General features: G+C 38.5%; 2 protein-coding genes and 2 pseudogenes across 2 annotated transcripts; 2 read left to right on the top strand and 2 right to left on the bottom strand.

The window, feature by feature from the left end:
• Positions 1-19,407: 19,407 nt before the first annotated feature.
• LOC110309794 (cAMP-regulated phosphoprotein 19 pseudogene) lies at positions 19,408-19,744 on the bottom strand (annotated as a pseudogene).
• A 4,478-nt stretch (positions 19,745-24,222) lies between these two features.
• On the top strand, positions 24,223-25,976 carry LOC110309533 (olfactory receptor 11H6). Its single transcript, XM_021182261.2, has 2 exons — positions 24,223-24,244; positions 25,030-25,976. The coding sequence occupies exons 1-2, from the start codon at positions 24,223-24,225 to the stop codon at positions 25,974-25,976; spliced, it is 969 nt and encodes a 322-aa protein (XP_021037920.2).
• Positions 25,977-30,563: 4,587 nt separating this feature from the next.
• Positions 30,564-38,451, top strand: LOC110309551 (olfactory receptor 11H7-like; annotated as a pseudogene).
• Positions 38,452-54,709: 16,258 nt separating this feature from the next.
• LOC110309536 (olfactory receptor 11H4-like) lies at positions 54,710-62,584 on the bottom strand. Its single transcript, XM_021182267.2, has 2 exons — positions 62,478-62,584; positions 54,710-55,664 (listed from the first exon to the last, which is right to left on the bottom strand). The coding sequence occupies exon 2, from the start codon at positions 55,649-55,651 to the stop codon at positions 54,710-54,712; it is 942 nt and encodes a 313-aa protein (XP_021037926.2). The 5' UTR covers positions 55,652-55,664; positions 62,478-62,584.
• Positions 62,585-72,089: the final 9,505 nt, after the last annotated feature.

Raw genomic sequence — 72,089 nt, 5'->3', positions numbered from 1 at the left:
CAAAGGAGAACCCAGCATCTTCAATATAATTAATGTCATATCAAGTCAAGGTGACAACCAAGATGAGGCCACACAGAGGAACATGACATTTGTTCATGTTCATTCCTCTATGGCCCTCTCTGTGTACAATTTGTTTCTCAAATACTGATTTGTTTTAACAGCTACTAACTCAAAATACTCTAGATCCCTGGTTCAGAAAATCGGCTGGTTTCTGCTGAGATTATATTCCTTCCTGTTTCTTCCTTTCTTTCCCGTATCTCCATTAATAATATTCTCTTTACCCAGTGATTGTCAAGTGTCCACTGAAAATTTAGTTCACATGGAAAATCACATGCTGTTCTTTCTTTTATCTTGGAACTGTAAACCCTAAAGTCTTGACTGTGTCACTCACTTTCCAATACCTTCATTTTTTTATGTATTTTGGCCAGATTTTATAGTTACTTTTTGCCACTCATCCTTGACCATAAACAGAAGATTTTTTTCTCTTGTATACAAATCCCATTCATATTTCTCTCCATTTCAGTTGACATTGTAACACTAGTGTGCTGATACTTATAAATCAGACTAACAGTATTCATAATGTAGGTTCCAATTATTAGTCTGGGATACAGATCTAATTTTTATTTTGATACATCCAACTTTAAATACCATAGGCTCTTCTTCTGCAGTCAAAAGAGAAAAATTACTTAGCTTAATGAAAGAGGTGAAAACACAACTACAAAGGACAAGTTAATATGCTATCATAATATTGCTTGTTATATAAATTTTTGTAGCACAAACAAAAATACAGCACAAAAATGTGATGTCTATATACAGCTAAACACAGAATGGGAGCCCTTTTTCCATAAAAATGTAATGGTTCCCATTTCTTATTAGATAGTGTAGACAAATCAGACTAGTTATTAGCTTCACAGACAAGACTCACTGAGTATACAAACCACACTTAAGGGCTGAGATTATATTCCTTGCCCAGCAGTAGATGATCAACACAACATGAGCTCAACGGCTTTTTCAGAGGGCTTTCTTTTTATTTCATGATGATCTGTCTGGACTTTTTTTTAACTCATAACTTGTCTAATATTGTTTCCAATTTTATATTTTTATAGAATATTTCTGTGAAAATGTGGGTGTATATCTGCATCTGCATGTGTTTTTTGCACTTTTTCTTTGACTTTTATTTTCCTGTTTGTTTGTTTTGCCTATTCTCCATGCTTTTATTTTGGTTCATTAGATAGATGTTTTCTGAGAGAAGGGGGTGATTTGGGTAGGTTTGGAGGTGGGTGAATCTAGTAAGAATTGGAGAAGGAGAAACTGTAAGAATATATTGTGTTGAAGAATCTATTTTTAACTTTAAAATTCTGATGTTATATATCACAGATCTAAAAAAGATCCAGTAATTCATATGGAGCCACAAAGGACCCTAAAAATATCCAAAACAATATTAACAACACAGCCAGAAGTATCATAATACAAGAACTCAAATTATGCTACAGAGATAGTCGGGGGGGGGGGGGGAACAGTGTCGTACTGGCAAAAAAAAAAACAGGCAGGTAAACCAAGGTAATAGAATAGACGTTCTGGAAATAAACTAACGAAACTACAGCAATCTAATTCTTTAGAAATAAGGAAAAACTGTCAGTGAAAAAATAGCCTATTCAACAAATGGTGATGGCAAATAGGATACCCAATCTGCAGAAGAATGAAAATAAAAGTAATACACTTTGTGTGTGTGTGTGTGTGTGTGTGTGTGCATTTGTGTGTGTGTGTGTGTGTGTGTGTGTGTGCATCTGCATGCGTTTCTTGTACCTTTTCTTTGATGTTTACTTCCCTGTTTGTTTGTTTGTTTGTTTATTAGTTATCTGTTTTCTAATGAGAGAGTGAGGTATTGAGTGGGTTTGGATATATTCAAACTGTATCAAGGACTTTAAGAATGGAAACACTCAAACTTCTAGATAAAAACATAGAGGATAATCTTCAAGACACTGGGATAGGTAAGGACTTTCTGAACAGAAGAACATCAATACTAAAGAAACCAGCACCAAGTGTCAACAGATAGCACTAAGTGAAATTTAAAAGTTGGTGTGCAACAAGGGAATCTATCAGCAGAGAACACAGAATTAGTAAAAATCTTTACCAGCTATACTTTAGACAAGAGTAAATACTAAAGTTTACAAAGAACTACATAAATTCAATATGAAGAAAATAAACCTGACAATCAGCCATTGATTTGTCATTGAAAGAATGAACGTTGTGACAGATTTCAAAAACAAAAACACACAAATGATCAATTATATTTTTAAAAGTATTCAAAATCCAAGTCATCAGGAAAATTCAAATTAAAACTACTTTGAGATACTATCCCACTCCAATCAGAATAGCTTTTATCAAGTCTGACGAATGTTAGAGAGCATGTGGGGAAAGAGGAACACTTTTACTAGTGGGAGTTCCAATTAGCACAGAAACTACGAAAAATGGGTAGTTTCTTCAAAAACTTAAAAATATAATTACCATATGACACAGCTAGTCCACCTGAGCATATCCCAGTATTCACATGGTAGCTCACAATTGCCTTAACATCTGACTTCCAAGGGCAGCAGGCATTTACCCAATGCACAGAAACATACACAGGCAAAATACCCATACACACAAATGAAACAATTTTTTTCAAAAGATCAACAGACCATTGGTCCAACTGATTAAAAGAAAGAATTAGGAAATTCAAATTAACAGAATCAGGAATGAGTAAAGAAACAGTGCAATGGACAAAAAATATATATATCATAAGGGAATGCTTTAAAAAATTATACTCCATTAAGTTGGAAAATCTAAAAGAACTGGATAGATTTCTAGATTCATACAAACCACCAAAATTAAACTGAGAAGAAATCAACAACCTAAATAAACCCATGACAAATTTGGAGATGGAGAGAGTAATAAAAAGCCTTCCAGATAAAAGCTGAGGTCCAGGTGGATTCACAGCATAATTCTACCAAACTTTCAAAGAAATGTCTAAAACCAATACTTCCTAAATTAGTCATAAAAATAGAAATAAAAGGAACACTTCTTAACTTACTCTATACAACCAGTATTCCTCAAGCACCAAATAAAGATACAACCAAAAACAAAACAAAACAAACCCTACAAACCAATATCCCTGATAATCATACATGCAAAAATCCTCAATAAAATATCAATAAACAACCCAGACCAAGGTGGTTTTGTCATGAAAATGTGGTTCAACACATGTACGTAAATAAACACAATAATCGTATAAATAGAATTAAAGCAAAAACCACATCAACTCAACACATGCAGAAAAAAAGTCCTTTAGGGGGTGCCTTGCCAGCGGAGTCTCCAGACACCTGCAAGGACCCACACAGGATTCCCCACGGGATCCTAAGACCTCTGGTGAGTGGAACACAGCGTCTGATCCAATCCAATCGTGCGGGACCTGAAACTGCTTTAACTAGGGAAGCAGACAACCCAACCTGAGCAGGGGCACAAGTCCCTTCCGGTCCACTCCAGTACCGGGTGCCTTGCCAGCCAAGTCTCCAGACACCCGCAAGGACCCACACAGGATTCCCCACGGGATCCTAAGACCTCTGGTGAGTGGAACACAACTTCTGCCAGGAGGTAGGTTCGAACACCAGATATCTGGGTAACTTCCCTGCAAGAAGAGAGCTTGCCTGCAGAGAATACTCTGACCACTGAAACTAAGGAGAGAGCTAGTCTCCCAGGTCTGCTGAAAAAGGCTAACAGAATTACCTGAGGAACAAGCTCTAACCAGAGACAACGATAACAGCTAGCTTCAGAGATTACCAGATGGCAAAAGGCAAATGTAAGAATCCTACTAACAGAAATCAAGACCACTCACCATCATCAGAACGCAGCACTCCCACCCCACCTAGTCCTGGGCACCACAACACAACTGAAAAGCTAGACCTGGATTTAAAAGCATATCTCATGATGATGGTAGAGGACATCAAGAAGGACTTTAATAACTCACTTAAAGAAATACAGGAGAACACTGCTAAAGAGTTACAAGTCCTTAAAGAAAAACAAGAAAACACAACCAAACAGGTGGAAGTCCTTAAAAAAAAAGCAGGAAAACACATCCAAACAGGTGATGGAAATGAACAAAACCATACTAGACCTAAAAAGGGAAGTAGACACAATAAAGAAAACCCAAAGTGAGGCAACGCTGGAGATAGAAACCCTAGGAAAGAAATCTGGAACAATAGATGCGAGCATCAGCAACAAAAAACAAGAGATGGAAGAGAGAATCACTGGTGCAGAAGACTCCATAGAGAACATTGGCAAAACAATCAAAGAAAATACAAAATGCAAAAGGATCCTAACTCAAAACATCCAGGGAATACAGGACACAATGAGATCAAACCTACAGATACTAGGAGTTGATGAGAATGAAGATTTTCAACGTCAAGGGCCAGCAAATATCTTCAACAAAATAATAGAAGAAAACATCCCAAACCTAAAAAAAGACATGCCCATGAACCTACAAGAAGCCTACAGAACTCCAAATAGACTGGACCAGAAAAGAAATTCCTCCCGACACATAATAATCAGAACAACAAATGCACTAAATAAAGATAGAATATTAAAAGCAGTATGGGAGAAAGGTCAAGTAACATATAAAGGCAGGCCTATCAGAATTACACGAGACTTTTCACCAGAGACTATGAAAGCAAGAAGAGTCTGAAAAGATGTTATACAGACACTAAGAGAACACAAATGCCAGCCCAGGTTACTATACCTGGCAAAACTCTCAATTACCATAGATGGAGAAACCAAAGTATTCCACGACAAAACCAAATTCACACATTACATTTCCATGAATCCAGCCCTTCAAAGGATAATAACAAAAAAAAAAAAAAAAAATACAAGGACGGAAATCACGCCCTAGAAAAAGGGAGAAAGTAATCCCTCAAAAAACCAAAAAGAAGACTGCCACAAGAACAGAATGCCAACTCTAACAACAAAAATAAAAGGAAGCAACAATTACTTTTCCTTAATATCTCTTAATATCAATAGACTCAATTCCCCAATAAAAAGACATAGACTAACAGACTGGCTACACAAAAAGGACCCAATATTCTGTTGCTTACAGGAAACCCATCTCAGGGAAAAAGACAGACACTACCTCAGAATGAAAGGCTGGAAAACAATTTTCCAAGCAAATGGTCTGAAGAAACAAGCTGGAGTAGCCATTCTAATATCCAATAAAATCAACTTCCAACCCAAAGTTATCAAAAAAGACAAGGAGGGACACTTCATACTCATCAAAGGTAAAATCCTCTAAAAGGAACTCTCAATTCTGAATATCTATGCTCCAAATGCAAGGGCAGCCACATTCATTAAAGACACTTTAGTAAAGGTCAAAGCACACATTGCACCTCGCACAATAATAGTGGGAGATTTCAGCACAACACTTTCATCAATGGACAGATCGTTGAAACAGAAACCAAACAGGGACACAGTGAAACTAACAGAAGTTATGAAGTTATGAAGATATGGGCACAGGGGAAAAACCCCATTAAAAAATGGGGCTCAGAACTGAACAAAGAATTCTCACCTGAGGAATACAGAATGGCAGAGAAGCACCTGAAAAAATATTCAACATCCTTAATCCTCAGGGAAATGCAAATCAAAACAACCCTGAGATTCCACCTCACACCAGTCAGAATGGCTAAGATCAAAAATTCAGGTGACAGCAGATGCTGGCGAGGATGTGGAGAAAGAGGAACACTCCTCCATTGTTGGTGGGATTGCAAGCTTGTACAACCACTCTGAAAATCAGTCTGGAGGTTCCTTAGAAAATTGGACATAATACTACTGGAGGATCCTGCAATACCTCTCCTGGGCATATATCCAGAAGATGTCCCAACTGGTAAGAAGGACACATGCTCCACTATGTTCATAGCAGCCTTATTTATAATACCCAGAAGCTGGAAAGAACCCAGATGCCCCCCAACAGAAGAATGGATAAAGAAAATGTGGTACATTTACACAATGGAGTACTACTCAGCTATTAAAAAGAATGAATTTATGAAATTCCTAGAAAATGGATGGACCTGGAGGGCATCATCCTGAGTGAGGTAACACAATCACAAAGGAACTCACACAATATGTACTCACTGATAAGTGGATATTAGCCCAAAATTTAGGATACCCAAGATATAAGATACAACTTGCTAAACGCATGAAAGAATGAAGACCAAAGTGTGGACACTTTGCCCCTCCTTAGTATTGGGAACAAAACACCCATGGAAGGAGTTACAAAGACAAAGTTTGGAGAAGAGACGAAAGGATGGACCATCTAGAGACTGCCTTATCCAGGAATCCACCCCATAATCAGCTTCCAAACGCCGACACCAGTGCATACACTAGCAAGATTTTGCTGAAAGGACCCAGATATAGCTGTCTCTTGTGAGACTATGCCGGGGCCTAGCAAACACAGAAGTGGATGCTCACAGACAGCTAGTGGATGGATCACAGGGCTCCCAATGGAGGAGCTAGAGAAAGTACCCAAGGAGCTTAAGGGATCTGCAACCTTATAGGTGGAACAACATTATGCACTATCAAGTTCCCCGGAGCTCTTGACTCTAGCTTTATATGTATCAAAAGATGGCCTAGTCGGCCATCACTGGAAAGAGAGGCCCATTGGACACACAAAGTTTATATGCCCCAGTACAGGGGAACGCCAGGGCCAAAAAAAATGGGAATGGGTGGGTAGGGAAGAGGGGGGAGAGTATGGGGGACTTTTGAGATAGCATTGGAAATGTAATTGAGGAAAATATGTAATAAAAAAAATAAAAATTAAAAAAATTCCTTTAATAAATCCAACATATTTTTATGATAAAGGTCCTAAAGAAAGCAGGACTGGAATGATAATACTGCAACATAATAAAAATTTTAAATGATAAAAACATAGCCAACATTATCCCAAATGGAGAAAAATTCAAAGTAAACCCACTGAAATCAAGGGAAAAAATGGCTATTCATTACCCCCTTCAGTATAGTGCTAGGAGCACTAGCTGGCACAGTAAGGTAATAAGTAACTAGATAGATAGATAGATAGATAGATAGATAGATAGATAGATAGATAGATAGATAGATAGATAGATAGATAGATAGAATAGTTAAAGGAATATGAAAGGAAAAGAAGTCAAGTTATCTCTTTGCAAATGATGTATTATACGTAAGAGATCCCAAAAATTACATAAACAATTCAAGGAAGAAGGAATGATTCAGACTTTCTGTTCACCAACAACAAACACTGAGAAGAATATCATAAACACATTTTTTTAGGTATTTTCCTCAATTACATTTCCAATGCTATCCAAAAAGTCCCCAATACACTCCCCCCCCCAGGCCCCCCACCCACCCACCCCCACCCCTTGGCCCTGGCATTCCCCTGTACTGGGGCATATAAAGTTGGCAAGTACAATGGGCCTCTCTTTCCAGTGATGGCTGACTAGGCCATCTTTTGATACAAATGCAGCTAGAGTCAAGAGCTCTGGGGTACTGGTTAGTTCATAATAATGTTCCACCTATGGGGTTGCAGTTCCCTTTAAGCTCCTTAGGTACTTTCTCTAGCTCCTCCATTAGGGGACAGTGATCCATCCAGTAGCGGACTGTGAGCATCCACTTCTGTGTTTGCTAGGCCCCGGCATTGTCTCACAAAAGACAGCTATATCTGGGTCCTTTCAGCAAAATCTTGCTAGTGTATGCACTGGTGTCAGCTTTTGGAAGCTGATTATGGGATGGATCCCTGGATATGGCAGTCTTTAGATGGTCCATCCTTTCTTCACAGCTCCAAATTTTATCTCTGTAACTCTTTCCATGGGTGTTTTGTTCCCAATACTAAGGAGGGGCACAGTGTCCACACTTTGGTCTTCGTTCTTCTTGAGTTTCATGCGTTTAACAAATTGTATCTTATATCTTGGGTATCCTAAGTTTTTGGGCTAATATCCACTTATCAGTGAGTACATATTGTGTGAGTTCCTTTGTGAATATGTTACCTCACTCAGGATGATGCCCTCCAGATCCATCCATTTGCCTAGGAATTTCATAAATTCATTCCTTTTAATAGCTGAGTAAAACTCCATTGTGTAAATGTACCACATTTTCTATATCCATTCCTCTGTTGAGGGGCATCTGGGTTCTTTCCAGCTTCTGGCTATTATAAATAAGGCTGCTATGAACATAGTGGAGCATGTGTCCTACTTACCGGTTGGAACATCTTCTGGATATATACCCAGGAGAGGTATTGCTGGGTCCTCTGATAGTATTATGACCAATTTTCTGAGGAACCGCCAAACTGATTTCCAGAGTGGTTGTACCAGCTTGCAATCCCACCAACAATGAAGGAGTGTTCCTCTTTCTCCACATCCTCGCCAGAATCTGCTGTCACCTGAATTTTTGATCTTAGCCATTCTGACTGGTGTGAGGTGGAATCTCAGGTTTGTTTTGAGTTGCATTTCCCTGATGATTAAGGATGTTGAACATTTTTTCCGGTGCTTCTCTGCCATTCGGTATTCCTTAGGTGAGAATTCTTTGTTCAGTTCTGAGCCCCATTTTTTTAACGGGGTTATTTGATTTTCTGGAGTCCACCTTCTTGAGTTCTTTATATATATTGGATATTAGTCCCCTATCTGATTTAGGATAGGAAAAGATCCTTTCCCAATCTGTTGGTGTTCTTTTTGTCTTATTGACGGTGTCTTTTGCTTGCAGAAGCTTTGCAGTTTCATGAGGTCCCACTTGTCAATTCTCGATCTTACAGCACAAGCCTTTGCTGTTCTATTCAGGAATTTTTCCCCTGTACCCATATCTTCGAGGCTTTTCCCTACTTTCTCCTCTATAAGTTTCAGTGTCATTGGTTTTATGTGGAGTTCCTTAATCCACTTAGATTTGACCTTAGTACAAGGAGATAGGAATGGATCAATTCGCATTCTTCTACATGATAACCGCCAGTTGTGCCAGCACCATTTGTTGAAAATGGTGTCTTTTTTCCACTGGATGGTTTTTGCTCCCTTGTCAAAGATCAAGTGACCATAGGTATGTGGGTTGATCTCAGGGTCTTCAATTCTGTTCCATTGGTCTACTTGTCTGTCTTTATACCAGTACCATGCAGTTTTTATCACAATTGCTCTGTAGTACAGCTTTAGGTCAGGCATGATGATTCCACCAGAGGTTCTTTTATCCTTGAGAAGAGTTTTTGCTATCCTAGGTTATTTGTTGTTCCAGGTGAACTTACAGATTGCCCTTTCTAATTCGTCGAAGAATTGAGTTGGAATTTTGATGGGGATTGCATTGAATCTGTAGATTGCTTTTGGTAAAATAGCAATTTTTACAATGTTGATCCTGCCAATCCATGAGCATGGGAGGTTTTTCCATCTTCTCAGATCTTCTTTAATTTCTTTCTTCAAGGACTTGAAGTTCTTGTCATACAGATCTTTCACTTCCTTAGTTAGAGTCACGCCAAGGTATTTTATATTGTTTGTGACTATTGAGAAGGGTGTTGTTTCCCTAATTTCCTTCTCTGCCTGTTTATCCTTTGTGTACAGAAAGGCCATTGACTTCCTTGAGTTAATTTTATATCCAGCTACTTCACCAAAGCTATTTATCAGGCTTAGGAGTTCTCTGGTGGAATTTTTAGGGTCACTTATTTATACTATCATATCATCTGCAAAAAGCGATATTTTGACTTCTTCTTTTCCGATTTGTATCCCCTTGATCTCCTTTTGTTGTCTAATTGCTCTGGCTAGGACTTCAAGTAAAATGTTGAATAGGTAGGGAGCGAGTGGGCAGCCTTGTCTAGTCCCTGATTTTAGTGGGATTGCTTCCAGCTTCTCACCATTTACTTTGATGTTGGCTACTGGTTTGCTGTATACTGCTTTTATCATGGTTAGGTATGGGCCTTGAATTCCTGATCTTTCCAAGACTTTTATCATGAATGGGTGTTGGATTTTGTCAAATACTTTTTCAGCATCTAATGAGATGATCATATGGTTTTTGTCTTTGAGTTTGTTTATATAATGGACTACATTGATAGATTTTCGTATATTGAACCATCCTTGCATCCCTGGGATGAAACCTACTTGGTCAGGATGGATGATTGTTTTGATGTGTTCTTGAATTCAGTTAGCTAGAACTTTATTGAGGATTTTTGCATCAATATTCATAAGGGAAATTGGTCTGAAGTTCTCTATCTTTGTTGGGTCTTTATGTGGTTTAGGTATCAGAGTCATTGTGGCTTCATAGAATGAGTTTGGTAGAGTACCTTCTGATTCTATTTTGTGGAATAGTTTGTGAAGAACTGGGATTAGATCTTCTTTGAAGGTTTGATAGAACTCTGCACTAAACCCATCTGGTCCTGGGCTTTTTTTGGTTGGGAGACTATTAATGACTGCTTCTATTTCTTTAGGGCATATGGGAATGTTTAGATCATTAACCTGATCTTGATTTAACTTTGGTACCTGGTATCTGTCTAGAAACTTGTCCATTTCATCCAGGTTCTCCAGTTTTGTTGAGTATAGCCTTTTGTAGAAGGATCTGATGGTGTTTTGGATTTCTTCAGGTTCTGTTGTTATGTCTCCCTTTTCATTTCTGATTTTGTTAATTAGAATACTTTCCCTATGCTCTCTAGTGAGTCTGGCTAAGGGTTTATCTATCTTGTTGATTTTCTCAAAGAACCAGCTCCTTGATTGGTTGATTCTTTGAATTGTTCTTCTTGTTTCCACTGGGTTGATTTCACCCCTGAGTTTGATTATTTCTTGCCGTCTACTCCTCTTGGGTGAATTTCCTTCCTTTCGTTCTAGAGCTTTTAGGTGTGTTGTCAAGTTGGTAATGTTTGCTCTCTCTAGTTTCTTTTTGGAGGCACTCAGAGCTATGAGTTTTCCTCTTAGAAATGCTTTCATTGTGTCCCATAAGTTTGGGTATGTTGTGGCTTCATTTTCATTAAACTCCAGAAAGTCCTTAATTTCTTTCTTTATTCCTTCCTTGACCAAGGTATCATTGAGAAGAGTGTGGTTTAGTTTCCACGTGTGTGTTGGCTTTCTATTATTTATTTTGTTATTGAAGATCAGTCTTAGTCCATGGTGATCTGATAGGATGCATGGGACAATTTCAATATTTTTGTATATGTTGAGGCTTGTTTTGTGACCAATTATGTGCTCAATTTTGGAGAAGGTACCGTGAGGTGCTGAGAAGAAGGTCTATCCTTTTGTTTTAGGATAAAATGTTCTGTAGATATCTGTCAGATCCATTTGTTTCATAACCTCTGTTATTTTCACTGTGTCCCTGTTTAGTTTCTGTTTCCATGATCTGTCCATTGGTGAAAGTGGTGTGTTGAAGTCTCCCACTATTATTGTGTGAGTTGCAATGTGTGCTTTGAGCTTTACTAAGATGTCTTTAATGAATGTGACTGCCCTTGTATTTGGAGCATAGATATTCAGAATTGATAGTTCCTCTTGGAGGATTTTACCTTTGATGAGTATGAAGTGCCCCTCCCTGTCTTTTTTGATGACTTTGGGTTGGAAGTCAATCTTATCAGATATTATAATGGCTACTCCAGCTTCTTTCTTCCTACCATTTGCTTGGAAAATTGTTTTCCAGCCTTTCATTCTGAGGTAGTGTCTATCTTTTTCTCTGAGATGAGTTTCCTGTAAGCAGCAAAATGTTGGGTACTGTTTGTGTCGCCAGTCTGTTAGTCTATGTCTTTTTATTGGGGAGTTGAGTCCATTGATATTAAGAGATATTAGGGAGAAGTAATTGTTGCTTCCTTTTATTTTTGTTGTTAGAGTTGGTGTTCTGTTCTTGTGGCTGTCTTCTTTTAGGCTTGTTGAGGGATTACCTTCTTGCTTTTTCTAGGACCAGGTTTCCGTCCTTGTATTGGTTTTTTTCTGTTATTATCCTTTGAAGGGCTGGATTCGTGGAAAGATAATGTGTCAATTTGGTTTTGTCGTGGAATACTTTGGTTTCTCCATCTATGGTAATTGAGAGTTTGGCTGGGTATAGTAGCCTGGGCTGGAAATTTAGTTCTTAGTTTCTGTATAACATCTGTCCAGGCCCTTCTGGCTTTCATAGTCTCTGGTGAAAAATCCGGTGTAATTCTGATAGGCTTGCCTTTATATGTTACTTGACCTTTTTCCCTTACTGCTTTTAGTATTCTATCTTTATTTAGTGCATTTGTTGTTCTGATTATTATGTGTCAGAAGGAATTTCTTTTCTGGTCCAGTCTATTTGGAGTTCTGTAAGCTTCTTGTATGTTCATGGGCATCTCTTTCTTTAGGTTTGGGAAGTTTTCTTCTATAAGGTTGTTGAAGATATTTGCTGGTCCTTTGAGTTGAAAATCTTCATTCTCATCTACTCCTATTTTCCGTAGGTTTGGTCTTCTCATTTTGTCCTGGATTTCCTGGATGTTTTGAGTTAGGATCTTTTTGGATTTTGTATTTTCTTTGATTGTCATGCCGATGTTCTCTATGGAGTCTTCTGCACCTGAGATTCTCTCTTCCATCTCTTGTATTCTGTTGCTGATGCTCGCATCTATGGTTCCAGATTTCTTTCCTAGGGTTTCTATCTCCAGTGTTGCCTCAATTTGGGTTTTCTTCATTGTCTCTACTTCCCTTTTTAAGTCTTGGATGGTTTTATTCAATTCCATCACCTGTTTGTTGTGCTTCCTCTTTAATATCTTCTACCTGTTTAGCAGTGTTCTCCTGCAATTCTTTAAGGGATTTTTGTGCTTCCTCTTTAATGTCTTCTACCTGTTTAGCAGTGTTCTCCTGCAATTCTTTAAGGGATTTTTGTGCTTCCTCTTTAATGTCTTCTACCTGTTTAGCAGTGTTCTCCTGTATTTCTTTAAGTGTGTTATTAAAGTCCTTCTTGATGTCCTCTACCATCATCATGAGATATGCTTTTAGATCCGGGTCTAGCTTCTCCAGTGTGTTGGGGTGCCCTGGACTGGGCGAAGTGGGAGTGCTGGATTCTGATGATGGTGAGTGGTCTTGGTTTCTGTTAGTAAGATTATTATGTTTACCTTTCGCCATCTGGTAATCTCTGGGGTTAGTTGTTATCGTTGTCACTGTTTAAAGATTGGAGCAGACACTGTGTTCCACTCACCAGAAGTCTTAAGATCCTGTGGCGGGTGTCGTGGGTAGCTGGCGGGTGTCAGCTGACCCTGCGCCCTAGCTACCCAGGTGTTGGTCAGACCGGAAGAGGCTTGTGGCCCTACTCAGGCTGGTTTTCTGCTTCCCTAACTAATGCAGTCTCAGGTCCCGCGCGCTATTGGATTGGAGCAGAAGCTGTGTTCCACTCACCAGAAGTCTTAAGATCCTGTGGCAGGTGTTGTGGGTAGCTGGTGAGTGTCAGCTGACCCTGCGCCCCAGCCACCCCAGTGGCCCCACTCAGGCCGTCTTTCTGCTTCCCTCCATAAACACATTTTTGTTTACAGAAATATCAAAGAAAAAAACTAGGAGAATCCTAACCAAAGAAGCAAAAGACCTCTATAATGAAAGCAACAAATGTCTGGGAAAAGTGATATTAAAGAAGACATTAGGAAATCGAAAGATTTCCCATGTTTATTGATTGGTAGAATTAATACTGTGAGGATTTTTCACAGGAGGGATGATAGAACACAGTGTTATATAGGGTTAAAGGGGAATCATGAAACAAGTGTTAAATTGGGAATGTGAGTTTTCTCAAGGAACATACTCCCTGGTAAGTTGACCCTACTCCTATGGAATACCACATATCTAAGAATATTGTGGTATCGCAAATTGGTTGTAATGAGTTAAGAAGAAAGGATACAAAACTGAGTGAGTAGGAAAGAGAGTTAATCTGAGAAGTGCTGGAAGAGAGAGGTGACTATGAACAAAGCACATTGTACAAAACTCTCAGAGAACTAATAAATAAATACATATAATAAAACACTAAGAGAAGAAAATGAAACAATTAAAACACTTGATAATCTTAATGATAACAAGAAATAAGTGAATGAGCAACAACAAATGGGAAAATGTTCTTTCTGTAAATACAAAATGAATGTGTACAGGTGTGGAAAGTATAAACAATTACACTGTGAATATTCTGTACATTTTACAGTGAAAGGGATTTCTGAAAGACAAATAATTCTCCAGAAATATTGCAACTTAATATTGCCTTTAGGAATGCTTATTCCTGCTCTGTAACCCAGTTTATCTAAACTACATGAAAAACAAAGATGAGAGATTGCATGCCTAGGACTATCAAGGGAGCCATAAGCTATCGTGGAGGGAGACAGAAGACATTGCAGTAATCTATTACAAAATGTTAATTGTACCCCATGAGACTCTCAATTGCACTTACCTCTCTTCTAATCACATTTACCTTATTTCTTAACTCTCTTTATGCAGCTTATACATCACTGCTTTCAGATATTCTCAGAAAATTAATAATATATAAAAGACACCTTTTGAACTTCCACTGTAGAGCAATCTTGGGTTCCTGGAGGTCATTGAGGTCTTTATATCATCCTTTTTTATTTTTATAGGCTTGTGAGCTGACTAAACACATCATTAAGTTAAAATATTATGTCAAATTTTCATTTGGTACAATCAGTATGCCAAACACCACAGCTTACCTACACTGAACATTGTAGTATATTTATTGTTAATGCTCACATTGTATGGTTGACTGAGAACTGTACATCTGAAGAAAATCTCTTGGCACTTTTCCTCCTTCTCCCTATTCTATTTTTCCCAGCTCTTTTATCGAGCCTCGGGGAAAATTCAAATTATTAAGACACCATTTCTATTGAATGTTTACCTCTTTTACACCATCATAAAATAAAACTCGTAAAGAGCTGAGTGAGTTGGGACTGTCTGTACAGCCCCTGATGAAAATATCAGTTTATTGGTTATAAAGCCCACACAAAGATTGTTCTAAGTCTGTGCTTCCCTTATTAGAAAAGAACAGGCTTCTAAGAGATAACAACCAAACATGACAAAATAAAATATAAAAAGATGAATCAAAAACTAACATATTAAAGTAAAACACAGCAACCCAACAGGAGAGTCTCAAGAGCAGGCACAAGAGTCAGAGAGCTACTTGTTCTCATAGTCAGGAATCTCAAAAAATGCTTAGCTAAAAGCCAGACTGTATACACAGAGGAGTTGTGTTGGCCTGTGCTTGCTGTTTCAGTCTCCTATACAACTCACTGACCATGGAGAAGTTGAGCTGATGCCTATAGAAAACCTTTACCCCTACATTCCAGTGTTTTTGGTACAGGAAGATGATCTATGAACTACCAAAAAAGATGTATAAATATTAACCCAGGTACAAAACCTTAATCTACCATCTGTTCTGCCTACAAAATATACTATGGTAGTACAAAACTTTTGGTAGTAACCAACCAATATCTACTTTGATTTAAGACTCATGTCACAAGATGAAATCAATACCTCAAATTGCTTGGGTGACCAAGAATCAGAGTTTAGATAGTCCAGAGATCTAGGGTAAAACAAAATACTATTGTCTTAGTCAGAGTTTCTATTCCTGTACAAACATCATGACCAAGAAGCAAGTTGGGGAGGAAAGGGTTTATTCAGCTTCCACTTCCCACATTGCTTCTCATCACCAAAAGAAGTCAAGATGGAAATTCAAGCAGGTCAGGAAGCAGGAGCTAATGCAGAGGTCATGGAAGGATGTTACTTACTGGCTTGCTTCCCCTGACTTGCTCAGGTTGTTTTCTTATAGAAGCCAAGACTACCAGCCCAGAGATGGCACCACCCACAAGGGGCCCTCCCCGCTTGATCTCTAATTGAGAAAATACATTACAGCTGGATCTCATGGAAGCATTTCCTCACCTGAAGCTCCTTTCTTTGTGATAACTCCAGCTTGTGTAAATTGACATAACTGTTCATAAGGACCACCAAAAGCAATTTACTTCCTATTACACCTTTACTAGTCTCCTTCAAATGTATGTTACTTCTCCAGCCTTGTGGTCCAAGTTAGTACAGTCTTGATTCCCTATCTCTTCCACAAGTTATCACTGTTCTGTTATATTGATTACATTTTGGTAATAGGACAAATTGAAGAGGAAGTAGCAACAACTCTGAACTTGTAGATAAACATATCAGAGGATAAGAACCAAACTCAGCCAAAATTCAAAAGTCTTAAACCTCAGTAAGATTATTATAAGTCCAGTTATGTGAGCAATGCAGAAATAATCCTTCTAAATATGAAGGATAAGTTGATACCTTATACCATGAAGAATCATAATGCTTAGTGAAGCATTGTTCATTTAGGTGTTCTACTCTAGCCCATATAACAAATGACTCAAAAAGCTGCTGAGTTTTAGAGGAAACCAGACAGGAGGCACTTCAATAAATCCAGACTACTTTGGCACAGGAGTCATAAAATACACCAGAATACAACATACTTGAAGTATCTGCAGCAGATAGAATTGTTGATTGGAGCCTTTTGCAAGACTCTACAGTGTTAGAACATAGGTCTTTGCCTTCAGATCTGGTCACATAACACAGAGATAAATCATGGCAGAGACCATTGGCATTTGGGAGCAAAGAGTTGTCTGCAGACAACTATTCTCCCTTTTAATGATAAATATTTACTTAATGTTGTATATTAGTGGAAACTGAACACTTGACAATGAACCACAAAATTGCCATGTGGTTTGAGTTGCCCATCATAATCTAGATGTTATCTGACTCACCAACCTATAAAGTTGGGTATGCTCAACAACAAGCCATCATTGGTTGGAAGTATGTGAACAAAAATGGGTCTTGAAGGCTTGCAGGCTGGTCTTAAAATAGTAAGTTACATGAGAAGGTGCCCAATTGCCTATGGTACCCACTCCTACTACAATGTCTCCTATCCCCAGCCATGCACCCAATAAGGCATGACCTATTATCTGTTGGCTGAAGAATAAAATATTGGTGTCAGCTTTACAGGAGATTCTGCATGGTATGCAGACATGATCTAGAAGTAGGCATCTGTAGCATTACATCTCCTCTCTGGGGTAACCATGAGCAACACTGATTAAAAAAAAAAATCTTCACAATGGGACAGAAACTTAAGCAGTGCAAATTATTAGAAATTAGCTTGAAGGAAAAACTGTTCAGATGTATGGTTATACACTAAATGAATCATGAGCATTAGCCAATGGTCTATTTGGTTGGTCAAGTATATGATAAAAAAAAAACCATTTAGAGACTGCTGTATCCAGGGACCCATCCCATAATCAGCTTCTAAATGCTGACACCATTGCATACACTAGCAATATTTTGCTGAAAGGACCCAAATATAGCTGTCTCTTGTGAGATGATGCCGGGGCCTAGCAAACACAGGAGTGGATGTTCACAGTCAGCTATTGGATGTATCACAGGGCTCCCAATGGAGAAGCTAGAGAAAGTAACCAAGGAGCTAAAGGGATCTGCAACCCTATGTTGGAACAACATGATGTACTAACCAGAACCCCGGAGCTCTTGTCTCTAGCGGCATATGTATGGAAAGATGGCCTAGTCGGCCATCAATGGAAAGAGAGGCCCATTGGACTTGCAAACTTTATATGCCCCAATATAGGGGAATGCCTGGGCCAAAAGAATGGGAATGGGTGGGTAGGGAAGTGGGGGGCGCTATGGGGTACTTTTGGGATAGCATTGGAAATGTAATTGAGGAAAATATGTAATAAAAATATTAAAAATTAAAAAAAAGAAAAAAAAAGAAAAATAAATATGTGAACAGATATGCCCCAAAGAAGCCAAGGAGATAAAGATACTTGCATTCCATGTAATGCACATCAAAAGGTGACCTTAGCAGAATACTTCAAGAATCAAGTCAATAGCCTGAACCATTTTATGGGTTAGTGTCTTTCTATGGTCATACTTGTCATTGCCCAATAGGTTCATGAACAAAGTAGCCATGGTACCAGAGATGGAGGTTATGTACAAGATCAATAACATGAACTGCCACTCACCAAGACTGACATGTCTATGATTGCCACTGAATATTAAATCTACCAGCATCATAAATCAACATTAAGCCACCAATATACACCATTCTCCAGGTGACCATTCATCAACACAGTAAACTACTTCCGTAATAGAAAGATCAATGCTTTGTCCTTACTAGAATACTTAGTCTGAATGTGAATTTGCTTTGCTAAACACATTGCTTCTCTTAAAATTACTATCCATGAACTTAAAAGATGCTTTCTTTATTCCCCACCACAACAATGCTGAACATGGAACCAACACCACAGCCAAAGATCAAAATTAGACTGATTATGGAATTGACAAAACAAAACAAAACACACACACAATGAAATGACTCCTAATGATATTATGCTGTACTCATAGATTAGTGCCTTGTCCAGTTATCATCAGAGAATCTTCTTCCAGCAGCAGATGGGAGTATTTGCAGAGACCCGACAGCCCCACATTATGGGTAAGAGTCTAAACTGGAGGTTTCTATGAGGGCCCTCCCTTAGGAGATGGACGCCCATGGATGAAGGGGAAGAAAGATTGTAGGAGTCAGAGAGAATGGCCCACTGAATCAACTAAACAGGGATCAAATGGCCTCACAGAGGCTGAATCAGCAAGCATGGAGCATGCATGGGTCTGGACCATGTCCTCTGCTTATATATTTTGGCTGTTATCTTGGTAATTTTGTGCGACTCCTATCAGTGAAAGTGTGGGTATCTCTGACTTTTTTGAGTGGTTTTAGGACTCATTTCCTATTGAGTTGCCTTGTCCAACCTCAATAAAAGGCATTTTGCCTTGTCTTATTGTATTTTGCATTGTCTTGTTTGACTCTCATCTCTTGGAGACCTGTCCTTCTGTGAAGGGGAAATAGAGAGAGAGAGGATCTGAGGAAGAGGGGAAGTAGAGGGTTACTGGGAGGAGTGGAAGGAGGGAAAACTTGAGTCTGGATATATTCTGTGAGAGAAGAATCTATTTTCAAAACTAGGAAAGGATAAGGGTAAGATAAAGATGAAGACAAAAATAGAAGGAACATATTAGAAGTGGATAAAAAAATGACTAGTTTAAAATGGCTTATAGTAAGGTGGATGAAGGAACATAGCCAATAGTATTGAAGTCCAACTGAATAGTATGTAAGCAAAAGCAAAGCTATCTTGAAATATCAAACTTGAAATATCTGAAAAACAGTAATAGAAAACAAAAGATAACAATACTTATGGAGTGAATTGTTGGTTCTGCTGCATTGAGCCGAGAAGTGGAGTTCTCAGATGCCTCTGGCTCTAGTAGGTTCCATGTGGTGGAGAAAAGAATGGGACCTCTTGGTTTCTGCAGCCTCAATCTTCTACCTGTTGAAACTCAAATAATCCATTTTATATATGTATGTATATATATTGCAGTTCAGCTCTTTTAATCAGCCAGTCAGCTTGCTAGCAACCAGGGATGGTTTCCGCTGAGGGAGGTCCTGTGGAGTGGGAATGTGGTCACCAGTGACCTCTGTCTTATCCGGGGCTGCAGCAGGAAGCTGCTTGTTCTTCATCTTTGCTTTTGCCATATTGTAGTCCCCAGAATCAAAATACTTTTGCCGTTTCTGCAATCTTTCCTTAAAAATCAGAACCTCCAGGATTTTGACCCAGATGAGGATACCTTGCCTTTAACTTTGCTTCTTCAGCTTTCTCTGGACTAGTTACTTTATCTTCCATTTCCTTTTGCTCCCCCGCCAACGCTGCCTCGGGGACTTCTGTGGACATGGTGCTCCTTCCACCTCCATTTTATATCTTGTATTATTTCTTGGTTAAGGTTTCTATTGCTGCAATGAAACACCATGACCAAGAGTTGAGTTGGGGAAGAAAGGGTTCATTTGGCTTACACTTCTATATTGCTGTTCATCATTGAAGGAAGTCAGGCTAGGAATTCAAATAGGGCACAATCCTGTAGGCAGGAGCTGATGCAGAGGCCATGGAGGGGCACTGCTTACTGGCTTGCTATTCATGGCTTGCTTGCCCTGCTTTATTATAGAATCCAGGATCACCAGCCCAGAGATGGCACCATCAATCACTAATTAAGAAAATGCCGTACAGCTAAATCCAATGAAGACATTTTCTCAATTGAGCTCCCTCCTCTCAGGTAACTCTAGATTGTATTGTTGACATAAGACTAGCCAATACATATTAGTATCCTTATTTAATTTAGCTGTTGAATTCTCTTGAAATTCTTTTAGAAGTTTGTGTCCTCTCTAATTTCTTTGAATATACTTATAACCCTGGACTCTTCCAAAGGGGCTATTGGCAGTTGAGTTCTCCTGGAGGAGAAGTCACTGCCTTCAATAGTGGAACCACCACTAACATGTTACCCATGCTCCTATGGGCATCTTTATATCTGTCCCATGTGGGGAGCCCTAGTTAAACTCAATGAGACAGGAAACAAATACAAAAACAGCAAGACATGAAGATAAAAGGGGCACTGAAAGGGTGAAGATTGGTGGAGGTAGAAAGGGGATAAGAAACTCAGTGGCTGAGTGTTACGGAATATATTATATGTACGTATATAATAAGAATAAATTAAGTTTAAAAATCAAAAAAGTCCTCTTAATAATGGTCTATTGATATTATTCTAATGTAAATGCTTTTAAAGGAGTGGAGAAGATAAGCTCTGTTTTCTTCTTTTAGATTTATCTGTTTTATGTTTATTTTATATATGTATAAACTTATTTGTACATATATATGTAAATGTTTTTGCCAAAACTCCAGTTCAGTTCTATCTAAACTCATTTTCCCATCTCCCTTTGACAAAACAACCAGTGACAGGACCTATTTTTGGTGAAGACATCTTTCCTTTCTGTTCTGATTGGTTTAAGGTTTTGTGTAATAAGCTAGAGTCATCAGAAGAAAATAAGAAGACTCAATTGAGAAAACACCTCCATAAGGCCCAGATTTAAGACATTTTCTAAATTAGTGATCAATACCAGAGGGTTCAGCCCATTGTGGGTGGCGCCATTCCTGGGCTGGTGGTCCTGGGTTCTATAGAAAGTGGTCTGAGCAAGCCATAAGGATCATGCCAGTAAGCAGCACCCTTCCATGGCCTCTGTGTCATGTCCTGTCTCCAGGTTCCTGCCCTGTTTGAGTTCCTGTCCTGACTTCATTCACAATGAACAGCAATATGAAAGTGTAAGCCAAATATACCTTTTCCTCCCCAACTTGCTTTTTGGTCATGGTGTTTTGTCTCAACCATAACCCTAACTAAGACACTTTCAGAGATAAGTAACCAGTACAGCATCACCTGAATCAGCTTTCCAGTAGTATTATTTACTCTAACATAGATATCAGTGATTTAGATTTTTAGATTATGTTAAGTTCCAACAACAAACTGAAAGAACATAAAACTTCAAATCATACCGGTCTAAGTTTAACAGTCCTTGGTATCTTTGTATTTGAAGCCCAAAACAGCATAGAATCTCCATGAAATTTGTACCTTGTTTGTTCTCATCACTCATATGTAATCAGTGTTTACCTGATATTATGACACATAGTGGGTACTAATAAATGTTTGTCAAACAATGGTTTGTTGTTGCTGTTGTTGTTGTTTTAGAGGAACATTAATATGTTTTTATTTTATTAACATCATTCAGCATACCTAAAATTTTATTTTAAATTCCGTATTCAGTTGTTCACTTGAGTGTGTGTGTGTGTGTGTGTGTGTATGTGTGTGTGTGTGTGTTGTGTATCTGTGTGTGTGTGTTGTGTGTGCATGTGTGTGAATGGGTTACCCACACACACCCAGGCATCACAGCACACATATGGAGGTCAGAGATCCATTTTCCGGAGTCAGTTCTCTCCTTCTACCACACAGGCTCTAGGAACTGAACTCAGGGCCCAGCCTCAGTAGGGACTAAACAAGTTTATTCTGAAGAGTCTAAATTGAGTAATCACAAAAATACATGGCCCTGTGTTCACACACTTAAATACACAGGTGGGATTTCTTCTCTTCCCTCATTAGCCTCCCCCTTCCCCCATGCCCAGGTACATCATTTCCTCATGATACCACTTGGGAAAATATAAATCGGTAGAATTAAATGCACTCACAGAAACAGAGGCATGGGGAAGGAAGTGGGTACCTCCCAGCAAGCACACTTGAGAACTATGGACCGTATTCAGAAGAGATTTACAAACTCTTACTAATCCCTGACTTGAAAAACATATTTTATTTGGTTCAGAGTATCCAAGGATATAAGTCTCTGAAGCCACATGTAACAGTTCCCATCCATAATTCAGCTTTTAGTCTGTGTAAGTAAAAGAGACGTTTTTGGCAGCAGATTCTCTAAGATCTTCCTTGTGAGGCCAGAAGTGCCAGCAGGTATGTTGGGAAGCCTGCATGCACAGCACAGCCACTCTGTAGCTTCATTGCTGTCAGCTGCTCAGAGTGTAGCATTCTGGGGATCCCATGATTCTGTTTTCCTCTGTGTAGCAAAAGATACTGGATTTTTCATTTCTCCCAACACACTCTTAAAGTGTGTGCACAGCAATATACTTACACTGGTGTTTCCCCAGGCATTTAGAGTCCCTGCCATAAAATTTACAGGAAAAAATAGTGTTCAGGTATGTTGATATTGGGAAAGAGGTCATTAAATCCATGTCAAGACATAGGCTCAGACTTGTACTGTTCTGTAAAGTAGTGATTGATACCTTGGTTAACAGATTACCTTCCAGGAGAGGCAACTGAGGCAGGCTGCTGTTTGACAGCATTGTTAGGGAGTGGCAAATGATTTCACGCAAGCTAAGAAAGAAGTAATCCAGTAGATTCTCCTTTTCTTTAGACTTGATCACAGAGTGTTCATAAAACATAAATTTTTAAAATAAGAATCCCTGCTCTTATAATTTTTTAAATCACTTCCCTGGACAAGTTGCTTAAATTTTCACAAGTGACTAGGGTAATAGAGGAGATTCTGGCTCCCTTATTGATTTTTCAGGACAGATTTCCTTGGTTCTTTGTCTTCCTCCTCAATCCAGCCACCCATTTGTGCACCCCTAAAGATGAGCAGGAAGATTAAAGAGGTAAGTGTAACTGTCTGATCAGTGTATTTTTTTAAATGGTATCAACTGAAAAAAACGCAGTGATATTTTAACTTATCTATGGTTTATCTTCTAATTGCATAGATAATTATGACTCCCCTTCATCACAAATAATGACAACAAAACCTAGTACATTATAAGGTCAAAGAATTAAAAGGTAAGAATTAAGAAATATGAGGTCTATTTGAAAGCCACACACTAAACTGCAATTCTATTTCTCTTCTTGGTGACAAGAATCAGGTAAATCAACTAAAGTCTCATACCACTGTCTACTGTATAGAGAAGTCCAAACTGTCTGTTTTATGTCCAATTAAATTCACCACGTGGCTTATACTGAGCAGATTTATTTAATCTAACCCTTGTTGGAATAAAGGTCATTTCTGCTCCAAGCACACAGACAGCTAAAGAATCACAGAGCTGAAGAAACTGTACACATGAGCAAACAGATATAATCATGCATACTCGTCCTTGATTTGATAAAGCAAAGCTTCTAAAGAGAAAGAAACCTCATTTTTCATATGAATGCTTATTCTCAGAACTTAACACACTGACAGGAACATTGTTAAATGACGGAACAAATGAAAAGTTGCCGGTGTGCTACAATTTGAATTCAGTATGCAAACTTTTATTTCTACTGCCAACCTGGTAACTATATTTCCAGACAAGAATGACACAGTATGTTGCCTCATAAGTATAAATATGAAAATATATCTGAAATTTCAATTACCTTAGAAATTTTAAAACATGCTGATCATAATTACACTGTATTAAACTAATTCACTTGAATAAATGTACATTTCATGAAAATCATGTAAGTTGAGGATGCAGATGTAGACCTTAGTGGAGTGATTAGCCTAGGGAGCACAGAACTCTGTCCCTGAATACAGCTAGCCACAATTGCACATTCCTGGAAACTTTCTCATCTATTAAAAAAAGTAAAGGCAAGAGGACCAGGGGTTCAGGGTAACCCTTATATACATAGTGGGTTAGAAGTCTACTTGAGACCCTATCTCCAAAAATAATTATAAAAATAAAAGAATTTTCATTATAAAAATGTTGTCACTACTAATATCCAAACTTAATTTGGCAATATAATATTTATCACTGAGTTTACTCCAGGTTTGATGAGCACGACAACACTGGCCTCTCTAAGTATATAAATGGGCATGAGGATGGAATTTGGTGAGTATCTTGGTATCTGTGATTTATATACAGTCAATTATTTTATTTTGAAGTCAAAATATTGGTCACTTTAAAATATTTGGTATACAAGTCTACACCAAATCCTCTGAATATAGACATGAGCCTTTAGTTTAGTATCTATGGGACTCCCCAGGGTATGAGCAAGTGGGTCTCTCATTCTTGTGCCTTCTCTTGGACTTTTTTTTCTGCAAGTTTGCCTTGTCTAACTGCAAGGTGATGGGTTTTTTGTACCTATATGTTTTATTTTGTTATGTTTGGTTCTTTGCTTAGAAGCCTGTTCTTTTCTAATAAGAGACAGAAAGAGAGCAGCGGTGGATAGGAGGAAGGAAGGGGAGGAGTTGGGAGGAGTAGAGAGAAAGGGAAACTGTAATCAGATTATATTGTAGGAGAAAATAATCTAGTCACATTAAAATGGAGAGAAAGAAAAAATAAATAAAATAGTGCTTCAAAATGAAAAATTTACATCCAAAGATTCTACAAAGGACAGTGATTTTTACTGTTACAGATGGTGAAAATCCAAATAAGCTAGTATGTATAAAAATAACTGGTGTTTCAGATACCTTTAAGTGAACTCTTTCAATCTCTGAATGTCATATTTTTCTCTTTTGTAAACAAGAAAATAAAGTGTTCCTCCTATTGCTCAAAAGGTCATCAGGAGGAAACAATGAAAAAAAAATACTGGTACATTTTCTGGCCATGTGTCTGTAAAGTGTGAAAACTATCCATGATCCCTCATTTCTCAGTTGTTTCTGTTTTTCTAACAGCTTTGGGATCCAAGAACAGCTCCATACATTTTGTGACTGAGTTTATCCTCCTGGGTTTCAGTAACCAGGGGGAGATGCAAAGTTTCTTCTTCTATTCAATTCTGATTCTTTACCTCCTGACTTTGCTGGGGAATGGAACTATTGTTTGTGCTGTGAGATGGGATCAGAGGCTCCACACACCCATGTACATCTTCCTGGGAAACTTTGCCTTTTTAGAGATATGGTATGTCTCTTCCACCATCCCAAACATGTTGGTCAATATCCTCTCTGAGAGTAAGACCATCTCCTTCTCCGCCTGCTTCCTCCAATTCTATTTCTTTTTTTCACTTGGTACAACAGAGTGTTTCTTCTTGTCAGCTATGGCTTATGATCGATACCTGGCTATCTGTCGACCATTACACTACCCCTCTATCATGACTAAGAAATTCTGTGTCATCCTGATTTGTATCTGCTGGGTGAGTGGATTCCTCTGCTATCCAGTCCCAATTGTCCTCATCTCCCAACTTCCTTTCTGTGGTCCTAACATCATTGACCACTTTGTGTGTGACCCAGGACCATTGTTTGCACTATCCTGTGTACCCGCTCCTTCCACTGAGCTTCTCTGTTATACCTTCAACTCAATGATTATCTTTGGGCCCTTCTTCTGCATCCTGGGATCCTATACTCTAGTACTTAGAGCTGTGTTTCAAGTTCCTTCTGGTGCTGGTCGAACTAAAGCTTTCTCTACATGTGGATCTCATTTAGTGGTTGTGTCTCTGTTCTATGGAACTCTTATGGTGATGTATGTGAGCCCAACATCAGGGAATCCTGCAGGAATGCAGAAGATTGTTACTCTGATTTACTCAGCCTTGACCCCCCTCTTAAATCCTCTCATCTATACTCTCCGAAACAAAGAAATGAAAAATGCCTTAAAGAAACTGCTAAAACTAACAACTACCCAAAACTGAGACAATTTTGAAGAAGTCATGTATTACTTTTTATATCAACATGTTTGAAATTTATTTTTATGATAAAGATTAATAAGATCTACTGTAATTTTGCCTCAGCCATCTCTGAATTCATGCCCATACTCCTTTTATCTTTGCTTTATCCCCATATATTTCCAAGTCCTTAATAATCCCTCTTCTGTCATACTAGCGCTTTAATTTAATTTTAGTTTCTACATTGATGAATAAGCATGGCTTTCTGTATTCTTCTTATATATGATATGCCCCAGTTTTGTCCATTTGCTACCAGTAATAAAATTTTATTCTTCTTAATGGAAAATGCTTGTTATATAATATTATTTTCTGTTTATACATTGACACTAACAGGCACATAAGCTGATTCCATACCTTAGCTATCATAAATAGTGCCATCAATATCACTTTTGTACACTGGCTTTAAGTCCTTTGGATGTGTGTGTGTGTGTGTGTGTGTGTGTGTGTGTGTGTGTGTGTGTGTGTGTTTCTATGTTGTAGCTGGATTATATAGTAGTTCTAGTTTTATTTTTTGAAGAGTTTCCAAACTGTTTTCTGTACTGGTTATACTGATACATTGAATATGGGTAACTTGTAACTTATGTATAATTCCAATAAAGAATTGCTTCATTTAAGTATGTGCTAACCCATGTTGAAACAGAGGAAGAGACTCATCATTCACTGTCCTTAAGAGCTCAAGTTCAAGTTCAGCTCATTGTGACAAATCCTCAGTACCATAGCTTTGTGAGGATTTGTGGCCTTACTGACTACTTACATAGTGTTAACATATACACAAGCAATATTTATGTGTATATATATTCTTCTTCTTATGATATATATATTGAACATTTTATGGTGAAAGAAATCAATTGCATACATATTTGAAGCTTTTTAATCTTTAATAGTCAGAAAATAAATTTTCTTAGATGAGTAAAACCACCAACATATAAGCACCCACATACAACACTCTCTCTAATTGCATGATCATTTGAGATAACACTCTCTTAATTTCAATTTTTATATTAAAAATTGCAAATTATACTTATTCCTTTTTTCTCATTTACAACTCAGATTTTATTGGCTGAGAGCAGAGTACAGACATTTTGCTTCTTAACTCTGAAGAATTACACATTGTGTTCATTTTCACAATTGAAGAGCCATGTGTTGTCTCTCTTTGAATGTATTCCAGGAATGCTCCAGCCTCAAACTTGAGAAGTGTCTCTTAAGTTCTCACAAAACAGTCAAGCACTTATAATCCTCAATTTCGCTGACTCACAATTTTGTGCTACATATAATGCATACTCAAATGTTCCATCTTTTACAACACATTACCACATTGTTAGGAAAATTGACGGCCATGACCAAAGAAGTTACAGTTCTGACAGGGTGAGGACAAAAAAGTATGGTTTTTTTAGGAAGCAGTTTCACTAGAAACATGAAACCAGATATAACTGAAAATATTCCAGACGCAAATTCACGAATGAGACTCCAAACTGCCATTTAGTGTGTTTGGTATTGTAGTATTTTAGTATAGAAAAAATGCTCTCTGTGGAATGTTATAGCAACCCCCAAGCCAGTCACAGCGTCTCTTGATTCAGTATCCTGGTATTTTCTGGTTGTACAAAAAAAAAAAATAGAAGCAAATGTTTTAATTTCTCAAAAAAAAAATTACACTTTAAGAAAAAGATGATGTAGGATTTCCTCCCGCCCTACGTATACAAAATAGTTGATAAAAATATTCCTCTGGAATGCACAAAAGGAAGGCAGGGGCCAAAAATAGAGATGATTGATCATCCATGGCTTTTTTCTCTTCTCCTTCAGAGAATGGAGTCTGGTTTTCTGTCCCCCACTGTCTGAAGGCAGATCTGTAGTTTACTGGTCAGCCACTTAAACTTACTTGCCCTGGGCTCCCCTCTTCCCTTTTGTTTGTACGTTCTCTTTTTTTTAATATTTTATTAGGTATTTTCCTCATTTACATTTCCAATGCTATCCCAAAAGTCCCCCATACCCTCCCCCCACCACCACCATTCCCCTACCCACCCACTCTCACTTCTTGGCGCTGGCGTTCCCCTGTACTGGGGCATATAAAGTTTGCATAACCAATGGGCCTTTCTTTCCAGTGATGGCCGACTAGGCCATCTTCTGATACATATGCAGCTAGAGACAAGAGCTCCGGGGTACTGGTTAGTTCATTATGTTGTTCCACATATAGGGTTGCAGATCCCTTTAGCTCCTCGGGTATTTTCTCTAGCTCCTCCATTGGGGTCCCTGTGATCCATCCAATAGCTGACTGTGAGCATCCACTTATGTGTTTGCTAGGCCCCGTCATAGTCTCACAAGAGACAGCTATATCAGGGTCCTTTCAGCAAAATCTTGCTAGTGTATGCAATGGTGTCAGCGTTTGGAGGCTGATTATGGGATGGATCCCTGGATATGGCAGTCTCTAGATGCTCCATCCTTTTGTCTCAGCTCCAAACTTTGTCTCTGTAACTCCTTCCGAGCCTTTCCTGAGACCTGTTTTGATGTCAATGTTCACTCTGGCGGGGGAAGCCTTGGCTGACAGCCTCAGAGAGCAGTGCTTGGGTTCCACTTTCTCCCCCTGCCACTGAGCTGAACATCCTTTTGGATATTGGGGTGGTGCTGGGTGGGAGGTACATGTGATGCCAAATCTGCCATGGAGCTTTACTGCTTAGCCACCACTACCACAAATTGTACTTCTAATCCACCATATTTACCCTCATCTCTATAGGTAAAATGAACACTTCAGGATGGCATTAAAGACAAGTGAGTGGCTCTGTGAGTAAAAGCACCTGCTAGTAAGCCTAACATCCTACGTTTGATCCCTGGAATGCACATAATAGGAGAGACCCACAAGTGTCACCTAACTTCCACATACACACCATGGCACACACTCGTGCATGCATGCAAACACAAATAGATGATAGATAGATAGATAGATAGATAGATAGATAGATAGATAGATAGATAGATAGATGATAGATAATAGATAGATAGATAGATAGATAGATAGATAGATAGATAGATAGATAGATAGATAGATGATAGATGACAATAAATAAATACATAAATAAATGTAACCCAAAAACTTAAACAAGCGTCTTTTTAAAAAGAATGGTAATGATCTACATCTACAACAAAATAAAGTTTCCATGATGAGGGTGAGGACTACCCTTTCCTGTATGTAGGGACAGATATTAAGAATGCAGTTAGCTAGCACAAGATCCCAAATGGAGGAGCTAGAAAAAGGACCCAAGGAGCTAAAAGGGTTTACAGCCCCCTAGAAGGAACAACAATATGAACCAATCAGTACTCCCAGAGCTCCCAGGGAATAAACCACCAACCAAAGAGTACACATGGAGGGACCCATGGCTCTATATACATATGTAGCAGAGGATGGCCTTATGGGACATTAATGAGAGGAGAGGCCCTTGGTCCTGTAAAGGCTCGATGCCCCAATGTAGGGGAATTCCAGGACAAGGAAGAGGGAGTGGGTGAGTTAGTGAGCAGTGGGAGGGAGGATGTGATGGGAACTTTTCGGAGGGGAAACAAGGAAAAGGAATAACAGTTGAAATGTAAATAAAGAAAATATCTAATAAAAAATTAAATTAAACTTTAAGAGAACGCAGTTAGCTATTATACTGCGTTAATAAAGTAGTAGTTTCAGTTCTTCTCTAAGATCTATGACTTCACTGGCACTGGGTAGTTGGTATGTTTCAAAGAACATGTATGATTTCCCTCGTGTTGAGTGGGTCTTAAGTAGAATAGGAGAGCTGTTGGTTACCAAAAAGGAGTATGTGCCACTGCTGCACCCTTAGGTTATTTTGCCATGTTAGGGGTTGTTGGGATTTATAGTAAGCAGGTCTGTGTGGGACTGCTGGTTGTTGATTCATTAAGAAATTTTCATGGTACTTTCTGATAGCATAAAAACACAAGCAACAAAGGGATACTAAGAGTGGGAGAAACAGTCTTTCCTGGGAAGAGTACACCAGTGAGCTATCCAAAACTAAATGGTCAGGTTTCTGTACTTAGGAATGTGTGTGCATGTGTGTAACAAGAATTAATAAAAATGAAGCCACAAATTTGAAAAAGAGCAAGAAGGGGTATATGGAAAGGTTTGAGTACAGGATAGAGAAGGGAAAGATGATATAATTATAACCTTAAAAACTAAAAAAAAAATTAAATTAAATAGAATAAAGAAATGTTTAAAAAGAAGTGTAATTTAATTAAACACACTAGGTATCTCATGACAAAATTTACATACTCTGTTAGAGAAACACAAACTTAAGGAGGCCATGGGATTGTGCACAAAATTATCTTTAATAATCCCTATAGGACAATTTATCAAAATCCTTAGTGAAAATCCATGACAAGAAGCAAAAAGATCCCTAAGGAAAACAGAAAATAATAGGTTTATTTGTACAGAGAGCTGAGAAATCTTAACAGTGGGCAACATAGGACATAAATAAGGACCAACACACATTCTTTACACAGTGAGAAACAAAGCACTACAATCTTGTAGTGCAAAAGAAGCAGAGTTAATAATGTACAAAATGCTTATGCATAACATCTATGTTTGATCCAGGAAAGGATAGAATCTTTGTGGCCTTATTCTGATTCCAGGATGACCTAGTATGTGGCAGGCACTACTGTTGTTGTGCATGACACAGGTGGGCCAACATAGTAAGGAATCTACCCATTCAATGGGATCAAAAGACTGTCAACAAATGTCACATTGTCTTTCTGCTCAAAATCAAAGGAAAAGAAAATTATCTAGAATGTTTAGATCATCATGGAATTTGGCCACTCCAAAGCCAATGTACTAAAGGGTATCACAGTTATTCACAGGTCAGTGTGGCTAATGTATCAGGGATGATGAGCCATTTTGTAATATGTGTGCAGAACCGTGAGGGAATGGCTCTTTACACTGAAATAGAAACCAATAGGAATCAGTATTGGGGGTTACTGTTTTCTTCCTCAGTTCTCTCTTCATCCATGGCACAGCTCATTAAGAAAGGATATGGGAATGGGGTGCATGCTTGTAATCAGAGCACTGGAAGGGGAACCAAGAATTCTCGAGTGTGAGACCAGTATGAACTATATAGAAAAGCCTTAGATTTAGAATCCCTCTCTTTGAGGAGAGACGCAAAAAAGAGGAAGAAAAGGAGAACGAGGAGAAAGAAGAGAAGGTGGTTGTGTGGCAAGATGAAATCACTGTTGACGAAGATGAAAAATTCATGTAGAACTTAGTGATAACCATGTGAGGAAGAGCCTTTTGCATTAACATTGGCAGTTATCTATGAAGTTTCATCTGCCAGCCTCACCTATGACTAACATTTTATCTGCATATGTTGCTCAGTTGTCTTTAGTGTCAACAAACGTAATCTATAGCTATGGATCTCTATGCATGTGTCTCAGAGTACATATTTTGATTTGGTATCAAAATCTATGACCTGGGTTCAGCGTCACTGCTGCTGCTGCTGCTTCATTCCATGTGAAAGGACTGCTCAGCACTCTGTTGAGGAGAGGTTTCTTATGTGGAAAGATACAGAATGTGTAGTGTTGTTGTCAAAAGCTACCAGTTTTTCTTGATGTCCTAACAAAATGAGACTCAATATGGGTAATTTGATTTTTAATAGTTGTTTTAGTTTTAAAAACTTAAAATCTCTTCATTCCCATGTTTCTTCTCTTCATAGCTTCTTGTCTAAAATTATGGAAGCTATGTTGCTCAATTGGGACCATTCTCTTGGGCTATTACTAAACTTTTGTTTCTGTGAAAGCTACACCAACACCAGTATATTTATCTTATCTAATATCATCTCAGAGTTATTCTTTTCTATTATGTTCAAAGAGTACAAGCACTGTACATGCTATTTCTATCAAAATGTATAATGCTTTTTCTAATCAAAAAGTTAAATTATTTTGTTCACCCAGGCATAGTTCTCATGATACTATCTACCACTCAAAAGGATCTGCCAGAGCCTGACAAATACAGAAGTAGATGCTCACAGCCATCCATTGGACAGAGCACAGGGTCCCCAATGAAGGAGCTAGAGAAAGTACCCAAGGAGTTGAAGAGGTCTGCAGCCCCATAGGAGGAACAACAATATGAACTAACTAGTAGCTCCAGAGCTCCCTGGGACTAAACCACCAACCAAAGAAAACACATGGTGGGACTCAGAGCTCCAGCTGCACATGTAGCAGAGGATAGCCTAGTCGGTCATCAAAAGGAGGAGAGGCCCTTGGTTCTATGAAGGTTCTATTCCCCAGTATAGAGAAATGTGAGGTCCAGGAAGCAGGAGTGGGTGAGTTGGTGAGCAGGGGGAGGAGAGAGGTGGTAGGTGTCTTTGGAGGAGAAACCAGAAGGGGATAACATTTGAAATGTAAGTAAAGAAAATATCTAATACTCTTTTTTTAAAAAGGCTAAGACAGGACGATCAAAGTTTCAAAATATAGCCTATATACAATAAAACATCATCTTTAAAAAGTAATTTTAAAATATTTTGTTTATACATTGAAGCTGTCACTGTGCTTTTTCTCTGTGCTTTGATGGTTTTTCTCTTTGTTTTCAGATTTTGTTGTACATTATTTTTATAGTACAGGTTAATGGAATATACGAAATCATATGTGCTAGGTAAATACTATCCACACCCAAGCTTTATTTTTTCCCTTTTTTTTTAAGGAATTTAGGTATCACTTTATTTACCATTAATACAAAGTTTCCTTATCTAAAAATTAGAAAGTGCAGTAAAGTCTAGAGCCAGAATTTTCATTTTTAGATCCAAATTACAACTTGTCCTGATGACCGTATCTGGTTTAAGACCTACTTTCTCTCTGACTTGTACTCCTGTTCCCCCTACTTTATTATGCTGCCTTGGATTACCCAGGGTTGGAAAGAAGGCAGAAGGATGTTTCCTAGACTGAATAGTGATATAATCAGGTGCTGTTGCCTTGTAAGTTTAACAATGTCTCCATGTTGAATTTATTTCTTTTTTTTAAATTTTGTTAATCTTTCCTTATATATTTTTAATTAGATATTTTCTTCATTTACATTTCCAGTGCTATCCCAAAAGTCCCCCATACCTTCCCCACCACTCCCCTACCCACCCACTCCAACTTCTTGGCCCTGGCGTTCCCCTGTACTGAAGCATATAAAGTTTGCATGACCAATGGGCCTTTCTTTCCACTGATAGCCAACTAGGCCATCTTCTGATTCATATGCAGCTAGAGACACGAGTTCCAGGGGGTACTGGTTAGTTCATATTGTTGTTCCACCTATAGGGTTGCAGATCCCTTTAGCTCCTTGGATACTTTCTATAGCTCCTCCATTGGGGGCACTGTGATCCATCCAATAGCTGACTGTGAGCATCCACTTATGTGTTTGCCAGGCCCCGGCATAGTCTCACAAGAGACAGCTATATCAGGGTCCTTTCAGCAAAATCTTGCTAGTGTATGCAATGGTGTCAGCATTTGGAGGATGATTTGTGGGATGGATCCCTGGATATGGCAGTCTCTAGATGGTCCATCCTTTCGTCTCAGCTCCAAACTTTGTCTTTGTAACTCCTTCATGGGTGTTTTGTTCCCAATTCTAAGAAAGGGCAAAGTGTCCACACTTTGGTCTTCATTCTTGAGTTTCAGGTGTTTTGCAAATTGTATCTTATATCTTGGGTATCCTAAGTTTTGGGCTAATATCCACTTATCAGTGAGTACATATCATGTGAGTTCTTTTGTGACTGGGTTGCCTCACTCAGGATGATGCCCTCCAGGTCCATCCATTTGCCTAGGAATTTCATAAATTCATTCCTTTTAACAGCTGAGTAGTACTCCATTGTGTAAATATACCACATTTTCTGTATCCATTCCTCTGTTGAGGGGCATCTGGGTTCTTTCCAGCCTCTGGCTATTATAAATAAGGCTGCTATGAACATAGTGGAGCATGTGTCCTTCTTACCTGTTGGAACATCTTCTGGATATATGCCCAGGAGAGGTATTGTGGGATCCTCTGGTAGTACTATGTCCAATTTTCTGAGGAACCACCAGACTGATTTCCAGAGTGGCTGTACAAGCTTGCAATCCCATCAACAATGGTGGAGTGTTCCTTGCCGCAGACCCTCTGGGCCCCTGTGCCTGCGTAGAAACGGGTCTCTAGAGTAGGTGGGCAAAGCTTAGGTAAAATGACAAACAGAGACACACACACAAGAGAGGTGTTGAATCTAAATGTAATTTTCTGGTGGAGCCTCAGACTTTTATAATACAGAGTTACAGAATAGGGCACATTGAAGTTTTCCAGGTGCAAGAGGAGTGACTTCAAAAGGAACCAGATAAATGTTTACTTTAGAGATTATCACCCTGCCTAGGATCAGCCTAATGCCAGGCAAGAAATTTATACTTCAGTGTTAATAACACCAGGGGGTAATTAACTCTTGACAGGCTTCAAGAATAATGTAATGTCACTGACCCCGAAATTCTCTAGGCCTTGTTAATTCTTATCTAGTTTGGAGAATTCCCCTTATCAGGATAGTATATCAACTTGCTCTTGCATGGAATGTAGTTTGTAGTAAATATTTCTATCTCAGTGAGACTTTTAGTCTCTTTCTGCAGTCAACTGAGTTAATGGCTGTGATTTATTGTTTTATTGTAGTGCTTAATTAGTTACTGACTAGGTTAAGCTCCTTGCTGCTATCTGGGATCTTGGAACACTGGGAGAGGCTTTATCTAATTCAGAGTACAATCTTAAAAGGCATTTACAATAAGGTAATACTAAATAGAGAGCACGTGGATCCATACTCTAGACTAACTCGGGAGTGGAAAATTAATTTTATGGGTTAGGGGAAACGCCAAACTCCAGGAGGGAATTTCCGCAGAACTCTTTTCCTCGTGTGCAGCTTCCAGGCTTTCATCTGTCAAACTGACCCAACTGGAGAGCTGGCTTTTGTCAGACTCCAGGAGGAGAGCATCCTTGAAACTCTTTTCCTCATGAGCAGTTTTTAGGCATTTCTGCCTGACAGGCTGACTCCACCAGAGTGCCATGGCAGTCCCTCTTTCTCCACATCCTCGCCAGCATCTGCTGTCACCTGAATTTTTGATCTTAGCCATTCTGACTGGTGTGAGATGGAATCTCAGGGTTGTTTTGATTTGCATTTCCCTGATGATTAAGGATGGTGAATGTTTTTTCAGGTGCTTCTCAGCCATTCGGTATTCCTCAGGTGAGAATTCTTTGTTTAGCTCTGAGCCCCATTTTTAATGGGGTTATTTGATTTTCTGGAGTCTACCTTCTTGAGTTCTTTACATATATATATACATATATATATATATATATATATATATATATATATATATATATAGAGAGAGAGAGAGAGAGAGAGAGAGAGAGAGAGAGAGAGGGAGGGAGGGAGGGAGGGAGAGAGAGAGAGAGAGAGAGAGAGAGAGAGAGAGAGAGAGAGAGAGAGAGAGAGAGAGAGAGATTGGATATTAGTCCCTTATCTGATTTAAGATAGGTAAAGATCCTTTCCCAATCTGTTGGTGGCCCTTTTGTCTTATTGACAGTGTCTTTTGCCTTACAGAAGCTTTGCAATTTTATGATGTCCCATTTGTTGATTCTCAATCTTACAGCACAAGCCATTGCTGTTCTATTCAGGAATTTTTCCCCTGTGCCCATATCTTCGAGGCTTTTCCCCACTTTCTCCTCTATAAGTTTCACTGTCTCTGGTTTTATGTGGAGTTCCTGATCCACTTAGACTTGACCTTAGTACAAGGAGATAGGAATGGATCAATTCGCATTCTTCTACATGTTAACCGCCAGTTGTGCCAGCACCATTTGATGTAAATGCTGTCTTTTTCCCACTGGATGGTTTTAGCTCCCTTGTCAAAGATCAAGAGACCATAGGTGTGTGGGTTTATTTCTGGGTCTTCAATTCTGTTCCATTGGTCTACTTGTCTGTCGCTATACCAGTACCATGCAGTTTTTATCACAATTGCTCTGTAGTACAGCTTTAGGTCAGGCATGGTGATTATACCAGAGGTTCTTTTATCCTTGAAAAGAGTTTTTGCTATCCTAGGTTTTTTGTTATTCCAGATGAATTTGAAGATTGCCCTTTCTAATTCATTGAAGAATTGAGTTGGAATTTTGATGGGGATAGCATTGAATCTGTAGATGGCTTTTGTCAAGATAGCCATTTTTAATTTTTTTTCTTGGAAACTATGACAAAAGAGGAAAAACCCAAGAGGATTCAGAGGGAAGATGAATTGAGATGGGTGAGTGAGAGCCCACACACCTATGGTCTCTTGATCTTTGACAAGGGAGCTAAAACTATCCAGTGGGAAAAAGACAGCATTTACATCAAATGGTGCTGGCACAACTGGCGGTTAACATGTAGAAGAATGCGAATTGATCCATTCCTATCTCCTTGTACTAAGGTCAAGTCTAAGTGTATTAAGAAGTGTATTACCTTTATGAGAAAGTGTCATAGTGAAACATTTTATTGTGTACAATTAACATGTTCTTATAAAGAAGACAAACATATCTTTGATTATTATGTTTTGCAAAAAGCAGGGGGGATTTTAGAATGTAAGTAAATTATATTTAGAAAAAACTACTTTTATTGTTATTTTGTATACTGGACATAATTTAAATGAATGAAAAGAGGCTGTAAATAATGAACTTTCAGGAAAATTCTGAAACTAATAAGTGCTTTATGGGGGGAAAATCATAAATGTTTGCATATATTATAGTCATTTTTGATATAACAATACTAAATGAATAAAAACCACGATAAATTGTCATGTGAAATTAAACCGCATAATAGTGACTTTTTATTGCTAAAAACAAAGAATTCTTTATAAAATTATAATTGAACAATCATAATATAACATCTTAAAATACAAAAAAGAAAATGCATAACATTACTTATTATTATTGACCTCCTGTCATTATTTAACATAATCAAAAATAAAGTTTCTTAACAAAAGCAGCTCCTATAATAATTTAAATGAATGTCAAATTAAAAACCATTGAAATTTGTACAAAGTCTATTGAAAATAATAGCATGCATGTCCTCAGATTTGGAAATGATGGCACTTTGGATGTATTTGAACAACTTTCACTAAAAACCAAGCCAGAAAAAAAAAAAACATTTTTGCCCTTATTTCAGTATTTTTATTTTGATCATTTGTACCTGTTTTTCTGGTGCTGATGATCAAAGTCTGGCCCTTATGCTTACAGAGTGGTATATGACTAAAATAACAAAAACGAAATTTAATTGTTGTTTTTCTAGTGCCACCGACAAACACTCACAACGCTTAGTATTTATTTTTTTAGAAACAGACTAACTTTGGAATCAAAGCGATATACTCAGAATAGGATAAGATTTATTCAAGGCTTATGTTAAAATATTCAGTGCATTTGGCTGCATGGGTCAATCTCTTGATCCAAAGAAATGCTTCAAGATATTTCATCAACAAAATATTTCATTATATCTTCCTTCTCCCCACATGTCTGGTGACCATGAACATGTCAGAGGGATCCACGGTGACATATTTTGTCTTCTTGGTATTTCCTGGTCCCTGGAAGATTCAAAACACACTTTTCTCACTGATTCTGCTGCTCTACATGATAACTTTGACTGGGAATATGGCCATCATTTGTGCAGTGAGGTGGTACCAACAACTCCACACCCCTATGTATATGTTCCTGGCCAACTTCTCCTTCCTAGAAATCTGGTACGTGACCTGCACAGTTCCCAACATGCTGGTCAACTCTCTTTCCAAAACTAAGACTATATCCTTCACTGGATGCTTTACTCAGTTCTATTTCTTCTTCTCCCTGGGCACAACTGAATGCTTCCTCCTCTGTGCCATGGCTTATGATCGGTACCTAGCCATCTGCTACCCACTGCACTATCCTTCCATCATGACTAGGCAATTCTGCAGTATTCTGATGTCCCTCTGTTGAATCATTGGTTTCTCTGCACATTTGATTCCCACTTTCTTTATTTCTCAATTGTCTTTCTGTGGTCCCAATATCATTGATCATTTTCTCTGTGATGTGGACCCACTAATAGCACTGTCCTGTACCCCTACACCCATCATAAGGCATGTATTCTATTCTATAAGTACTCTTATCATTATTCTCACTGGTTTGTACATCCTTGGATATTATGCCCTGGTGCTCAGAGCTGTTCTTCAGGTTCCTTCTTCAGATGGACGTCAAAAGGACTTCTCAACCTGTGGATCCCACCTGCTGGTAGTGTCTCTGTTCTATGGAACCATAATGGTGATGTATGTCAGCCCCACATCTGGCATCTCAGTTGACATGAATAAAATTATCACACTGAGATATTCTGTGGTGACACCAGCTTTAAATCCTTTCATCTATAGTCTGCGTAACAAGGATATGAAATATGCTCTCCATCATGTCTTCTTTGGGAATAGGATTATGCAAAACTAGTAAATAGGGGTTTTATACACAACTATGGGACACTCAATGCTTCCAAGGGCACCTTCATGGATATGACATATACTCACACAGACAACCACATATATACATAAATAAAAATAAAAATGAATCTTGTTTTTCTTTTGTTTTATTCTAGGTGGGGCATAATAGTGTGTGCCTTTAATCTCAGTTGTTGAGAGCAGAAGGAGATAGATGTATGTGAGGAATAGATAGTGAAACCCTGTCTCATAAGGCCAAAAAAAATGTTAATGATATAAAAATAATTCAGCAGGGGCAGAATGAAGCCATCCTGAGTCTAAAAGTTAATCTATATATGCTACAAAGGGAAGAGTCAGAGAGGTGACTCAAACACTTTGGAAGATTGTGACTGAATCCTAGATGTTAGATATTGAATTATTTACACTTTCACAGTTTTATTTTGCTTTGTTCATATTGTGACGGTGTCAGGGTTCTTACTTCTTGAAGGAAGAAAGTATTAACATATATTTTTTTTATTTTTCAGAAGCCCATAGTTGAGAAACTAATTTTAAAAATATTTTAGGTTTTAAATGAGACTTCAGATTTTGAAAGAGACTGAATTTTAAGGTGTTTCAATTTGCAAAGACTATGGAACCTTAAAAGTTTGTAAAGTGTTTTATATTGTGATGTTCATGTTAATTGTGATCTTGGGGATAAACAAGAAAGGAAAGGTTGTGACTTAACAATGATATGTTTCTGTATCAGGTTGATATACAATTGAACTAGCTAGTTGTATATCAACTTGTCACAATCTAGAATCACCTAAAAGGAGGAAAACTCAATTAGAAAAAAAATTAGATCCAGCTGTAGGTAGCCAGGCGTGATGGCGCACGCCTTTAATCCCAGCACTTGGGAGGCAGAAGCAGGCAGATTTCTGAGTTTGAGGCCAGCCTGGTCTACAAAGTGAATTCCAGGACAGCCAGGGTTACACAGAAAAACCCTGTCTCGAAAAAAAAAAAATCCAGCTGTAGGATATTTTCATAATTAGTGATTGATGGGGAGTGGCACATCCCACTGTGGGTGGTGTCATCCCTGGACTGGTGGTCCTGGGTTTTATACAAAAGCAAAGTGAACAATCAATGGTGAGCAAGCCAGTAAACAGCACTCCTCCATGACCTCTGCATCAGCTCCTGCCTCCAGGATCCTGGCCTGTTCCTGCCTTGACTTCTTTCACCGATAGACTATAGTGTAGAAGTGTAAGTCAAGTAAACCCTTTCTTTTCCAAATTGCTTTTGATCATGGTGTTTCAGCAGCCTTAACTAACAAATATCAATTTTAGACTCATTTTTAAAAGACTGTGAAATATATATATATGTGCATATATATATTCACATATATATTATATATATATTATATATGTGTTTGTGTATATATATGTGTGTGTGTGTATTCACACATGTGTGTGTGTTAATATGTGTGTATGAGAGTGTGTATGAGGATGTGTAAGAGAGTGTTGTGTATGTGTTATGTGCTAATATGTGTGTGTGAGAGTGTGAGTGTGTATGAGTGTGAGAGAGTGTTGTATGTGTGTGTGTTAATATGTGTGTGTATGAGAGTGTGAGTGTGTATGAGTGTGAGAGAGTGGTGTATATGTGTGTGTGTTTATGTGTGTGTTTGTGGGGGGTGTGATGTGTCTCTATGTGTGTGTGTGTGTGTGTGTGTGCACACGCGCGCGCATGCGTGCCCCTATATGTATGAGTGTTTTTGAGTGTGCAAGTCATTGCATGTTAAGAAATAAATTCACCATGGAGACATTGTTAAAACAGCACCTGATTATATCACTGTTCAGTCTAGGAAACATCTTTCTGCCTTCTTTCCCACCCTGGGTAACCAGGGGCAGCATAATAAAGTAGGGGGACAGGAGTACAAGTCAGAGAGAAAGTAGGTCTTAACCAGATACGGTCATCAGGACAAGTTGTAATTTGGATCTAAAAATGAAAATTCTGGCTCTAGACTTTACTGCACTTTCTAATTTTTAGATAAGGAAACTTTGTATTAATGGTAAATAAAGTTATAAAAAGCTTTCATAATGTCCAAGATACCAAAAATAAGTAGGTCACTGTTAGGATTTGGGAATCTCTGTCATGCTAAGTTTAGACATCTTAAATGCCATATTCATCAGATCTCTGACTTGTTTGAGGGCTAGTACCTATGTAGTATATCTGAGTTAAACAACCTTTGTCTGTTTCTAGGTTTTTGCTCCAAACTGTGCCTTACAAACATAAAACAAGAGACTAAATAAAGCTTAATCTTATAACTAACTGCATCAGTACTTAACATGACTATAAATATATTTCTGAACACAGTAAAAAATTTGATTACCTTCAAGGTTATTGACTATTAATTCCTGTTATGTTTAGGCCTTTAAAATTATAATTTTGAATTGAAGCTCTTCTAGCATCAAAATAAAACTTTTTAACCCGTAAACATATTCCATAAAGAGACTAGGAATTTTTTTTTCTACCTTGGCTGAGGGAGGCCTTATATGTTCAGCTCATTAGGCTGAAAGGAGGTGGGGCTGCTGGAGCCTTGCCAGAACTCAGGCAAATTGAGAGGAAGAAGGTATGGATTTCAAAAGTCAGTAATTCTTAACCTTTTTAATATTGTTGAACCTCTAAAACATTTTTAAATTATCATATTTCTTAGTTTTTATTCCTGGTATCATTAGCATAAAATACAGAACAATATATCTGGCAAAATGAAAAGAAAAAGACAAAGCTGCTGTGGATGGCCCTGGGGTTGCCTGGATTTTGATGTTAATTCCACTTTCCCAGGAGGGGTTGTCTGGACTGAGGAATGTGTCACATACTCAGGTGATTTCTGAACCTTCCCAGGAATGAATAAATGGATCAATCACTGGGCAAGTAGGACTTCTGGGTTAGACAGAGGAAGAGAAGAAGCAGGAGACGGTAAGGGCCTTTTGAACTGGGATAGCATGAGGACAAGATGTAGCTACTAGTGTCTCCCACTTTCAATGGCAAATCCATGAGGATTCGCCTCCAGAGGATTTAGATTTAATACGTCTTACAAGATTAGAATTTTAGTTTTTGAGCCCAGCAACTAAGTTACCATTGTTTCTGGGCTAAGATTGTGTTATGTTTTCCTTAATGCAGCAGCTCATACGGGTTAAAGAGAGAAAGATGCGGTGGCAAAGCATGGGTTTGCCTGAGGTACAGCACAAAGGCCATGGGGTATTTGAAGGATGGAGCTGGCATAGGAGCGACCTGTCACTGGGAACTTAGCAGGCTGGGTGGAGAGATTCTGAAACTCTGAGTCAGCATCTCAGCCGGGGCTGAGAGTAGCAGCCGGTAGGACGGAAACTTGCCGTCCTTTTTAATATTTCCCTAAAAACAAAGCTACAACAGATAAAAAAAAAAAAAAAAAAACATCAGGAATGTAAATCTAATTGACATCACATTGCACCAATCAATAGCTATATATTTTAATGAAAAACTTTCTATTATCATATTCATTATTTCCAAATCAGATTCTTAGCTATCATAATAGGAATTGCTTGAGTTTTTTATTTTCTTTTTTCTTTTTTTTATTAGATATTTTCTTTATATACATTTCAAATGCTATCCCGAAAGTTCCCTATACCCTTCCCCCCCCCCCCCGCCCTGCTCCCCTACCCACCCACTCCCGCTGCTTGGCCCTGGCATTCCCCTGTACTGGGACATATAAAGTTTGCAATACCAAGGGGCCTCTCTTCCCAGTGATGGTCAACTAGGCCATCTTATGCTACATATGCAGCTAATTGTCTCCCCTTCATGGATCCATGATTTGACTAGCGTTGTCCATTATAATTTCTAAAGTCATTATAATTTCCATCATCATTTACTAAAGTTTCCTCTTTCATTGTAATAATCATATATTAATGAGGACAATTTAATAAAATATTTAATGAATTTTAAAATGTCCCATAGCTTTATATATTTAAATAATTTCTTTTTTTCAAATTTTTATTAGATATTTTCTTCATTTAAATTTCAAATGCTATCCTGAAAGACGGATATACCCTCATCCCACCCTGCTCTGCAGGTACTAGTTAGTTCATATTGTTGTTCTGCCTATAGGATGGCAGAACCCTTCAGCTCCTTGAGTACTTTCTCTAGCTCCTCCACTAGGGGCCCTGTGTTCCATCCAATAAATGACTATGAGCATCCACTTCTGTATTTGCCAAGCACTGGCATAGCCTAACAAGAGAGACCTATATCAGGGTCCTATCAGCAAAATCTTTCTGGCATATGCAATAGTGTCTGGGTTTGGTGGTTGTATATAGAATGGATTCCTGGGTGGGGCAGTCTCTGGATGGTCTTTCCTTCTGTCTTAGCTCCGAACTTTGTCTCTGTAACTCCTTCAATGGGTATTTTCTTCCCCATTCTAAGGAGGAACGAAGTATCCACTCGTTAGTCTTCCTGCTTCTTGGGTTTCATGTGTTTTGCAAATTGTATCTTGGGAAGGCTAAGTTTCTGGGCTAATAACTACTTATCAGTAAGTGCATATCATGTGAGTGCTTTTGTGACTGGGTTACCTCACTCAGAATAATATCCTCCAGATGCATCCATTTGCCTAAGAATTTCATGAATTCATTGCGTTTAATTGCTGAGTAGTACTCCATTGTGTAAACGTACCACATTTTCTGTATCCATTACTCTATTGAGAGACATCTGGGTTCTTTTCAGCTTCTGGCTATTATAAATAAGGCTGCTATGAACATAGTGAAGCATGTGTCCTTATTACAAGTTGAAACATCTTCTGGGTATATGCCCAGCAGAGGAATTGCTGGATCGTCCAGTAGTACTGTGTCCAATTTTCTGAGGAACTGCCAGACTGATTTCCAGAGTGGTTGTACAAGTTTGAAATCCCACCAGCAATGGAGGAGTGTCCCTTTCTCCACATCCTCAAAAGCATCTGCTGTCAACTGAATTATTGATCTTAGCCATTCTGACTGGTATGAGGTGGAATCTCGGGGTTGTTTTGATTTGCATTTCCATGATGATTAAGGATGTTGAACACAGCCGGGCTGTGGTGGCACATGCCTTTAGTCCCAGCACTTGGGAGGCAGAGGCAGGCAGATTTCTGAGTTCGAAGCCAGCCTGGTCTACAAAGTGAGTTCCAGCCAGAAATACACAGAGAAATGCTGTCTCAAAAAAAATAAAATAAAATAAAATAAATTTTTAAAAAAGGATCTTGAATACTTGTTCAGGTGCTTTCAGATATTCGGTATTCCTCAGTTGAGAATTCTTTGTTTAGCACTGTACCCCATTTGTAATAGGGTTATTTGATTGTCTGGAGTCCATCTTCTTGAGTTCTTTATATATATTAGATATTAGTGCCCTATCTGATTTACGATTGGTAAAGATCCTTTCCAAATCTGTTGGTGGCCTTTTTGTCTTATTGATGGTGTCTTTTGCCTTACAGAAGCTTTGCAATTTTATGAGGTTCCCATTTGTCAATTCTCAATCTTACAGCACAAGCCATTGCTGTTCTGTTCAGAAATTATTCCCCTGTGCCCATATCTTCAAGGCTTTTCCCCATTTCAGTGTCTTTGGTTTTATGTGGAGTTCCTTGATTCACTTAGACTTGACCTTAGTACAAGGAGATAAGAATAAATCAATTTGCATTCTTCTACATGATAACCACCAGTTGTGCCAGCACCATTTGTTGAAAATGCTGTCTTTTTTCCACTGGATGGTTGTAGCTCCCTTGTCAAAGATCAAGTGACCATGGTGTGTGGGGTCATTTCTGGGTCTTCAATTCTATTTCATTGATCTATCTGTCTGTCTCTGTAACAGTACCATGTAGTTTTTACCATAATTGCTCTGTAGTACAGTTTGGGTCAGGCATGGTGATTCCACCAGAGGTTCTTTTATTATTGAGAATAGTTTTTGCTATTCTAGGTTTTTTGTTATTCCAGATGAATTTGCAAATTGTCCTTTCTATTTCAGTGAAGAATTGAGTTGGAATTTTGATGGGGATTGCATTGAATGTGTAGATTTCTTTTGGCAAGATAACCACTTTTCCTATATTAATCCTGCCAATCCATAAGCATGGGAGATCTTTCATCTTCTGAGATCTTAGATTTCTTTTTTCGAGACTTGAAGTTCTTATCATACTGGCCTTACACTTCCTTAATTAGAGTCACACCAAGGTATTTTATATTATTGTGACTATTGTAAAGGGTGTTGTTTCTCTAATTTCTTTCTCAGCCTGTTTATCCTTTGTGTAGATAAAAGCCACTGATTTGTTTGGGTTCAATTTATATCCAGCTACTGCACTGAAACTGTTTAGGAGTTCTATGGTGGAATTTTTAAGGTCAGTTATATATACTACCATATCATCTGAAAATAGTGAAATTTTGACTTCTTCCTTTCCAATTTGTATCCCCTTTACTTCCTTTTGTTGTCAAATTGCTCTGGCTAGGAGTTCGAGTACTATATTGAATAGGTAGGGGAAAAGTGGGCAGCCTTGTCTATTCCCTGATTTTAGTGAGAATGTTTTGAGTTTCTCCCCATTTAGTTTGATGTTGGCTACTGGTTTGCTATCTATTGTTTTTATTATGTTTAGGTATGGGCCTTGAATTCCTGATCTTTCCAAGACTTTTATCATGAATGAGTGTTGGATTTGTCAAATGCTTTCTCAGGATCTAACGATATGATCATGTGGTTTTTGTCTTTGAGTTTGCTTATATAGTGGATTACATTGATGGATTTCCGTATATTAAACCATCCCTGCTTCCCTGGGATGAATCCTACTTGATCATGATGGATGATTGTTTTTATGTGTTCTTGGATTCGGTTAGCGAGGATTTTATTATTTTTGCATCGATATTAATAAAGGAAATTGGTCTGAAGGTCTCTATCTTTGTTGGATCTTTCTGTGGTTTAGGTATCAGAGTAATTGTGGCTTCATAGAGTGAATTGCGTAGAATACCTTCTGCTTCTATTTTGTGGACCAGTTTGAGAAGAACTGGAATTATATCTTCTTTGAAGATCTGATAGAACTCTGCAGTAAACCCATATGGTCCTGGGCTATTTTTTGGTTGGGAGACTATTAATGATTGCTTCTATTTCTTTGGGGGATATGGGACTGTCTAGATCATTAATCTGATCCTGATTTAACTTTGGTACCTGATATCTGTCTAGAAACTTGTCCATTTCATCCAGGTTCACCAGTTTTGTTGAGTATAGCCTTTTGTAGAAGGATCTGATGATGTTTTGGATTTCCTCAGGTTCTGTTGTTATGTGTCCCTTTCATTTCTGATTTAGTTAATTAGAATGCTGATCCTGTGCCCTCTAGTGAGTCTGGCTAAAGGTTTATCTATCTTGTTGATTTTCTCAAAGAACCAGCTCCTGGTTTGGTTGGTTCTTTGAATAGTTCTTTTTGTTTCCACTTGTTTGATTTCACCCCTGAGTTCGATTATTTTCTGCTGTCTACTCCTTTTGGGTGAATTTGCTTCCTTTTGTTCTAGAGCTTTTAGGTGTACTGTCAAGCTGCTAGTGTATGCTCTCTCTAGTTTCTTTTTGGAGGCACTCAGAGCTATGAGTTTTCCTCTTAGGACTGCTTTCATTGTGTCCCATAAGTTTGGGTATGTTGTGGCTTCATTTTCATTAAACTCTAAAAAGTCTTTAATTTCTTCCTTTATTTCATCCTTGACCAAGGAATCATTGAGAAGAGTGTTGTTCAGTTTCCACATGAATGTTGGCTTTCTATTATTTATGTTGTTGTTGAAGATCAGCCTTACTCCATGATACCTTGACTCCTTATTTGCCAATTTCTATCCCTTTGACTTCCTTTTGTTGTCTTATTGCTCTAGCTAGAACTTCGAATATTATATTGAATAGATATGGGGAGAGTGGGCAGCTTTTATAGGATTGCTTCAAGTATATCTTTGTTTAATTTTATATTAGCTGTAGGTTTTCTGTATATTGCATTTATTATGTTTAGATTGGGGCCATTCCTGAGTTCTCCAATACGTTTAACATGAAGAAGAGTTGTATTTTGTCAACTGCTTTTTCAGTATCTCAAGATATGATCATAGGATTTTTAATTCTTTAAGTTTGTTTATATAGTGGATTATGTTAATGGATTTTCATATATTGAACCAACCTTGCATCCCTGGAATGAAGCCACCATTGGTTCATGGTGAATGGTGGTTTTGATGTGTTCTTGCATTCAGTTTGCTAGAATTTTATTAAGTATTTTGCATTGATATTCATAAGCAAAATTGGTCTGAAGTTTTCTTTCTTTGTTGAATCTCTGTGTGGTTAAGGCTTCATGGAGATTTTTAAAGTATGTCCTTATACTTCTCTGAATTTCCTCAATGTTCATTGTGGTAGCCCCATTTTAATCCATAATTTATTAATTTGTATCTATACCTTTTAGTTAATTTGGATGAAGATTTATCAATCTTACTGGTTTTCTCAATCAACTCTTAATTTCATTGGTGTCTTATATTTGTGTTTGTTTGCCTTTTATTTATACCAGGCATGAGTTTTATTATTTCTAGCCATCTGCTCCTTTTATTTATTCATTTTTATTTTCTTTATGCCAACCCTGGGTTTGTTATTTTTTGCCATCTACTCCTTTAGATCTACATTCATACATTACTTCATCTTTTCCCCCTTGTATCTTTAATATTCTTCTTTGTTTTATTCATTTAATGTTTTGATTACTGTATGTCATGTGGAATTTTTTTCTTGTCCATCTGGATTGGTGTTCTGTATGCATCTTGTACAATTAACAAGGTTCTTCTCCTTTAGGTTAGGAATATTTTCTGTTTTGTTGAAAATATTTTCTATGCCTTTGACTTAGGTTTCTTTTCTTATTTTATTCCTAATATTTATAGATTTGTTCTTTTCATACTGTCCCATATTTAGTGGATGTTTTATGCCTATATTTTTCTAGATTTACCATTTCCTTTGATTGGTGTGTTCATTCTCTCTACAATCTACCAATGGATTATCTCTTCCACCTCTTGTACTCTTAATTGAGGTTTAACTCTGAAATTTTTGTTTGACTTCCTAAGTTTTTTATTAACAGTTTTGTTTTAGTTTGGGTTGTCTTTAGTGATTCTATTTCTATTTTGTATCTTGAAGTATTTTTATTATTTAATCCCACTGTGTGCATTTTTATAATTTTCATTAAGGAATATATTCATATCCTCTTAAAAGCCTTTGAACATATTGATAAGTTCAGTTTTGATGGCCTTGTCTGATTCTTATTATATTGGATTTCTAAGAGTCTACTGTATTATTTTAGGGTTCCTAAGTACTTGCAATGTCTTTGTTGTCTATAGGTAGTGAGTGTGTGTGTGTGAGTGTGTGTGTATGTGTGTGTGTGTGTAGTGTGTGTGGTGTGTGTGTGTGTGTGTGTGTGTGTGTGTGTGTGTGCCAATGTCTACATATCTGGGGTTAGAATGATTAAGGATCTCTAGGTATTAATATCTGCCCTTGTCTTGTTGGGTAGATGTTTCATTCTTTTGTTGGTATTCACCTCTCAAGATCTTAAACAAGTGTGGTATCTGTGGCATCCATGGTAGAGAGTTCTTCTATAGGTCTATTAATGGCAAAACAGAATAAAAATGAGTTAAGAGGAAAGACTGAGATAAGTTGAGAGGGAAAGCCTAAGGAAATAGAGGAATAGTCAGGGTCCCCAGGGAGTTGGGGTACAATAAGAGTAGGGGCTCCTAAACGTATGCTGCAACAGGACAAATAATATGACTATAGAAACAGGGATATAATGGTGAACCCTGGATCTGTACAAAGAGGTAAAATCTCCAGCGAATGGAATCAGAGACGAGGAGGAACAGTTGCAAGCAGGTTGCTACAGGGCTGAGTCTGAGACAAGTGAGATAATAAAGGAACATAGTGAAAATCTCCTACCTCAGTCCCAGCCAAGTGTTGCCACTGAGGTCCCTGGTAGAAAGCATTTCAAGGTATAATCAGCTGCCACAAAAGAATAATGATGAGCTAGAATGGAAGGTTGAGACGGTTCAAGGAAATGAGCTAAGCTGGGTCCATACCAAAAAGCAAATCCCCAGGGAATGGAGTTACAATGGGAAAGGGTACATGCAGCAAGGCTGCTACTTTGGAGGATGAGACAGAAGAGATCTCAGTTGAAAATAGGAAAAGTAGTAAAAATCACCTACCTGAGAAACAGAACAGTATGGCTATTGAAGTCCATGGTACAAAGTGTTTCTGGATATCAGTGGCTAACACAAAAGAACTGAGATAACTAGTTGGAAAAAAATCTGAGCCTGTCAAAGGAAAGCTAATCTGGTTTCACACCAGCCCTGATTTCTAAATGTAGGCATATAGACCTTATAGAGCTAAAAACATCCCTCTGAGTTTTATTTCATTTGATTTCATGGCTTTGGTGTGTTTTGGTTCTATTTTATTCTATTTTATGAAAGTTTTAATTTTCTATTTTATTTCTTTAAGCACACATTCACTGTTCATTGGTGTGCTTAATCTTCATTGTGTATATTCTGGAACTTCACTTGTTCTTATGTAGTCTTATTTTATTGAGATGAGATAGAATAAAAAGAGATTATTTCATTTTTCTGTATTTATTAGACTTTTTAAATTTTTATTGGTTATTTTATTTATTTACATTTCAAATGTTATCCCCCTTCCTGGTTTCCCCTCTGAAAACCCCCCTATCACAACCTCTTCCCCATGCTTCTTTGAAGATGCTTCCCCACCCACCCACTTCCTGCCTCACTGCCCTAGCATTCCCCTATGCTGGGGCATTAAGCCTTCACAGGACCAAGGGCCACCCCTCCTGTGAGAGACCAAACTGTTGGAAACTAGGTCCCGCCAGTAACTCTCACCCTAAAGATCTGGCTGACCCTTTGAAGGGAATTATGTCACCCCCTCCATCATTTTCTCCACCTGGTGCCTGAGACTGCCAGCTTCATTCCCTCCTTCATGTCTCCACTTGTTGCCTAAAACTGCTTAGATTAAGGCAGCTTCACCTCCTCCTCCATGTCTCCGTTTGGTGCCCGGGACTGTTTAGTCAGGACAGGCACTCCAAGATAAACTGCAAAATGTTTGAAGGCCGCCCGGGACTGTTAGGGGGCTGACATTCCAAGATAAGCTACGAGAAGACTGTAATCAGCATTTGCCCCAGATGTCCATCCCTTTCTCTGTATTTTATTATGCCCCCTCAACCCCTTCCTATTTTCTCTCACTGCGTGCTTATAACCAGGCTCCTAGCCTTCATTAAACAGACCTTGACAGCTATTTGCTTGGTCTCACTCCCCTTTCTCTGCCTGCTTCTCTTGCAGGCCTTGGTCCTCCTCAACCCAAGGAATAACTAGGTCCTGCTGGACAGGACACCCTCCCATTTATGCCCGACAAGGCCATCCTCTGCTACATATGTAGCTGGAGCCATGGGTCCCTCTTTGGTTGGTGGTTTAGTCCTGGGGAGCTCTGGGCAATCTGGTTGGTTGATATTGTTGCTCTTCTTATGGGACTGCAAGCCCCTTCATCTCCTTCAGTCCTTCCCCTAACTCCTCTATTGAGGTCCCTGAGCTCAATCCAATGGTTGGCTGCAATTACTTACTTTTCCATTGTTGGGAAAAAGTGCCAGGACCATGGAAACATATTAAAGTGTTTAATTTGTCTTATATCTCCACGGGGTTAGAGCACATAATGACAGTGCTAAGGTACAGTTGCAGGGACTTACTTAGAGTTTCCTTGCTGTGAAAAGACACCATCAATGACTAAGGCAATCTTATACAGGAAAACATTTAATTGGGCTGGCTTATAGTTGCAAAGGTTCAGTTCATTACCATCGTGATGGGAAGCATGGCTGTGTACAAGCAGACATGTTGCTGAAGAAGGGGCTAAAAGTTCTACATCTTGATTCAAAGGCAGGCAGAAGGAGACTGGCTTCCAGAGCAGCCAGGAAGAGGTTCTCTTCCTCAGGCAGCTAGGACAGGACTCTTCCACATTGGGAGGAGTCTGAGCATAGAGCCTGAGCGCAACCCCACGTTGATACACTTCCTCTAACAAAGCCACACCACCACTTCCAACAATGCCACACCTCCTAATACTACCACTTCCCATGGGCCAAGCATATTCAAACCACCACAACAGCTAAGAGCTTACACCTCTACTATAAGAAGGAGACATGGCATACTAGGAATGGCATGAGTCTTTCAAAACCTCAAAGCCATACATACCCCAGTGACATAACTTTTCCAAAAGTCAACAGCTCCTAATCCCTCCTAAACAGTTCCACCAACTGCAGAAACAAGTATTCAAACATAAAATCCTGGGACTTCATCATGAAATCCCTCCCCTTTGAACTCAAGTAACCATGCTGAAGAGGAGGCAAAAAGACTGTAAGAGCCAAAGGGGATGGATGACACCAAGGAAACAGTGTCTTCAAGACACAACTGGAATACATATGAATTTCACAGCAACTGTGGCAGTATGCATAAGGCCTACATAGATTCAAGCCAAGTGTGGTCCCAGTTCTAAGAGGGAAAAGGGGAGAGGAGCTCCCATCCCTAACCAATAAGTTATCTCCAATTGACAACTGAATACAAAGTAAAAATTAGTTTTGTACACTGGAGTCTAGCTGGGTATATAAACATAACATAGGCCTAGTGCTTTGTAGTAAATGATCAACAGAAATAAATAAAGAATTGCCAAAGAGTCAGTGGGTGGTAAGGAATACAGAGAGGGACTTTGAGATACTAAGGGCAAGGGACCAAGGCAGAGGGAAAGACAAAGAATCACCATGGCAGGAAGCAGAAAGATGAAAATTAAAGACCTTCCAGCATGTAAGAATATTGGATCTGGGGTGGCAGAGAAGAATATGGATTTTTAAAAGATATGAACTCAGGAATACCAGAGGGAAGTATTTGCTAGCTTCAGGGAGGTTTAGAAATTTCCAGTCATACAGAGCAATTGTGATAAAAACTGCATGGTACTGGTACAGCAACAGACAGGTAGATCAATGGAATAGAATTGAAGACCCAGAAATGAACCCACACACCTATGGTCACTTGATCTTTGACAAGGAAGCTAAAACCATCCAGTGGAAAAAAGACAGCATTTTCAACAAATGGTGCTGGCACAACTGGTGGTTATCATGTAGAAAAAAGCAAATTGATCCATTCTTCTCTCCTTGTACTAAGCTCAAGTCTAAGTGGATCAAGGAAGTCCACATAAAACCAGAAACTTATAGAGGAGAAAGTGGGGGAAAGCCTCGAAGATATGGGCACAGAGGAAAAAATCCTGAACAAAAGAGCAATGGCTTGTGGGGTAAGATCAAGAATCGACAAATGGGACCTCATAAAATTACAAAGCTTCTGTAAGGCAAAAGACACTGTCAATAAGACAAAAGAGGCCTCCAACAGATTGGGAAAGGATCTTTACCAATCCTAAATCAGATAGGGGACTAATATCCAATATATAAAAAGAACTCAAGAAGACGGACTCCAGAAAATCAGATAGCCCTATTTGAAAAACGGGGTATAGAGCTAAACAAAGAATTCTCAACTGAGGAATACCGAATGGCAGAGAAGCACCTGAAAAAAATGTTCAATATCCATAATCATCAGGGAAATGCAAATCAAAACAACCCTGAGATTCTACCTCACAACAGTCAGAAGGGCTAAGATCAAAAATTCAGGTGACAGCAGATGCTGGCGAGGATGTAGAGAAGGAGTAACACTCCTCCATTGCTGGTGGGATTTCAAGCTTGTACAACCACTCTGGAAATCAGTCTGATGGTTCCTCTGAAAATTGGACATAGTACTACTGGAAGATCCAGCAATACTTCTCCTGGGCATATATTTAGAAGATGTTCCAACTGGTAATAAGGACACATGCTCTACAATGTTCATAGCAGTCTTATTTATAATAGCAAAAAGCTGGAAAGAACCCATATGTCCCTCAACAGAGGAATGGATACAGAAAATGTGGTACATTTACACAATAGAGTACTACTCAGCAATTAAAAAGAATGAATTCATGAAATTCTTAGGCAAATGGATGCATCTGAAGGATATCATCCTGAGTGAGGTAACCCAATCATCCTGAGTGAGGTAACCCAATCACAAAAGAACATACATGATATGCACTCACTGATAAGCAGATATCAGCCCAGAAACTTAGCATATCCAAGATAAAATTTTCAAAACACATGAAACTCAAGAATAAGGAAGACCAAAGTGTGGATATTTTGCTCCTTCTTAGAATGGGGAACAAAATACCTATGGAAGGAGTTACAGAGACAAAGTGTGGAGATTAGACAGAAGCAAGGACCATCCAGAAACTGCCGCACCCAGAGATCCATCCCATATACAACCAACAAACCCAGACACAATTGCATATGCCAGAAAGATTTTGCTGACAGGACCCTGATATAACTCCCTTGTGAGGCTATGCCAGTACCTGGCAAATTGGAATTGGATGCTCACAGTCATCTATTGGATGGAACAGGGCCCCTAATGAAGGAGCTAGAGAAAGTACCCAAGGAGCTAAAGGGGTCTGCAACCCTATAGGAGGAACAACAATATGAACTAACCAGACCCCTCCCCCAGAGTTGCATCTCTAATTGCATATGTAGCAGAGGATGGCCTAGTCAGCCATCAATGGGAGGAGAGGCCCTTGGTTTTTTGAAGATCATATGCCCCAGTACAGGGGAATGCCAGGGTTAGGAAGTGGGAGTGGGTGGGTTGGGGAGCAGGGCAGAGAGAGCATATAGGGATCTTTGGGGGTAGTATTTGAAATGTAAATGAAGAAACTACCTAACAAAAATAGATTAAAAAAAAAGAAATTCCCAGTCATTGAGTGAGCCAAGGTATATCAAAATTAGCTGGTATGTATGTCTTTCATTCATGAATCCAGAGAGCACATGGGCAGGTGTAGCCCACCAGGAGCCAAAGCAGTTAAACTAATTCACTGCTACAGTTTTCTGTCATATTTGGTTCATTTGGACATTTTTATCTTGCTTGTCTTTTACTTGTATATTATGGTTTTATATTTTGTGATTTGAGGCATGGGAGGGTGTTTCTTATGCATTTTCTTTTCATTATTTTTAACTTTTTTTCTTGTTTGCTTTCTAAAGAGCGTGAGAATGAAGGCATGGAGTTGATTCATTTGGAAAGTAAAGATGATCTGGGAGAAGATAGAGGAAGGGAAACCATAATAAAATGTATTATATAACTGTAAATGAGATAATGAAAAAAGGAAAAGAAAAATGAAGATAATAAAACTAGATTAAAATCCAGATGATACTATTAGATCATCATCTGGCTCCTTGCTAACTTTTTTCAATGACCTTTGTGTGTGGCATAATAGCATGTTAATGGCATATTTTCATGTCATTTGCCTCTGTATTAAGGTCAAATTCCTTAGAGTTCTTAGAAACTTCAATTTAAGGTGTTAATAAATACAAATTTTATTTAAGAAAATGTATTTTTAAATTGTATCTTGTAATTAACTATGTTAGAGGAGTACATGCCACTGCACACAGGTAAAAGAGAAAGGACAAATTGTAGGAGCAGATTTCTCCTTCTCACTGCATGGGCCCTGTGATTTGACACCAAGTCATCAGGTTTATAGCAAGCCTCTTTGCTACTAATCCATCCTCCAGACATGGAAATGGTTGTAGTAGTCCTCTGAAGATAAGTCCATATTCTCATACAAAAGCTTCACTTCTCTCAGCTTTTTGTCTAGATTTAAAATCATGTCTCTTTTACCAGTTGTGACAATTGGATTGAACCAAATCTTTTTTATTACCAGTACATATAATGTCTGTGTTGGAACCAGAAGGCTACTTTTAGTTCTTAAATTAAAAATACTCATCTAAATACATCTATAAACAAACAAAATTCATTGTCTTCTTACAGTAATAAGGGAGATGTATAATGAAAAAATCATGAGTACCTGAGTAGACCATCTCACATAGGAATCACATTTTATTTAGACTTTGAAAAAAAATCACCGCTTCTGGAAAAAGAATTCAAAGCTTGGCATGGTAGTACAGAGCTGTAATCCTAGTACTCGGAATATGGAGGTAGGGGAATCAAGTCTCTACAAGGTCATCTTTAGCTAGAGAGTGAGTTTGAGGCTAGCCAGGGCCACATGAGACAGTGTCTCAAAAACATAGAACAAAGAGTAAAGACAACTGAATGAATTCATACGTCTTGGTACATCTCCAGTTTGTTATTTATTAGAACATGTAAGTATGACACAGCTTTGACTCATATATTTTTGACAATTCTCATTCCTAACAGAACTTTCCTCAGAGCAAGTTTCATGTCCTTGTTACGAAGGCTATAAATCAGAGGATTAAAGAAAGGAGTCATTACAGAGTATACAAGTGTAAGGATCTTCTGCATCAAAGTTGAAATGCCATATGTAGGACTCATGTACATTATCATTACTGTCCCATAGAAGAGTGACACCACAACTAAATGGGAACCACAGGTAGAGAAGGCCTTACGTCGGCCAGCTGCAGAAGGAACCTGAAAAATAGCCTTGAGCAACAAAATATAGGACCGAAGAATATATGCAATAGTGAAAAAGAGAAAAACAGAATTTTGGACATAAAGAACTAATTTGGTAATAGGAGCTGGGACACAGGACAAAGCCATCAATGGGTCCATGTCACAGAGGAAGTGATCAATGATATTAGAACCACAGAAGGGAAGTTGGGAGATGGAGAACACAGGGATTGGGTACCCAAGGAATCCAATGAGCCAGCATGAGGATACCAGAATGCAACAAAGCCTCCTAGTCATGATGGTAGGGTAATGTAATGGGCGGCAAATGGCCAGGTACCTATCATAAGCCATTACTGTCAGAAGGAAACATTCAGTTGTACCCAGTGAAAAGAAGAAATAAAACTGCAGGAAGCACCCTGAAAAGGAGATGGTCTTGGTCTTAGACAGAATGTTGGCTAGTGTGTTAGGAGTAGTGGAGGAAACATACCAGATTTCAAGAAAGGCAAAATTTCCCAGGAGGAAGTACATGGGGGTATGTAGACGGGAGTCACATCTTACTGCACAGATGATGGCTCCGTTTCCCAACAAGGTCAAGACATAAAACACCAAAAACAACACGAAGAGGAAAATCTGTATCTTCCAGGAACCAGGAAATCCCAAGAGAACAAATTCAGTTACATGTGCTGCTGATCTGTTCATGGCATCTAAATATCTGAGGGGAGGAAAAGACATGAGCTTAACTGCAATTCCTTTACTTTCAACATATCTGAAGGACTTTATGAGTGTCAAACATAAGTTCTACAAGGAAACACAAGAATATTCTGAAAACAGATGGAACCAATTCTATCTTAGTTTGCATTATGTTTCTTCACCAATGATATAACCTTTCTTTTCTCTTTCTTGGTCTTCCTGAGATAGTAGTCAAAAGGGATCTAGGTAATTAGAGATATCTATGATGAAGAACACTGACTGTCTAGATACAAATAACCCCAAATAGCCCTACATTAAGATTCCACAACACTAACCTGTATGCTATAGCACTTATAGAATCTATAACCTTTCAGGAAATGCATCAGTCCATTGCCAAGTCTGGAGCCAGGAAGAATAGAGTCATCTTGTGCCTTTACTTCTTCACCCCACCATTTTATGTCATTTTCAATGACATAAACACCCCTAGGCCCTGGTGATCAAACAGTTTTTCACCTTACAGTCCCTCTCATCTGCATGTATTTCTCATCCCCCACTATCTAAGAAATTTACTGGTTGAGCCTTCTTCTTGGGTTTGTAAGCCTCATTGTTCTTAATGAAACACAATTCTGAATTCATGAAATGTGCTAACAGTTTGGGCTACTCGTTTATGATTCCACAAACCACAACAAAGGCTATGTCAACAAGCTCTTTCTTCTCTATTATCATAAACTGTGATAGCATTCCTCAAATGCCTCATGAGCATATAGGTGTCATTTAAAAGCAACTTGTGAAGCAGCTAGCCTTAAAACTGATCATATGGATCTTCTTGGCTACCTCTGGTCAATTGTGGGCCTCCTGTACATGGTTCTCTCTCCAGTTTATTTCCAGTTGGTAGTGATGCTGAAAGACTCACAGATCCTGGCTGACACTACATCTTGGTGGATGACTGAAGGTCTTACACCAGGACCTAGACCCAAATAGTTTCTATAAAAAAAATGTCTCCACTCTTTTAGCATGCTCCTCATGAAGAGAAAACATACTGCAGAGACTCCAAAGGCTTCTACATACTTGGTGGCCAGAGTAAGTTGGAAAGGATCTGAATGCCTGGAGCATTTTCTGTCTGTGGCAAAACTATGAACTAACATGGAAGGAAGGGAGAGATTCCTTCCACTTCTCTTCTCCAGAAACAGTTAAGGAACCTGGGAATTGGATTCTCAAACTGCAGACTCAAGCTCTCACTTTCCTTGTTGCCCCAGACTAAAGCTGTCCTTGTTGCCTCATATAATAATAAGAAATGGAATGTATGTCAGACCCTACCTGTAGGATCTAGACATCTCACAATTCTCCCTCTCTTCAAGCACTCTGCTCCAATATAAACATGACCGCCTTCTTTACAGTTCCTTCCTATGCCTGCCTGTCACTCACAACATTGCTTTCCATAATTCTTGAGCACAAAATAAAAGTTAAAGGTTATCATCCTCAATGGAACAATTTTATAAAAATCAAATCTCTTTATTGTAACAAAAACACAAGGAAAAATGAAGGTAATCACTCAAAGACATTCTTGCTCTGCTATAAACTTTGTACATCTCAATGAGCTTCACATAGTTAAAATAGCCATTTTCAAGCCATGGTGGTTTACATGGAGTTTCAATTTTTCACTATTGATTATATTTTTATACACTTATCCACTACAAAAAAAGAGTACTATGACAAATAGAACATAGAAACGTAATTAGCTTTATATCCTCTTTCTCAATTCATGTATCTTTCCTTATTATCTATTATTACCCTATCTTGTTCTCCTTCTAAATATTGTATTATACCCCCACATTTACAGTTTTTACAGGGATGGGGGGTAGGTGTGGGGGGGTGTCTAATTAGGCTAGTATTCACATATGAGGAAGAACCTGAGGTTATTTTTCTTTCTGAGACTGGGTCACCTTCTGTAATATGATACTCTTATTTAATAATGTACTTTTTATTTAATAATATACTTTCTAAATCTATCCATTTACCTGCAGATTTCATGATTTCATACTTCTTTATAGTACAGAGTGGATAATATTCCACTCTGTACATTGCTACCCTCCCATTATCTATATATCTGCTGAGGGCATTAAAGTTGCTTCTGTCTCCTTGATATGATGAATAGAGCACCAACAAAATAGATGTGCAAACATCTTTGTTGTAGGGTATGGAGTTATCTAGGCATATGCCGAGGAGTAGAATACCCAGGTCACATAGTGACTATATTCTGAATTTTTTGAGGAGCATCCAGGCTAAGTTCCATAATACACCATATTAATTTGCACCCACACCATCAGGGAATATGCACTCCTCTTCCCCCACATTTTCTCCAAAATCTATTACCAAATATCTTGACAATAGCTTTCTAACTGAGCTGCAAAGCTATATTAGTTTAATTTGCATTTCCCTGATGACTAGGAATACTGAACACTTTTTAAAATAATAAATACTTACTGGCCTTTTGTGTTTCTTCTTTTGAAAACTGCCTGTTTTGTACTTCCCTTTATTCATCAGTAGTTTTATTTTGCTGGTATTTATTTTCTGCAGTTTTTAAGATTCTGAATACTAGGCATCTTTTTGAAGAGTAATAGGTAAAGATTTACTTCCATGCTATGGACTTTCTGTTTGCTTTGATGACAGTTTTTCTTTTGCTGTGCAGAAAAATTTTAACCCCATGTAGTCTTATGTGTTGGTATGTGGGGATGGTTCCTGTGATACTAAAGTTCTGAAAGCTCTTGCCACCCCAATACCTCAAAGAGTCTTCCCTATGCTTTCCTCTAACAGTTTCAGTGTTTGTTTTTTAAATTTTAAAAGAACAAGAGGCAGTTTATTCTGGAGCCAATTTGAGTGACCATGGCCTGTCACCACAGATACAGATTATGCCAAATTACGTGTTACAATGTGGAAGCAGTCTCACAAAATTGTTTGTTTACAGAACAGAGAAAGTTATAAATCAAGGCAAAGTTAAAATACATTGGTGTGTGCATCAGAGAGACATGTACACCGAGATGGGTGAAGTTTTCCTGTAGGATCTAGATGCTGTTTGATGGCATTCTGAGCTTTTGGATTGGTAGGTGGTAGTCACTTAACCTGGTTAAGTGACTAGATTCTAAAAGGTTTTTATTTATTACCGCAGATGTTAGTTCTGACACAGCAAACAGGAGTGGCTGTTCTAGAGGGCCATAGTTTAGCCCAACATAAGATAATTACCCTCTGGACTTGCAACACTCCAAACTCTCCAGAGTAATGAATTTTTTTCATTTACTGAAAATAGATTATTTTTCATATGAAATATTCTGAATATGGTTTCCCACCTCCAGCTTTTCCCAGATAACCAATTCTCTGACCATCCAAACATACTCCATTTCTTTATATCTCTTTCATTCAAAAGAAGTGGTCATCTAAAAAAAAATATATTAAAAGCAAAATAAGTTAAATCAAAAAAGACTAGAATAGGACAAAACAAACAGAATAAAAATAACAAAATAAAAAAACAAATGGAAAAAAAAAAAACAAGAAGCACACATAGATGTAGAGACACACATGGTCACACAGACAGGAACATAAACATAAAACAGAAACCATGATACATACACAAAGGAAAGACATGAGGAGAAAAACAAAAACAAATAAAAAATACCCTGACTAATCACCTAAGACAAATAAACTAAAAATGCCATGCAGGTTGGCATTTGGGTGGTCATCTTCTGTTGGGCATAGAGCCTGCCTTGAGAGTGATCTGTGTACCTAGTAAGATTTAAATTAATGTCTTTGATTTACTTCAGGTTGACAGTTTTTAAAACAGAGGGAATATACTTAGAACTCTGGGATACCTTAACCTGTAAAGGAAAACAATCCATCACAGTCACTCTGCTCCCTTACAAAGGACATATGTCTCTGTTCTTTGGTCCTACATAACTTCTTCTACCTGTGGTCATCTAATGTTGTTACTTTTAACTAGCCTCTTGTAATAAAATGATCTCATAAGGTTCTCAAAAACTATGAGAGCCCCTTTCCTACCAAAGAGCATTCTTACTCCTAGAAAGAAAGCTCTAGTCTCTACCACTCTATCCCTGGTTTTGCTGGATTCTTCTAGGTTGGCTCACGTTTATTTAGACATTAGATAGGGTTATGTCCTGGACCTCCACTGTTGTGATATTGCCTGAGATGCATGTATTGTCTCTATTCCTAAATAGCTTGAAAGGAATGTTTCATAATGGCCTGCCTGCTTATGAAATTTTATCTTTGGTTGAAACTGTGTTCTCTCTCTCTCTCTCTCTCTCTCTCTCTCTCTCTCTCTCTCTCTCTCTCTCTCTCTCTCTCTCCCTCTCATCTCTATCTTTTTAACTTTCTTTTTCTAATAATTTATTTATTGTCTTTTATGTGTGAGTGTTTTGCCTACATGTGTGTGTGTGTGCACCATGTGTGTGCTCAGAAGGTCAGGAAGAGGGTGCTCTGTAAGTAGTTACAGAGAGATGTGAACCACTATATAGGTGCTGGAAATTGAGCCCAGGTCCCCTGCAAGAGCAAAAAAATACTTTTGCCTGCTGATACATCTCTCCTATTTTAATTCACAAAACTATAAAACTGATGGCCTATCTTCATTATATATCTAAATATAACATGTGTGAACACTTCTTTTAGCTTACCAGACATCTGTGTTCTATCCCTCCAGCCTCTAACACAGATATGTGGTGCTTTCTCACAAACCATTGACCTTCTACAGATGCCATTTCATAACCCAACTACTTCCAACTCTGTTCTCTGGGGTCAGAAGAAAGTCGTGATGTCTACAGCTGCTACTCTAACCTCTCTTTAACAAACAGAAAAGCAAGCTAGTCTCCACTGTGATATTTTAAATTCAGAAATTTCAAACTCCCAGTGCCTGGAGCCTGTGACAGGGACTTAACATTGATCAGCCACCACTATCCTTATTTGCATATCACTTATTTACATAGCATAAATCATATAACTGGAAACTACATGCACAGCAGCTTTGTCCAACATCCACTGCCCTCCTTCACAAAGAACAAATTCTATGCCAGGAGCCTATATAAAGAAAGTCACACGAATAATAAAAGTACTATTAAAAACATAGAGTCCTTCATCCCAAAACATTTTCCATACTATAAACATTACTTTCATTACTTCTGAATCTGTCACTGCCCTCTCTCCTAAAGCTCTCCTATACCATACTAGCTGTCTATGTCTAACATACCAAAAAATTAACTTTTTATATATGTTTTTATATATTAAGTATAATACACACAGTCCCACCTAGATGAGATGCAAAAACTGAGAAAATGCAGTAGTAGTCTTAGAATTAGTTAATATATAAATGATATGATGAAAAGTCTTAAAAAGGCTTGAGAGGCATTCAATGGTTAGGAGCACAGACTGCTCTTGTAGAGACCTGAGTTCTTCTATTTTTCTCTTTTTGAGATTTATTTTTACTCTTAATTATGTATATATTTATGTTTCTATATGGGTTTGTGAAAGTCCCTGGGAGGCTACAATGATCAGAGATGGGTCGAACCTGGAACCTCTGGAAGAACAGTGTTTTTCAGCCACTCATTGGTGCATTTTAAGGGTGAAGAAGATGAAGGTACATTTATAAAGGTATCTCAGATGAAAGAGAAGTAGATTTTCTCCCATTCTTCTACCTGGTGGAATTAATTTTGTGGGGAAAGTGAAAGGCCATTTTCAAATATTTAGACAGAAAATTATGCATCAATGGCAAAAATTTACTTAATAATTAAACAAAATGTGCAACTATACATATTTACACAGTGATCTTAGAATTAGTTAATATTTAAGTGATATGATAAAAAGTCTTTAAAAGGCTTGATAGCCTTCCAATGGAGGAGAGCACAGACTGCTCTTGTAGAGGTCAGTTCTCAGCACCTAAGTTGTGCACCTCACAAGTACCTGAAACTTTAGTTCCAGAAGAATTGGGAGCTTCTACCATCCACAGGCACCTGCACTCATATACTATCTTCTTGTGGCAGGCACTGACAGCACCCTGTAACTTATTTTTCCTACTGCTGTGTCCTATAAGAGATTTACAAACAACAACATTATTTTCTTTCTGGATGCCTTTGGGGAAAATGTAGACAGGTAATGGAATGTCAGAGAGAGAATGCATAACTAAAAAAGAATGATCAATTTTCATAAGAATGGAATAGACAGGTTCACCAAACTCCCATAATCCCGTATTCTAGAAGTTCTGAGGTTACTTTTTGATTATATGTTTATTTCAAATAAAGTTTAAACTTAAATATATTTTGATCATATTCTTCCTCTCTCCCAAGTCCTTCCAGATCCTCCTGCGCTCCATATCCACCAAATTTTTAGTTATTTCTCAAAAAACAAACACCTAATACAAAAACAAAACCACCCAAAACCAAGAACACAAAATAAAACCACACTCAAAATGAAAACTTAAAATTGTTACCAAATGAAAACACACAAAAATAATGTGGAGTCCACTATATGATGGTCAACTATTTCTGAACATAAGGCCTGATCTGGAGTAGTTTTATTATCCAATGTCCTCTATTAGTGGAAACTGATTTTCCCTCTCCCAAAAGGTATAAATAACAACTCAGTGGTTAGCTTCTACCCCACTGGCTAGGTTTCCTGAACTTACTTTCAAGTATAGGTTAGCAGAGTGAAATTCTAACACTCATGCTGTTTCTCATGCATTTGGAATTTGTAAAGCAATTTCTCATCAATAATTCCCAGGGATCAGCTTCTGTATACATTTTGTTTCAGTACAAGAAAGTAAGCCAATTATCAAACCTACCAGTGCAAGTGTGATGGCTTGGTTAAAACTCCTTCTTCCCAGGATGCTCACTCAACACATTGTCTTTCCAGGTAGCCTGAGAAAGGGAGTATTCCACTGGACAGCTCCTAGGAAATGAGATTGTTTCTGAATGGTGCTCTAATAATCACAATAATAACATTTTTACTGTAATTACCTGTACTCACTGTTCATTTTACAACTGTGGCTCAGGAAAAGTTCAGGGTTTTTTTTCACCTAATGAATATTTCTCCTGTATTCATGATTAAAATTTGAGGGCTTTATCTGTTTGGTTGGATGATTGGATGGTTGCTTGTTTGCTTGTTCTCTCTTTCCTGTTTGCTTTTGAGACAGGGTCTCACTACACAGCCCCTTCTGGTCCAGAACTTGCTATGCATACTGACCTTGCTTTCACAGTGAGCTGCCTGCTCTTACATCTTACATGTTGGAACTAAGAGAGTGTGCCTGTTCCACATTTGGAACCTTTACCCTAAGCTATTCTTCCCCACCTCTTTAACTCTTTCCTGAGAAACACCAAATAATTAGATTTATTAAGTAAAAGGCACCCTATAATCACCCTGAGCTGGTTATAATCTGGACCACTCATCTATTTCTCTTAAATGCAAGATAGCTGTCCGAGATGTAAGGATAGGAACTCTACTAGAGAAAGAAATGAGTACAAGTAGAACCTCACCTTACTTCAGCATCAGGCATCTCCTCAACAGTTCTGTGAGGAAAACTTAGAAAGGGGAATGGATACATCTGTGGGTTGACCTCACTTCACTTCTAAAATCTCCATAGACTTGTTCCCAAGGACTTTTGCTGAGATTTTTCACATGTGACTCTTTAAGATTATGTAGTCTTATTTTATTAAGATCAGACAGAATAAAAAGAATTATTTGAGTTTTGTATTCATTAGGTTTTTTATTAGTTACTTTTCTATTGCTGAGGGAAAAATGTCATGACCATGGCAACATATAAGTGTTTAATTTGTCTTATGTCTCCACAGGGTTAGAGTATATGATGACAGTGCTAAGTTCTGGATGCAGGAACAGCTGTCTTACTCAGGGTTCCCTTGCTGTGAAGAGACACCATGTCTAAGGCAACTCTTATAAAGGCAAACATTTAACTGGGGCTATCTTACAGTTTCAGAGGTTCAGTCCATTATCATCATGGTGGAAAGCATGGCTGTGTGCAGGCACACATGATGCTGGAGAAGGAGCTGAGAGTTCTACATCTTCATTCTAAGGCAGGCAGAAGGAGACTGGCTTTCACAAGCAGCCAGAAGAACACTCTTCCACATTGGGAACAGCCTCAAAGTCCAACCCCACATTTATACACTTCCTCTAATAAGGCCACACCTCCTCCAATAGTGCCACACCTCCTAATTGTGCCACTTCCCATGGACCAACTACATTCAAACCATAATGGTTAAGAGCTTACATCTCAACCTATAAACAGAAGACATAAAGCATACTAGGAGTAGCATGAGTCTTTCAAGATCTCAAACCCATACATACCCCAGTGACACGCATTCTCCAAAATGTCAACATCTCCTAATCTGTCCCAAACAGTTACACCAACTGCAGAAACAAGTGCTCAAGCATAAGATCCTGGGAAGTCCTCACCCAATCCCTCCTCTTGGAACTCAGGGAACTATACTGATAGGAGGCAAAAAGTTTGTAAGAGACAGAGGGGGGCGGGTCTCAGTTACGGTTTTACTGCTGTGAACACATACCACAACCAAGGCATAAAATAAAAGACAACATTAATTGGGACTGGCTTTCAGGTTCATAGGTTCAGTCCATTGTCATCAAAGTGGGACTATGGCAGCGTCCAGGCACTTTTCAATGGTTAGGAGCATATACTGCTCTTGTAGAAGACCTGAGTTAACTTCTCAGCACCGAAGTTGTGCAGCTCACAAGTTTACTTTAGGGTTCCTAGTGCCTCTAGCATCCACAAACACCAACAATCATATACCTGCATTTCTTCTTGCCACATACATACAACTTTTAAAAAAAATAAAATATGTCTTTTAAAACAGAGTTAACAAAACATATACATATGAGAGAGAGAGAGAGAGAGAGAGAGAGAGAGAGAGAGAGAGAGATTTGTTAATTTTATATTTCTTATTTGGGGTATTGGAGGTCACCAGAAATGTAAGAAAAAGAAGTCTTCAAGGTTGTAAACAATACAGATTCAAAGGAAGAATCATTTGTGATCCCTGAGAACAAAGATATGGGCTATACTACTTTTAGTCTCTAATTTGTCCTTGTTTTGTTGTTGTTGTTGTTGTTCTTGCTGCTGCTGCTGCTGCTGTTATTTAACTTTATATGTATTGGCATTTTGCCTACATGTATGTTTGTGTACCACCTGTTTGCCTGCTTGGGGAGGGCAGAAGGAGCCATTGGATTCCTAGGACAGATGATGTCGGTGCTGGGACTCAAACCAGGTCCTCTAAAAGAACTGTCACTGCTCTTAACTTCTTAGCAGTCTCTCTAGCCCTGAACATTATGTTCAAGGAAAAGTTAAAGGTTTAGCACCCAAGTTTCAATGTCCATCTTTCTAAGTATTAGTTACTGCAAAAGACCTGCTTTACCATCTTCCTTGAAACAAATGAATTCCAGATGTGTATTTGTAAAGCATAAATCAATCTCTTTCTTGCCTACAGATGACAGATGAAGGGCTTACATATTTTTGAATGAAGAATTAAAATCAAGAGGTCTGAGTGTCCTGATTTTTGTTCTGAGAAACAGATCTATCCCGTCCCGAGGAATTCAGTTATTCGTGGGTGTGAGGGGGACCGCAAACATGGAAGAAAATGGGATTGGAAGAGAAAAGAGAAGTGAAGACCAAGTAGAGAAATTTCCTATCAAGGTCTCTGTTTATTAGGCTGAGACGCCTGGTTGAGGGGAATAGGGAGGGGTCGAGGGGGAATTAACAAAGAACAAAGACGTGGGCATCTGCTGACATGAGGGCCGAAGTCAGGCTCCAGACCGCAGGCACTCTGCATCTTATCTCCAGAACATAGATCCTCCTTAACAGCCTTGAGGTTCGTCAATTATTGCTGAGCATAAAGTCTTATCAGAAGTTGTTTAATTATCCAATGTTACTCTATTATATGAAACTGATTTTCTCACTACAAGACATACAAATGACAACTCAGTAGTTAACTTCTACCACAGTGAGTTTCATGTGTTTTGCAAATTGTATCTTGGATATTGTAAGTTTCTGGGCTAATATCCAATTATCAGTGAGTGCACACCATGTGTGTTCTTTTCTGATTGGGTTACCTCACTCAAGATGATATCCTCCAGATGCATCCATTTGGCTAAAAATTTCATGAAGTTGTCCTTTTTAATATCTGAGTAGTACTCCATTGTGTAAATGTATCACATTTTCTGTATCCAAACTCTGTCGAGGGACATCTGGGTTCTTTCCAGCTTTTAACTATTATAAATGAGACTGCTATGAACAGAGCGGAGCATGTGTCCTTATTACCAGTTAGAGCATCTTCTGGGTATATGCCCAGGAGAAGAATTGCTGGATCTTCTGGTAGTACTATGTCGAATTTTCTGAGGAACTGCCAGATAGATTTACAGAGTGGTTGTACAAGCTTGCAATCCCACCATCAATGTAGAGCATTGCTATTTCTCAACATCCTCGCCAGCATCTTCTGTAACCTGAATTTTTGATCTTAGCCATTCTGACTGGTGTGAGATGGAATCTCAAGATTGTTTTGATTTCCATTTCCCTGATGATTAAGGATGTTGAACATTTTTTTCAGGTGCTTCTCAGCCATTTGGAATTCCTCAGGTGAGAATTCTTTGTTTAGCTCTGTGCCCCATTTTTAATAGGGTTATTTAATTTTCTGAAGTCAGTCTTCTTGATTTCTTTGTATATATTGGATATTAGTCCCCTATCAGATTAAGGATTGGTAAAGATACTTTCCCAATCTGTTGGTGGCCTTTTTGTCTTATTGACAGTGTCTTTTGCCTTACAGAAGCTTTGCAATTTTATGAAGTCCCATTTGTCAATACTAGATATTACAACACAAGCCATTGCTGTTCTGTTCAGGAAATTTTTTTCCTGTGCCCATATCTTCAAGGATTTTCCCATGTTCTCTTCTCTGAGTTTCAGTGTCTCTGGTTTTATGTGAATGGAGTTCTTTGATCCACTTAGACTTGAGCTTTGTACAAGGAGATAAGAATGTATCAATTCACATTCTTCTACATGATAACAGCCAGTTGTGCCACACCACTTGTTAAAAATGCTCTCTTTTTTTCACTGGATGGTTTTAGCTCCTTTGTCGAAGATCAAGAGACCGTAGGTATGTGGGTTCATTTCTGAATTTTCAATTCTATTTCATTGATATAACTGTCTGTCATTGTACCAGTACCATGCAGTTTTTATCACAATTGCTCTGTAGTACAGTTGAGGTCAGGCATGGTGATTCCACCAGGGGTTCTTTTATCCTTGAGAAGAGTTTTGCTATCCTAGAGTTTTTGTTATTCCAGATGAATTTGCAAATTGCCCTTTCTAATTTGTTGAAGAATTGAGTTGGAATTTTGATGGGGATTGCATTCTTACGTTTGCCTTTCACCATCTGGTAATCTCTGGCATTAGTTGTTATAGTTATCTCTGGTTGGAGCTTGTTCCTCCTGTGATTCTGTTAACCTCTGTCAGCAGTCCTGGAAGTCCAGCTCTCTCCTGAATCTCAGTGGTCAGAGTACTCTCTGCAGGCAAGCTCTCCTCTTGCAGGGGATGTGCACAGAGGTCTGGCAATTCAGACCTGCCTCCTGACTGAAGATGAAGGCCAGAAACTGGGCCTGTCCCAAAAGATGTGTTGCTTCTGCAGTCTGCACGCACACCTGCACAGACTGGTCTCCTAGGGACCCGAGAAACAAGACGGCTCCCTCACCTGCTCCGGCAGGCAATCAAAGCCTTACCAGGCAGACATCTCTCTTCTGGTGGGGAAGATGCCTGGATGTCTGGAGCCCAAAAAGGGGTCTGTCCCATAAACTATGTCGCTTCTGCAGTCCACACTCTCACCTGTGCAGAATGACCTCTGAGGGACCCAGGACACAAGATGGCTCCCACACCTGCTCAGGCAGTCTTATTTTCAACTCTTGATTTTAGAACAAATCAAGAGTTGATTTTAAGCCATTGGTGCTTATGCTCCAAATGCAAGGGCATCCACATTCATTAAAGAAACTATAGTAAAGCTCAAAACATGCATTGCACCTCACACAATAACAGTGGGAGACTTCAACACTTCTCTCTCATCAGTGGACAGATCCTGGAAACAGAAAATAAACAGAGATACACAGACACTAACAGAAGTTATGAAACAAATGGATTTAATAGATATCTACAGAACATTTTATCTTAAAACAAAAGGATATACGTTCTTCTCAACACCACATGGTACCTCCTCCAAAACTGACCATATAATTGGTCACAAAACAGGCCTCCACAGATACAAAAATATTGAAATTATCCCATGCACTATATCTGCATACACTAGCAATGGACTAAGGCTGATCTTCAATAAACATATAAACAATAGAAAGCCAACATTAACATGGAAACTGAACAACACTCTACTCAATAATTCCTTGGGCAAGGATGAAATAAAGAAAGAAAACAAAGACTTTTATAGTTTAATAAAAATGAAGCCACAACATACCCAAACTTATGGGACACAATGAAAGCAGTTCTAAGAGGAAAACTCATAGCTCTGAGTGCCTCCAAAAAGAAACTCGAGAGAGCATGGACTAGCAGCCTGACAGCACACCTGAAAGCTCTAGAGCTAAAGGAAGCAAATTCACCCAAGAGGAGGAGATGGCAAGAAATAATCAAACTCAGGGCTGAAGTCAACCAAGCAGAAACAAAAAGATCTATTTAAAGAATTAACAAAACCAGGAGCTTGTTCTTTGAGAAAATCAACAAGATAGGTAAACCCTTAGCGAGACTAAACAGAGGACACAGGGACAGTATCTTAATTAACATAATCAGAAATGAAATTGGGAGACAAAACAACAGAACCTGAGGAAATTCAAAACATGATCAGATCCTACTATAAAAGGCCATACTCAACAAAACTAGAAAACCTTGATGAAATGGACAACTTCCTAGACAGATACCATGTAACAAAGTTAAATCAGGATCAGATTAACGTTCTAAACAGTCCCTTTTCCCCTAAAGAAATAGAAGCAGTAATCAACAGTCTCCCAACCAAAAAGCCCAGAAACAGAAGGGTTTATTGCAGACTTCTATCAGAAGTCTGCCTACCTAATTCCAGCTCTTCTCAAACTATTCCACAAAATAGAAACAGAAGATACTCTATCCAATTCATTTTATGAAGTCACAATTACTCTGATACCTAACCCACACAAAGGTCCAAAAAAAGAAAAAAACTTCAAACCAATTTTCCTTATGGATATCAGTGCAAAATCACTCAATAAAATCCTTGCAAACCGAATGCAAGAATACATCAAAATGTTTCATTCCAGGGATGCAGGGATGGTTTAATATATGGAAATTCATCAACGTAATCCACTATATAAACAAACTCAAAGACGAAAACCACATGATCATCTCGTTAGATGCTGAGAAAGAATTTGACAAAATCCATTACCCCTTCATAAACCTTGGAAAGAGGGACAGGAAGTGGGAGTGGGTGGGTAGGGGAGTGGGGGACTTTGGAGATATCATTTGAAATGTAAATGAAGAAAATACCTAATTTATTGCAAAACACATGAAACTCAAGAAGAACGAAGACCAAAGTGTGAACACTTTGCCCCTTCTTAGAATTTGGAACAAAACACCCATGGAAGGAGTTACAGAGACAAAGTTTGGAGCTGAGACAAAAGGATGGACCATCTAGAGACTGCCATATCCAGGGATCCAGACCATAATCAGCCTCCAAACGCTGACACCATTGCATACACTAGCAAGATTTTGCTGAAAGGACCCTGATATAGCTGTCTCTTGTGAGACTACGCCGGGGCCTAGCAAACACAGAAGTGGATACTCACAGTCAGCTATTGGATGGATCACAGAGCCCCCAATGGAGGAGCTAGAGAAAATACCCAAGGAGCTAAAGGGGTAGGCAACCCTATAGGTAGAACAACAGTATGGACTAACCAGTACCCAGGAGCTCTTGACTCTAGCTGCATATGTATCAAAAGATGGCCTAGTCAGCCATCACTGGAAAGAGAGTCCCTGATGAAAGGATGGACCATCTAGAGAGTGCCATATCCAGGGATCCATCCCATAATCAGCTTCCAAATGCTGACACCATTGCATACACTAGCAAGATTTTGCTGAAAGGACCCAGATATAGCTGTCTCTTGTGAGACTATGCCGGGTCCTAGCAAACACAGAAGTGGATGCTCACAGTCAGCTATTGGATGGATCACAGGGCTCCCAATGGAGAAACTAGAGAAAGTACCCAAGGAGTTAAAGGGATCTGCAACCCTATAGGGGGAACAACATGATGAACTAACCAGTACCCCGGAGCTCTTGTCTCTAGCTGCATATGTATCGAAAGATGGCCTAGTCGGCCATCACTGAAAAGAGAGGCCCATTGGACTTGCAAACTTTATATGCCCCAATACAGGGGAATGCCAGGGCCAAAAGAATGGGAATGGGTGGGTAGGGAAGGGGGGGAGTATGGGGGACTTTTGGGATAGCATTAGAAATGTAAATGAGGAAAATAACTAATTAAAAATGTATTTATGTTTTAAAACTTCAAGAAAAAACTACCTAATTTTTAAAAATGAAAAAAAAAAGGAGTCTTAGAAAGATCAGAAATTCAAGGCCCATACCTAAACATAATAGAAGCAATCTACAGCAAACCAGAGTAGCCAACATCAAACTAAATGGAGAGAAACTTGAAGAAATCCCACTAAATTCAGGGACTAGACGAGGCTACCCACTTTCTCCCTACCTACTCAATATAGTACTTGAAGTCCTAGCCACATCAATTCAACAACAAAAGGAGATTAAGTGGATACAAATTATAAAGGAAGAAGTCAAAATATCACTTTTTGCAGATGAATTTTAACCACAGAACTCCTAAACCTGATAAACAGATTCAGTGCAGTAGCTAGATATACAATTAACTCGAACAAATCAATGGCCTTTCTCTACACAAAGGATAAAAGGGATGAGAAAGAAATTAGGGAAACAACACCCTTCACAATAGTCACAAATAATATAAAATACCTTGGCGTGACTCTAACTAAGGTAGTGAAAGATCTGTATAAGAACTTCAAGTTTCTGAAGATAAATTGGAGACCATATCAGAAGATGGAAAGATCACCATGCTCATGGATTGGCAGGATCAATACAGTGAAAATAGCTATCTTGCCAACAGCAATTTACAGATTCAATGCAATCCCCATCAAAATTCCAACTCAATTCTTCACAAAATTAGAAAGGGCAATTTACAAATTCATCTGGAATAACAAAAAACCTAGGATAGCAAAAACTCTTCTCAAGGATAAAAGAATCTCTGGTGTAATCACCATGCCTGACCTAAAGCTGTACTACAGAGCAATTGTGATAAAAACTGCATGATACTGGTATAGTGACAAACAGATAGACCAATGGAATAGAATTGAAGACCCAGAAATGAACCCACACACCTATGGTCACTTGATCTTTGACAAGGGAGCTAAAACCATCCAGTGGGAAAAAGACAGCATTTTCAATAAATGGTGCTGGCACAAGTGGTGGTTATCATGGAGAACAATTTGAATTGATCCATTCCTATCTACTTGTACTAAGTTCAAATCTAAGTGGATCAAAAAGCTCCACATAAAACCAGAGACAGTGAAACTTATAGAGGAGAAAGTGTGGAAAAGCCTGGAAGATATTGGCACAGGGGAAAAATTCCTGAATAGAACAGCAATGGCTTGTGCTGTAAGAATGAGAATCGACAAATGAGACCTCATAAAATTGCAAAGATTCTGTAAAACAAAAGACACCATCAATAAAACAAAAAGACGACCAACAGATTGGGAAAGGATCTTTACCTATCCTAAATCAGATAGGGGACTAATATCCAATATATATAAAGAACTCAAGAAGGTGGACTCCAGAAAATCAAAAAAACCCATTAAAAAATGGGGCTCAGAGCTAAACAAAGAATTCTCACCTGAGGAATACCGAATGGCAGAGAAGCACCTGAAAAAATGTTCAACATCCTTAATCATCAGGGAAATGCAAATCAAAACAACCCTGAGATTCCACCTCACACCAGTCAGAATGGCTAAGATCAAAAATTCAGGTGACAGCAGATGCTGGCGAGGATGTGGAGAAAGAGGAACACTCCTCCATTGTTGGTGGGATTGCAAGCTTCTACAAACACTCTGGAAATCAGTCTGGCAGTTCCTCAGAAAACTGGACATAGTACTACGGGAGGATCCTTCAATACCTCTCCTGGGCATATATCCAGAAGATGTCCCAACTGGTAAGAAGGACACATGCTCCACTATGTTCATAGCAGCCTTATTTATAATAGCCAGAAGCTGGAAAGAACCCAGATGCCCCTCAACAGAGGAATGGATACAAAAAATGTGGTACATTTACACAATGGAGTACTAG

This window comes from Mus caroli, unplaced genomic scaffold, assembly GCF_978045245.1.
Source record: "Mus caroli unplaced genomic scaffold, Mus_caroli_1 scaffold_12, whole genome shotgun sequence".
NCBI classification, from domain to species: Eukaryota; Metazoa; Chordata; class Mammalia; order Rodentia; family Muridae; genus Mus; species Mus caroli.
The sequence above is the reverse complement of the archived record's forward strand: the minus strand, read 5'-3'. Positions and strand labels throughout refer to the sequence as shown.

Bases quoted from the DNA above. Each gene is read 5' to 3' on its own strand.
- LOC110309533 (XM_021182261.2), top strand. From the start codon at position 24,223: ATGGGCATGAGGATGGAATTTG. The intron at 24,245-25,029 runs GTGAGTATCTTG...TTTTTCTAACAG, and splicing joins GGGCATGAGGATGGAATTTG to CTTTGGGATCCAAGAACAGC.
- LOC110309536 (XM_021182267.2), bottom strand. From the start codon at position 55,651: ATGAACAGATCAGCAGCACATGTAACTGAATTTGTTCTCTTGGGATTT.